The 72,089-nt window shown below is 38.8% G+C and overlaps 1 protein-coding gene and 1 pseudogene across 1 annotated transcript; both read left to right on the forward strand.

Annotated features, from left to right (window-relative positions):
• LOC145106666 (uridine kinase-like protein 3) overlaps positions 1 to 1,184 on the forward strand; it is a 17,706-nt pseudogene extending 16,522 nt beyond the window's left edge.
• Positions 1,185 to 31,379: 30,195 nt separating this feature from the next.
• On the forward strand, positions 31,380 to 36,542 carry LOC145106667 (uncharacterized). Its single transcript, XM_079043615.1, has 4 exons — positions 31,380 to 31,458; positions 33,406 to 33,800; positions 33,975 to 34,316; positions 35,394 to 36,542. Exons 1-4 carry the CDS (start codon positions 31,380 to 31,382, stop codon positions 36,540 to 36,542), a joined length of 1,965 nt encoding a protein of 654 aa, XP_078899741.1.
• Positions 36,543 to 72,089: the final 35,547 nt, after the last annotated feature.

A 72,089-nucleotide genomic window follows, 5' to 3' on the forward strand; every position in this document is an offset into this window, starting at 1 on the left:
GTACTGCTAGAGTACGAGTATGCTAGTTATCTAGGATGATTCCTTGTTATGCATGAGTAGTATAGGATACTTGGTGTCACGGTATGCTAGACTGGTAGGGTCTTGCATGTTGATTGTATGATACTGTTATTGTTGGGTTTTGAGAAATCTAACACTCCTATGGTGTATATGCAACCCTAGAAACTTTGGATCTATGTTTTACTATGATACATGCAAATTTGATTTCCAAGGTTCATAACCTATCTAGCATAGCATGGGGAACTTTTAAACATAAATGCTAGTTGTAGTACATACCTTATGTTGTTTGGATTCCTTGAAACCCTTGTGTGCCTAGCACCTCAAGTGTGATGCCTCAAATGTCTCACACAACACCACAATACTTGGAATAACCTTGAGAGATGTTCACTAACAGCCACAAAATCGGATTGCCCTCTATCTTGTACAAGTAGTACTGATTTTGCTAGACTAGGGGTCTTTATATAGTTGTGGCACAAGTAGGGTTACACCATGTAAACCCTAATTGTCATGGCTTTCCATATTCCATGATCCATGGGTTTGTAACCTCCATGGACTATCCATGGAGTACCTTATGGGTTTTAACCCAATCCATACAAACCAATGATCATTAGCCCACTATACAAGAATAGATGATTTACACAATCAACCCCATATATTTAATTAGTCTCCTTTTGATCACTTAATTAAATCCAAATTAATTCTTTGATCAATACTAATTAAATAATATTATTAATATATTAGAACTTATAATATATTAATAAACCTTAAGTGTCCTTTCTCTTATTATGGTCTATCCAAGCATTGCAATGCCATGCAACCCAAATGGACCATGCCGGGTCGGGTCAAGTACATACCAAATATAGTTATGGACTTAGACACTATATCCAACAGTTATGTGTCATGTTTGGCTTGGGAAATATGAGTATTGGGGATTACTGATTGGATACCCTAGGGGTTTCATGTAGAAAAAGTTAGTGATAGGTGAATTTTATGCACCTATTTTGCACGTCTATTTCTATCTTTTCATTGCATTTTACTTCATAATTCTTGCATTTAGTTAATTATTTGGGCACTTGCATGTTTTATTCAGAATGTCTGGTATTTCACTATTTTTGATTAATTTTGTAGGCATTATGGAGCTTGGAGCATTGGAACTATGGAGGTGAGCTTGGAGTTTGGAGAGAAGATGGATTGGTCATGTCATGGAAGAAAACATGAAGACATAACTCGAGTCGTTGCATATCATCATAGCAAAGGACTACATTTGAAACACGGGTCGTGTTGCACCGGCACATATCGTGTTTGTCCTTTTTATCACATGTTTAAGCAACATGACTCGTGGTGAAGCTAGACCGAAGACGAAGCCAAATTTGAAGACTTATTGGAGTCTTAGAAAAAAGGCATGGCCATGCTAAAAACACATGGTCAAAAAACATGGCCATGCTAAAAACACATGGGCAAAAAGGCATGGCCTTGCTAAAAACACATGGCCTTGAGTTAGGCACATGAGCAATTATTAAAAAAAAGGAAGTCGCCATTTTTTCAAGAGGAACTGTTTCTGGATCAAGCTTTGGCGATCATCGGCGATTTTGCGAGATTTCTTGGAGCTTTTGAGAAGACCAAATCATTGCAAACATTTTTTATTTCCATTTGTGTAACGTCCGCGTTTCCTGCTAGATTAGGTCATAGTCTGTAATCGCTTGGGTCAACTATTGTAACCTTTATATGAATAAATAAGAAAGGATTATTCATATATTTACGTGCTTACGTGTTACATAGGATATTAGGTGTATTTAATAATAAAATAAATTAAATTAAAATACGCATAGAAGATAAAAGGTTTCTTAGGACAAATAACCCTAACCCAGTTGTAGTATACGTCATAAGAATTCTGGAGATATAAGGAACGTTAGAATGCGACTTCGTGCGAAGAAGTTATGCTTCTTCGAAGTTTCGCGATTAAATTGGCACGACTGTACATTTTGTAAAAAGTAGATTTTTGATAAATTACTTTTTACCCTTAGTGATCTAAATGGAAGTCGTAGTAGTCGTTAAACCGAGAGTGTGCATACAGAAAGCATCTAAATCTAACTTCGTGAGAGGAAGTTATGATTTTTCTAAGATTCGGCTTAACAGTATTCTGCTCAAAAATCAGATTTTAGATTGATCGACTTTTAGCCAAAATAATCTAAACAATAATTGAAGATCTCGTTAATAGGAGTCCAACGATAACATTTCTGTCAAAAACGGACACCGGATGAGAGAGTTATGCTTTTTATACGGGATTTAACAATCTAAGCATGTGTGAAAAATAGAAAGTCAAAATTAGCCGACAGAGTCTAAACAAAAGTTGTAGATCTCGTCGTGAACTTTTCGGGAATATAAAGAACGTCAGAAACGGAGTTTGTATGAAGAAGATATGCAATTTTGAAAATATGAAAATCGACACGTGTGTGCGCGATGCGCAGATGGTTCTCGATGCTGCCACGCCACCCCTCCCAAATCGTGCCACGTGTCAGTAGGCATGAGGAGCCACGCCACCCTGTGCACGGCGCACCACCAATGTGCACGACGTGCATCCCTAGAAACTCAACCTATAAATAACATCTCACTCATTCCTTTATTCTCACACCATCCATTCGAATTTTGCTCTAAAATTTTCGATACTTACCGCCTTTTTCCTTCATTATAACCTATGGCAAAGCCCTACGATTCCCCTGAGTACTCATACGATTAGTGACCTTCGAGTAGGACATCCTGAGTTAGTATTCTGCCTGCGTAGATCCTGGTTCTCGTCTATAGTACTCTGTAAGTGAGCTACACTTACTCTGCTTCCGTGTAATTTATAATCGTAGTTATAAGTTGTTACTAGGAACTTATGAGTAAGATTTATCAATGATTCCAAATCGTTATGCTGCTTGATCTACTTTAATGCCTAGGTTGGATTTAGTGAGGTGTTTAAAGTGAGATTTCCAAACAGTATACTTTGTATACCAAACAGACCCTACCTCTAATATGATCCTACCTAGTTATTTCTTGTTCAGGTCTAGAGGTAGGCTTTGGAATTATTGAGGAATCTAAACCCTTAGGATAATAGACTAAGACTTAGTGTTATGTACATCTAGGTATTTTGGAAAAGGTGTAAGGCGAAGCTCTGCCCGATTCACCAATCACCAGACACTTTTGTCAGGTGAGTGCGTAGTTTCTATCCAGATCATAATCTAAAATAAAAGTATTATTTACATGAGACATTAAATGTTGGCCTGTATTATCTGTGCTACATGCTATTATATAATCAGGCTAATACTATTAAATTAGAAACTTTATTGGGAATTGATTGCCTTTAGTTATAAGTCTTGCCTTAGGTTTAAGAATAAGACTTTTAAAGGACACTTAGTTGAAATTAAGTTAGATATCGATTAGGTCTCATAACTGGGATATGGTGTTTGAGATCAGAGTAGCATATTTCTCCTCTTTCTTGGATGACCAAAAATGGTGGGTCCAGACCAGACAACTGGCAGTAATGTTTGGGTCATCGACCATAGTAGATGACAACACTTGACTATTCTAGGCAGTCTAGTGAATTACGTTGCTAGCATGGACTTATAACCAATGGACGTAGATAAAATGGGATACCATATTAATCAAATCTCTGAACATTGGTTGCCTTATATGACTTACACTAGCCAAGGACACCCCTAGTTGTGCAGTCAAACAGTTGCTCAACGATTCATCAGGTTGGGTGATTCCTCCAGATAATCGTTCCTTTAGGATCTGTGAGGAACGGTTGGGTTGGGTAGTTGGTCTTAGGTCAATATTTTATATATATAAATTTGACATCATTAGTTGCAGGAATGATATTGATTATTATCATTAAATTATTATGGGCTTGAAAATCATACGTATCTCACCAGGTTTTTCCCAAACCTGACCCACTCATTTTCATGCATCACAAGTAGTGGAACCAAGGTTGCAGTAGTCTAGTTAGGATGTTGAGTGGAATAAACAAATACATTTGTAATAAGTAGTTTCAGGACCTTTTAGTATTTGCGTTGTAATGTACATTTGGATATGAACGATGACATCCTCGAGGTTTTTAATAAAATGAAATAACTTTTGTTATCTCAAAATGTTTTGGTTGACTGGGAAATTCCGTATCTCAACTTATAAAGCGTAAAGAAAAATGTTTTAATTGGTTCTGAAAAAATGTCACAGTTGGTATCAGAGCATTAGTTTAAGCGAACTAGGAATTTAGGAAAATTCTAGACTTCAAATTAGAAGCTAAGTAGGATCGGTGAGGTGTGTGATAGATTACTTTAGGATAGATGCCTTAGTTGTCGTAGACTCTAGCTCTAGCATAATATAGGAAGATACCTTAAATGCTAATAAGGTGCTAAATATATATATATATATATATATATATATATATATATATATATATATATATATATATATATATATAAAGTAGTATATCTCTATCCTAAAACTTCTCGCCTCTACGGCTATAGAATGTCATGAAAATCACTAGAAGTGGAAGAGTCGTCAATAACGAAGAAGGTCCAACACCTCAGATCATCAGAGTAGTTGTTGTTCAAATCTTGATGAATGAAGTTCGGGCAATGCTGCAAGAAATGATCGATCAACAGCGACGTGAGTTTAGGGAGCTCTTGAGTCGGGAACTAGCTAATGCTAGAGGAGGAGCGCTTGTGATCAATGAGCCGGTGGTTTTTGAACAAGTCAACAACGGATCGATTCCTTCTCATCCAGAGACAGTCCAGGAAGAAAATGATGACTCGGAAAGTCATCAAGGACCAAAGATCCAGAGAGATGATGAACCAAGAGGCTATTTCAAGTATAAGGACTTTACAAACTGAAAGTCATCATCATTTAACGGGAAGGAAGATCCTGTAGGAGTAATGGACTGGATCTCAGAAATGGAGATGATGTTTATCACATGTGGTTGCATGGGGAAGTTGTAAACCACCTTTGATGTGAGGCAGTTCAAAGGGTTAATGCTTTGTTGGCGGAACACGTTAGGGAAGATTTTGAGCGCCAACAAACCACTACAGCTGCCATGGGACGAAGTCTTGACCCATTTCAAGAGGAAGTTCTGTTCAGCTGAGAAGATGCTGGAATTGGAGAATCAATTCTTGGATTTGTCAAAGGGAAGTATGTCAGTGGACGAGTACACCAATGCTTTCACTGACAAAATAGAGTTCGACCTATGACTTGTTCCGGACGAACTAACTAAGATTGATCAGTATGTAATGGATTGTCGTGGGAGTATACTGTGCCGGTGAAGCAGGCACCTACTTTTGAGGCAGTCATCTGGGCTGCATCTGTGGAGGGTATGATGAAGGAGAGAGTTGCCGACAGGACTGAGGTCGGTGAAAAGAGGAAGGCAACAACAATAGCAGCAAGAAGAATAAGAAGAAGTTTTCCAAGTCACGCAACAAGTCTGGAAGCATCCAGGAAGGTGTGACAACCAGTTATTTCGTGTAACCAAAAAGTCAACAAACGTAAATGAAAGTCAAACAAGGGCCAAAATATTAGAAACCATTTGATTTAATAATAATTATAAATATTTAATTATGTGTTTTGTTAAAGAAATCAAATAGCCTAATGTCAAAAATGCCTCTTTTTTGAAATCCGATAAGTCTCGCAAGCCACTAGCCTCGGACCGCAAAACTAGATTTTGGTCAAAGCAGCAAACCCTCGCACCGAAAACGAGTTCTCAGCCGTAAACGTGCGAGGCAGCGTCTTCGGACCGCAAACCTGTTCTCGGCCGAAAACATCATTTCTCGGATAGAGTTCTCCACCAAAATCAACTCAAATTCTATCCATTTTCACGAAATTCAAGAGAGATAATGCGAGTTCCAATGTAAACATCCCATCACATTTCATCCATATCTATATGTCTAACCGAAAACACCACCCCATTCTTTCACTCTAGACCGAAATCTCGCATATCTCTCCCAAGAACATCACCTTTTTCTCTCAAGTATCATCCAAAAACTCTTGGATCTTCATAAGATCTGACCAAAATCACCATTCAATCTTCTTATTTCCAACCAAAAGCACCCTTATCTCTTTGTTTCCACTAAGAACAGAAGAACACTTCACATCTTCAAGTGACCGAAATCGTCTTTTATGCTCTCGGTTCCTTTCAAAGACTTCTAGTTGTAAGTCATTCTTACATAATACGCTATTTCATATCACATTTACCACTATTTCACTAATTATACACATATTATGCGTGAAATACTAATAGGATACGAAAAATTGTTACGAGTTCTAACTTGTGGAAATATCACTACTATTGTAACACCCCGAATTCAGAAGACCTAGAAAAGAAAGGAAAACCTCAAGTCAAGAAGTCTACTCGCCGAGTCCAGGGGGATGACTCGACGAGTAGGAGTGAGTTTTTGTGACGCGGGTTAAGTGACCTACTCGGCGAGTAGGAGGACCAACTCGGCGAGTTGGTCTGGGTTTGGGAAACCGTAAATTCGGGATTTTGTCCCCTATTTAAGCATCTTATTATCCATCTTTCAGCCCCATTCTCAGCCCCCACTGTCCAAACCCTAATTCACGAAACCCTAGTGACTCCCATGAGCTAGTGAGCCATTTATGAGTGTTCTTGAGTGCTTGGAAGCTTGAAGAAGAAGGTGAAGCCTTGGGGATACAAGAAAAGACTAGTAGATCTAGAAACCTCTTGCATTCTTCATCACTTTCTGGTAAGAAAGTTCCAACCTTGATCATTATGCACTTAGATCTCTTCTTTGTCACTTTTGAGGGTTTTGGTCCAAGAACCCTAGCTTGTGAGAAATGGACGTCCCAAGGCTTATGTTTTCAGATCTAGAACCGTTAAGGGTTGTTATGGCATAAAGGTGCAAGATTTATGCCATAGGAGTCCACATGCAAGCAATAGAATAATATTTTGGCCTTTTTAGCTCAAAAGGCCATGTATAGAAGGAAAAAAGGCAGGAGCTTTGCATGGTTATGAGATGTTTGGGTCCAGATCTATGTTTGGGTGCATTGGTTTGGTGTATGGTTGGCTTGTGGACCAAGATCTAGATCCTTAAGAGATAGGGTTTGAGTAAAATCCTTCAAGCAAGGGTATTAATGGGGAAAGTTGGAAACTTTCCCCTTCTAAGGTCATTTCCGGAGAGTATTCGAAGTTTGGAGTTGGGATTTGATGTATAGGGGCTTAATCCATTAAGATAGCTCAACAGACTAAGGGACTCGGCGAGTCCAAGGAGGGACTCGACGATTCGAGGTGGATTGTCCTGATTCTGTATGTTTGAACTCGACAAGTCTGAGGAGTGACTCGGAGAGTTGATGGGATGAGTCGCGACCATGAGTATCCAGTAAACTCGACGAGTCAGGGGTTGACTCGACGAGTTGGATCGCGAATTCAGGATTCTGAGTTTTGGAACTCGACGAGTTAATGGAGCAACTCGGCTAGTTGAGTCAACTCGGTGCGTTGACTTTGACTTTGACCAAGGTTGACCTAGTTTGACTTATGAAGGCTTTTGGACAAGAGTGTGTGAGGGGTGGAATGGTCTTCTACCCCAGTGAGGACTAATGATTAAGTTATAAGAATCCCGGACTTATTCAAGTTGTATGATGATCGGTAGCTCAGGAAGTCGAGAGATCAGCAGTTCAGGGATCTGCCAGCTAGCAACGAGGGGTTCATTAGCGGGATTCGGCAGTCAACTTGTGAGGTGAGTCTCCACACTGTTTGTATGGGTCTGCGGCCACAATGTCGGCCCAGTTAGTTTATGTTTGGTAGGAGGACCCGGGGGTTAGCCCTAGGCACTATGTATGAAAGACCAGGAGGTAGCTCTTGGCACCCAGTATCTTATTATGTATGTCAGGAAGAGCCGAGGGTTAGCCCTAGGCATTATGTATGAAAGACTAGGAGGTGGCTCCTGGCACACTATACGTTAATTAGCTAAGTAGAGTAGTATGTATGCTAGTTGTCTTTGTGATGATTTCATTGAAGACCAGAAGGTGGCTCTTGGCACTTGTCTGTAGGACCCACGGGTGGCCCCCGGCTTGGCTAGAAAGACCATGTGGCGGCCCGTGGCATAACAGCAAGACTATGTGCGGCACATAGCACCTTATTTGATATATGATTGTTATGTATGGCTCACAGTATGTATGGCATGTATGGACCAGTTGATATGTATGGTATGTGGTATTTGGGGAACTCACTAAGCTTCGTGATTACGATTTACAGTTTTGGTTTCAGGTACGTTCAGTTTTTCAGAAAAGTGGCTCGGGACGATCGCATCGCATTCACCCATATTATTCCGCATTATGTGATATTTGGGATTAGACTCTGATATTTTTTTTAAATGAAATGTTTTCAACGTCTGGAACAAAGTTAATAAGTGTTTTTCTTATATTAAGAATGAAATTTTTAGTCTTGAATTTTGGGATGTTTCAAGTTGGTATCAGAGTCTTGGTTTGAGGGATTCGGACATACTTTCGGGTGTGTCTGAACTTAAACTGAGGACTCGGTATGAAAATTTACAAAAGAAGAATCATTTTTATAAAAAGGGTTTTAAAAAGAAAAAAAGGGGGTGATGCGTGCAATCGACCGAGCTCAAGTAAGTGGTTCCCAAAATACCAATACATGGTTATGATGTGATTCGATATGATTATGTGATTCGCATACTAGATTATGGCTAAGGATCTAGGAGAGATGTCTTTGTATGCTTATGTGAGCTTGTAGATTTTCATGCTAGAATTGATCAGCCAGTAGTAGGATGGCCTGTTTAGGTTATGCCTGATTATATGAGCCTTTGAATTGCATGCTAGTATAGAATTTTGATAAGATGATAGAATGGCTTGTTTGGTTAGATTTACCGTTTGTCTAAATGTTGCTTGCTTTGTGCTTTGTAGGACTTTAAGTGATGGGAGTTAGTTACTAGATGAATACGTTAAGTCACATGTGATCATGGTTGAATAATCTCAGAGTACTAGATTTGACCCTATTGCGCAACTCTTGTTTGAGTCTAACCATTGTAGGGATGAGTTCTTTACTCGAAGGATTATCTGAGCCTCGTCAAATGTGATGGTATTCATGTAGTGGTTAATTGGCATTATGAAAAGTCCTTCAGAAGCTGAGGACTGGGTGAGTTCGGGAACCTAAGAAAGCCTAGGATATGTTTCAGTGAGCCTAGAGGTGCGGTATAGTGAGTTTTGGTTTATGTATTGAGAAGGTGACTTAGAGGATTCGGGATGATTGTTGAGGAAAATATGGATAGGTATGGAAGGTAGTATTGGGCCCGTACTACTGAAAGCACAGGATCCATACTCGAATCAGTGAGAGTCTTGGAGAATCTAAGAAGCTCATGGGGAAAGGACCCTTGGTTATGATTTGACATTTGGAATGTTGTATTTTAGTTGGAGATGAGCTCTCAGGGAGATGGTCCAGGATCGGGTTCTGGCTCAGGTACAGATGACGAGCCTATTAGCGAGCAATTACGAGAGTTCATTTCATTAGAGATTTCTCGCTGTGTTTCAGAGATAGTGGATGAGCGCTTGGGCACATTTCGTACGGAGGTTATGGCTATCATTGGGGCTCGCACACTGACTTTCCGAGAGTTTCGTGCTTGTGGAGCTCCTGTGTTTCATGGGGAGAGGGATCCCATTATAAGTAGGAGGTGGTTAGCGTATATGGCTAACACATTCAAGATGAGTTTCTGCCCCCGAGGAGGTCAAGGTCAGATATGCTTCCTGCCTGTTGAAAGATCGGGCACGTGATTGGTGTGAAGAGGTCGGTAGTGAGTTGGGTGATGATGCGGTCGATGCTATGTCGTGGGATGACTTCTTGACCAGATTTCGAGCTGAGTTTGCACCAGCGATCGAGGTACAGCAGTTGGCGCGAGAGTTTCTGGATCTCCACCAAACTACGGAGACTGTGGTAGAGATCACTGCGAAGTTTCGGGAAAGGGCTTTATTGGTACCGCAGTATGTGGCAGATGAGGAGATGAAGAAAGTAAGGTATCACGACATGCTGCGGGATGACATTAGGAAGTTCGTGAGTATTTCAGGGTGCGAGACCCTGAACGATGTGATCTTTAGAGCCAGAGAATGGGAGATTGATTTGGAGCACATTGAGAAGAGGAGGTCAGATCAGGTGTATACTTTAGAGGGTTCCGGGAAGAGACCCAAGACTTCAGATCAGCGACTGGTAGGTTGGCAGGGTCGAAGTCAGTGCAGCACGTGTAGGAAAATGCACGAGGGAGTTTGTCGTTCCAGGGGTTCAGGCTTCTACAAGTGTGGCAGGGATGGTCACGTCAGCAGGGACTGCCCACAGGGGCAATCCCATTATGTTTTCATTGCGATCAGGTGGGCCACAAGAAGGCCGATTGTCCGATGATGAGGGGAGGGGTAGTAAGCACATTTTCTCCGGACATTTTGAGGACCACTGATGGACGAGAGGGGAGGACAGGAGCCCCAACAGAGAGGAGTCAAACTTTGGAGTCATATGCGGGAGAGATCTGGATTACAGGAGGCAATGTTTCAGGTATGTATCAATTGCTCTTTTCGATTCTAACTACATTATGGTTGTTCTTTCCTCAGCCTCGGGTAAGAGTATGTATGATTTATCTCCCTGCTTGTATTCGAATTGTATTTGTAAAAAATGTCATATGCCAATTGCATACCGAGAATTGTTAGTAGCTAGTGTAAGGCCATGTTTCTTTTCTGGATTCAAAGTGTTTAGTGTTATCTCGGTCACGGATGAGATCAGTTCAGGAGCATCATGAGAAAATCTGTGGTCAGGGTTCAGCAAGGTGGTTATTCACCACCGTCAGGATTCGGTGAAGTTCAGAATTTATGCTAGGGATAACTTTTGAAGAATCATGAGAAGTAATCCATCGCTAAAGAAGTTGCTCTGAGCATAGGCTAATTGGACTTTAAGGTTAAGAGGGACCTCAGGTTAAGCTTTTGGGGTTATTAGTATTGAGATTTTAGAAAGCATTCATCTAGTCTTTAGTAATTGTGTGATCTTTAGAATGGGCTAGTAATGGATTGCTAGCAAGGTTAGGCATTGGTGGTTAGCGTGTCTATCGTTTAAGGAAGAAAGGAATGGGAATCCTACAACACGCGCGTGCTGGGAAGACTTAGTCGAATCTAAGTGGGGGAGAAACAATCAGATTACGGGAGCAGGAGCGGTTTGAAACCAGGATAAGTTCGCTTTCAGATTAGGAAGAAAGGTGGCCCCAAACGGCTATGTGGCGTAAGGATAGTGTCAGTTGGGAGTCGGAAAGCTTGCCAACATTGAGGTCGTGTTCTTGTGACGATTGATAGCAGGTCTCAAGAAATTAGGAAGGGGATTTCATTCAGGACATGAGTTCAGCTTGGGATAGTAGATCGTGCATGTATGCTCGATTATGGGTATGTTCGGATTAGTAGTCAGCGAGAGACCATGGTCAGCGGTTGAGTGTGGAAAGTGTTGTAAGACTGCGGGTTAGCCGTAGCTTTCGCTAGCAGCCAGTTAGTGTGGAAAGTGTTGTAAGAATGCGGGTTATCCGTAGCATCCACTAGCAGCCAGTCGGCATGGAAGGTGTTGTTAGGCTACGGAGTAGCCGTAGCATTCACCAGTGGTCAGATAGTATAAGAGGTGTGGTAAGACTGCGGGGTGGCCTGTAGCATTAGTTGGCAGATAGTGTAGTAGTGTTGTAAGACTATGGGGTGGCCCGTAGCTTTCACTAGATGACAGATAGAGTAGGAACGTTGTAAGACTGCGGGGTGGCCCATAGCATTCGTATATCGGTATAGTAAGACTGTGGGGTGGCCCGTAGCATGCATTAGTGGTCAGATAGTATGGGAGCGTAAGACTGCGGGGTGGTCCGTAGCCTTCGTCGGTCCCTATTCGACAATAAGAATGTATTAGAGGAGTGATCCACTTGTGGATTCCTTCAGATGGTCTAGACCAGGGCAGGATAGCCCGCGCGGATGTGGGTAGGTCACATTGTGATCGGATTCGGGAAGCGGTAGGTCGTTGGAGACCAGGAGTAATGTAAGGCTCCAACGGTTGTTGTAGCATTCACCTTTGTAGTAGGTTCGGTAACGACGGGCAGTTGGACGGTGTGATCGGGAGGATCAACATGAATAATAGAGCCATGAGTGGCAAAGTGGATAGAATAGTTTTCAATAGCCGAAGTTTCTTCGGAAGTCGCTGGAAGTGACTGAGAAAGTATTCTTTAGTTCAGTAACCGGTGAGAGTCCGGTATTCCAGATAATAACAGATCGGTGGAGACCAAGGTGGTCTCGATCATCCAGAAAGCAGATAAGAGACAACAGGATCCTCAGACACATAGTGATAAAAGAACTCTGGAGTAGAGCAGTTAGTCGATCGGGAGATGCAAAGTCGTTCACAACAGGATTACATAATCTCAGAGTAAGGGATTTGACCCTGTTGCGCAGCTCTTGTTTGAGTCTAACCGTTGCAAGGACGAATCTTTTACTCGAAGGATTATCTGATTTACACGCTGAGTTGAGCGTTCAGCATCTGGACATAGTGGGAGGAAGCATTCAGTAGGTAACAGCGAAGGGACCAACATTGAGAGTGGCTGGAGATTTAGTTGTAGCGAAGGGTTTGTTACTTATGGAAAGTTACCTTGGGAAGGATTGCCGATTGAGTATGAGCGATGTACTCAAGGCTATGGTGATTGGACTGTTCTCAGGATGACACCTTCGAGGAGTAGCATTTCGCTCAGGAGGGCAGGGTGGAAGGCCAATAGAAGCGGTCCTTCAACGATTGGACCGAGCAGGCAAGTATGTATCGTATAGGAATGTCGTGAGAGGTTGCATGGTAGTTGGCCGTAGCGGACTTCGAGGACGAAGTCTAGTTTAAGTGGGGGAGAGTTATAACACCCCGAATTCAGAAGACCTAGAAAACAAAGGAAAACCTCAAGTCAAGAAGTCTACTCGCAGAGTCTAGGGGGATGACTCGATGAGTAGGAGTGAGTTTTTGTGACGCGGGTTAAGTGACCTAGTCGGCGAGTAGGAGGACCAACTCGGCGAGTTGGTCTGGGTTTGGGAAACCCTAAATTCGGGATTTTGTCCCCTATTTAAGCATCTTATTCTCCATCTATCAGCCCCATTCTCAGCCGCCACTGTCAAAACCCTAATCCACGAAACCCTAGTGACTCCCATGAGCTAATGAGCCATTTATGAGTGTTCTTGAGTGCTTGGAAGCTTGAAGAAGAAGGAGAATACTTGGGGATACAAGAAAAGACTAGTAGATCCAGAAACCTCTTACATTCTTCATCACTTTCTGGTAAGAAAGTTCCAACCTTGATCATTATGCACTTAGATAGATCTCTTCTTTGTCACTTTTGAGGGTTTTGGTCCAAGAACCCTAGCTTGTGAGAAATGGACATCCCAAGGCTTATGTTTTCAGATCTAGAACCGTTAAGGGTTGTTATGGCATAAAGGTGCAAGATTTATGCCATAGGAGTCCCCATGCAAGCAATAAAGTAATCTTTTGGCCTTTTTTAGCTCAAAAGGCCATGTATAGAAGGAAAAAAGGCAGGAGCTTTGCATGGTTATGAGATGTTTGGGTCCAGATCTATGTTTGGGTGCATTGGTTTGGTGTATGGTTGGCTTGTGGACCAAGATCTAGATCCTTAAGAGATAGGGTTTGTATAAAATCCTTCAAGCAAGGGTATTAATGGGGAAAGTTGGAAACTTTCCCATTCTAAGGTCATTTCCGGAGAGTATTCGAAGTTTGGAGTTAGGATTTGATGTATAGGGGCTTAATCCATTAAGATAGCTCAACAGACTAAGGGACTCGGCGAGTCCAAGGAGGGACTCGACAAGTCGAGGTGGATTGTCCCGATTATGTATGTTTGAACTCGACAAGTCTGAGGAGTGACTCGGAGAGTTAATGGGATGAGTCGCGACCATGAGTATCCAGTAAACTCGACGTGTCACGGGTTGACTCGACGAGTTGGGTCGCGAATTCAGGATTCTGAGTTTTGGAACTCGACGAGTTAATGGAGCAACTCGGCGAGTTGAGTCAACTCGGTGCGTTGACTTTGACTTTGACCAATGTTGACCTAGTTTGACTTATGAAGGCTTTTGGACAAGAGTGTGTGAGGGGTGGAATGGTATTCTACCCCAATGAGGACTTATGATTAACTTATAAGAATCCCAGACTTATTTAAGTTGTATGATGATCGGTAGCTCAGGAAGTCGAGAGATCAGCAGTTTAAGGATCTGCCAGCTAGCAGCGAGGGGTTCATTCGTGGGATTCGGCAGTCAACTTGTGAGGTAAGTCTCCTCACTGTTTGTATGGGTCTACGGCCACAATGCCGGCCCATTTAGTTTATGTTTGGTAGGAAGACCCGGGGGTTAGTCCTAGGCACTATGTATGAAAGACCAGGAGGTAGCTCTTGGTACCCAGTATGTTTTTATGTATGACAGGAAGACCCGGGGGTTAGCCCTAGGCATTATGTATGAAAGACCAGGAGGTGGCTCCTGGAACATTGTACGCTAATTAATTAAGTAGAGTAGTATGTATGCTAGTTGTCTTTGTGATGCTTCCATGGAAGACCAGGAGGTGGCTCTTGGCACTTGTCTGTAAGACCCAGAGGGTGGCCCCCGGCTTGGCAAGAAATACCACTTGGCGGCCCGAGGCATAACAACAAGATTATGTGCGACAAATAGCACCTTATTTGATATATGATTGTTATGTATGGCTCACAGTATGTATGGCATGTATGGTCCAGTTGATATGTATGGTATGTGGTATTTGGGGAACTCACTAAGCTTCGTGCTTACGGTTTACAGTTTTGGTTTCACGTACCTTCAGTTTTCAAAAAAGGGGCTCGGGATGATCACATCGCATTCACCCATATTATTATGCATTATGTGATCTTTGGGATTAGACTCTGATATTTGTTTTAAATGAAATGTTTTCAACATCTGGAACAAAGTTAATAAGTGTTTTTCTTATATTAAAAATGAAATTTTTAGTCTTGAATTTTGGGATGTTTCAACTACTCCGTATCCCCCACGAACACTCACATAAGGTGAATTCATACCCCTATGTTTTACCATTTTCAAATGCTTTTAGGGGAGTATACAAGCCAAACACAAAGTATTTGTGTTAACACTTAAATACGGGTACTAATCATCACAAGATATTAATGCTATTATAAACTTTGACAAACCATTTTAAACTGTTTTTCGACTACTTAAATTGTTGTTTTATCAAACTATAGTCATATATATATATATATATATATATATATATATATATATATAATTATGATTTAACAGGCTTAGTATCAGTGTTTCTGCCTTAACTCATGTTCCTTGTTTGGTTGTGGGCTTAGGAAAGGAATGCTGGTCCGACTGTCTTTTAAATTACAATTATACATGCAACATATGTATATATATATATATATATATATATATATATATATATATATATATATATATAAGTATAAAACTTATTTCAACTACTATTTCTAACCCTTTTGTAACATGTCGAGCAAAAAGGGGTATATTTTCCTTAAATCATTTTCTGTACAAACATAACAACTTATAAACTATAATAGGTATAGTTTAGGGATCAATCCACACTATTTTCTAGGTCAAGAATACATCCCCTGAATAATTACATAAGTATAAACTACTTTTCACTACAGGTACACTATTCATTTACAAGAACAAGAAACAAATACACCTTATACGTAACTTAGTTAATTCTAACATGTGAGCCACTACTTCATGGTACCTACTAGAGTACATGCTAAAAGTCCTAATTTATAACCAGAGTCTCCTAGAGGGAGAGCTTGAATTTGTGTATAGATCTATACGGGACTGACAATCCCGCACCTAAGCTGTTAGCTACAGTTAGACCGGCTGGTATGGGGTGACAAATGTCATAACATTCTGACGCCTGAAGAACGTTGTGTAGGCCACTAGTCAGTTCAGTATGGTTATAATCTCATTCACATTAAACATTAACTAAATACTTTGGTTTACCAAACAAACATCACTTCAGTGGTCTTATTTTAAGTGATAAGACTACACATCATTATTTTCCAGTACATGCATACAACAGAGTTCATACAAGTACAATACACTATTTTTCTAGTAAAGAAAGCATACATTGATGGAAAACATACACTTACACTATTTCATAGTACAACAACATACAAACATTTTGGTCTTAAGGCCTAAGACTACATATCATTTACTACAGAAAATATTGGATTTTCTGGAGAAACACACTAACATTTTCATGAAACAAAGACATATTTCTAATAGTAAATGCTTATGAACTCACCAACTTAAATGTTAATACTCTCTTTTCAAAATAACATGTATTCTCAGGGAACCATTAGTTAGGTACACTCACACAGGTTTTTGAGAAGACGGAGCATATTCAAGACTTGTCTTTTATTTTTGCTATACATTTTGGTGTCATACAATCAATACTAAGAACACAATTGTAATAACTACATTTAATACTATGGATTTTGTTGCTTGTTTTACTATTAGTCAGTGTTATGATACTGTACATGACGTCCTCCGCCCCCAAACGTTTCCGCCGTTCCGGTTTGGGGGTGTGACAGATTGGTATCAGAGCATTATTTATAGTGAACTAAGTATATCAACCCATAAAAGATATACAACTATAAACACAATGGGATAAAAACACTCTGACCAAGAGTTATACTTTTAAAATATATAAATATTTTGATAAAAGTATACATACGCACATACTAGATCAGTATTATAACTAGAACAAAACAAAAGTATTATGATTGTTGAATAGTATGAGTAGGCCTAGGGATATATAATTTGGTCTGGGATGAATATAGCCTGATCAACTATATCTATTCGAGAGGTGATTAGCATATGCCTAGGAATGGTCGTGGTGTTGTAACAAGTCTAAAAACTTACCAACTTTTACTATAAAGGAACACTAGAACTTAACATAAAGTTAAATACTATAGGAGTATTTACAGCACGATAACACCGTTTATAGATTTATTAATATATCTTACACCCCTATTCTCGCATAGATAACATGGCCGGATTTCATCTGCCGGGAGACCCGTACTTTCCTAATAAAGGGAATGGAGGATGGCTCAAAGAAGAACCGGAAGACGACCCTGTGGATCCGGTAGAAGGGGACTTCAAGGAAGTTCTAATGGAAGAAGAGGATGAGGAAGAAATTCACGAAGACTCTGACTCGGAATCGGAAGTCTATATTCCACCTCAAGTTGCTCAAAGTCCCAATCCTCGACAGAATTTCCAAGGTCCGATACCTCAGTGGGCAGTAAACTTAGAGATGTGGAGTCATGAACAGAGTCAGAACCATCCCTATAATAGGGAACGGAGCTTTTACAACCTTGATGAGGGAGGCTCGGCAGACAGAGCCCTCCCAATGGTAGTACGTCGAGTTGCTCGTAACGATGAGCAAGCAAGAGCAGCCATCAACCGAGTCATGGAGGTTGGTGCAACTACTGTAGTCAACACAGTTCGTCTCCGCCACCTGAACGAAGACCAATAGATAACCAGGAATCACACCGAGATCCTGCCGAGGGAACTAATAGCAAACAGAGTCAAGGTTAGAAAAATTAGAGAACGCCAAGTAACATTAGAAAGGCGTGTGTTTGAAACAGAACGCCAGTTGGCTGAATCCAGGGCGGAAACTAGTACGATGCAAAACCACACTCCTCGCGAGTAGGGCATACTCTACTCACTCTTTTGGATATAGATTAAGTTTACGTATGTACACTAGTTTTATTTTTCATGTTTATAGTTCGACCTCGAGATTTCACTTTTTGATAGGTCGGTATGCTGTCGAAGTTTCCAGTTAAGTTGGTATGTTGTAGACCTACTTCAAGGTCAAATTTTCGGAACTCTATGCACCTAAAATACCAATGGAATCGACACATATCTTATTTTCTTTGAAAAAAAAATTACTATCCAATTTCATATTATTTGAAAGAACCCCTTTCTCTAATACCTTTACAATATTATTACTCCAAACATGCTACATGCATATTCATAATATAATTTACAGAAGTCAGGATATTTACCAAAAGACTGGATACAAACCAACTATTAAATTTTTTTACAGAGTTTTATATATTACATAATTTATCAGGAATTTATACACTAAATACACAAGTTATAATATTAACTATTCTACATCTTCTTATAGTATATTACTATTCTGGATGTTTATCACTTGCAATAGTTAAACATTGAGAGGGATAAGCGGGTGACGCTTAGTGAGTTCAATAACAGTTACAATATAACATTATGTCATATATATATATATATATATATATATATATATATATATATATATATATATATATATATATATATATCAATATGACAGAAGCAAAGAGGGACAAAGAACAACAAAAGCAAATGGGTATCATATGAAAGGCTTTCCATATCAACGAATAATCTGATTCAAAGATTTACAATCAATGAAATACGACAATTTCAACATGATATATATCAATAAGACTTCAGCCCAAGTGGCATAGAAAATAAACGATTTCTAGATTAACATTTTGCTAGAATATACAGGCTTTCAGCCTTACCTAGCATTCTGCCAATGCCAAAGTGATGCTTAATCATTCACTTCATGGTCAAAGGCTACATACCAATACCCAAGTGATGCTTAGTCATTCACTTCATGGTCAAAGGTATAGCTCATTATCATAATAACACAGGAAAGCACATTGCACATATAACACATAACATACAATTGTCCCTATATTGAACTCATCGTGAAATAACTGAATGGTAAAATGATAATTTGGGCAGCACTTCGTCTCTAAAATTGACTTTCTTTGACGAACCGGGGATTTTTTTTGAAAATCGGGCCTTGCGCGGGCAGAGTTTCAACTTGAAAATATTATTTTCTCGGGTATTGGGTGCGTCGGGACTTGTTTCGGGTGTCGGGGATGTTTCCGAGGCTTCGGGGGGGTGTTAGGGTAATTTGAGAGAGAGTAGAGGGTAAAAGAGAGGCAAAATTATAAACAAAATTTGGAGAGTCTCGCTTTCTATTTGTAGTAGCCGAAGTCCAGCATTTACGTTGGGCGTAATTCTCCGGTACGCGGGGCATACTGCCTCACAAACTTCTTCGTTGGGCGTAACTTCGTACGCTGGGTGTACGAAGTGGATCAGCTCAGATGCGTCAAGGCTACGACACGCGGTATTCATGTGAAGTAGTAGGGATGGTGATTGACTTCGGGTCTCTTACACGAGTACGCTGGGCGTACACTTTCGGACCAGCCTTGAAGTTTGTGCCATAAACTTCAAAAATTCGTATCTTTCGCATACGGGCTCCATTTTTGACGTTCTTTATATGCACGCGTAGGTGAAATTATTCTTTACAACTTTCATTTAGACTCCGTCGGCTAATTTTGACTTCATTTTTAATATTATATTTTTAACGGGCCGGGACACGAAAAGTCCGTTAAAAATTCATAACTTCTTCATCCGACGTCCGTTTTTGTCTGTCATTTTACCGTTGTACAACTATTGACGAGATCTTCGATTCTCGTTTAGGCTGTGTCGGCTAAAAATCACTCGATCTTTATTTCGAGTTTCGGGCTGTATACTGTTATGCCGAATCTTAGAAAAATCATGACTTCATCATACGAAGTCAGATTTGGACATTCTTTTTATTAAAATTCTCGGTTTAACAAATACTACGACTTTCATTTAGATCACTTAAGCTAAAAAGTAGTTTATTGTAAACTCACGTTTTACGTCATATGGCATCGTGTCGGTTCTGTCGCGAAACTTCAATAAGTCATAACTTCTTCGTTATAACTCGGATTTTAGTGAGGTTTTCGCCTAAATGTTTCTAACGAGATAATCTATAACTTTCAATAACATTATTTTTACTTATTTTCTACTTTATATTTTACATTTTCGTTAATTTCAATATTTGACTTTTTGATTGGAATCTCATAAGACTTCCAATACTTCCCGAATGATTCTAAACATAGTTTTACTTCAAATCTCATAAAACTATCTTGTTAGAACTCAATGCTCAAAACCATATATTATTTAATAATGTTCATTTTTAAACTAACAAAACACGATAACTGAACGTGTATGTTACAAATACCTCCTCCTCTTAAGGATTTCATCCCCGAAATCACAACGATTTAAATAAATGGGGATATTTCGTTCTTATCTCATTCTTACTTTCCCAAGTATAATTTGGGCCTTGATGGTGTTTCCACTTGACAAGCACCAACTCCATTTCTTTGTTACGTAGATCAACCGTTCTCTCGTATATAATCTCTTCGGGCTCTTCTACATATCTTAATTTATTATCCAGTTTTACCTCGGATAACGGAACTATTTCATCATATATGCTCAAACATTTACGCAAATAACTCACATGAAACACATCATGAATACCTGCCAAATCTTCAGGCAATTTCCAAGCGGTATGATTGTTTACCAATTCTCTAGAGATTTTGAAAAGTTCAACAATTCTAGGACTCAATTTTCCTTTCTTCACAAATCGAATAATACCTTTCCATGGAGATACCTTAAGTATTACGAATTCATCCACCTGGAATTCTATAGGTCGTCTTCTCTTTTCTGCATATGAATTTTGTCGATCATGGGCCGCTTTTATTCTTTCGTGTACAATTTGACTCTTATCAGTGGTGTCTTGAATCATTTCGGGACCACCAAGGACTTTCTGTCCTACAACACGCCAAGATAATGGAGTACGACATTTACGCCCATATAGTGCTTCATATACCTTCAGTATATTTTCTACTGTTTGGATTGTTCTCTCCGTCTGATCATCTGTTTGGGGATAATAAGTTGTGCTGAAAGTGACACGAGATCCCAATTCACATTGCATACTTGCCCGAGAATGAGAAGTGAAGCTACTATGACGATCGGAAGTAATCTTTAGCGGCACACCATGTCTCGCAATAGTTTCATCCAAGTATACTTGTGCGTATTTCTCCATTGGAGCTGTTTCACGCATGGCAAGAAAATGTGCACTCTTAGTTAGTCGGCAGACAATTACCCAAATGCTATCATTTTGTCTAGCAGTCTTTAGAAATTGGAGCAGCACTAGGCATAAAGTCAGTTCAAAATTCTTGTAACACCGTAAATTTTCAAATAAATTTTTTCATTTAAAAACACAATAAAACACATGCCACATTTTCTCAAAAATCACAAATATCAATTTATCAACATATTTCAAAAGTTGTTTATCACAAATCAAGGATCCTCCAAAAATATATCTCCACTCAGATGTGTGTACAATCAAGTCGGCGCCTTCCCGCGATCCTGATAAGAACCTGAAACACATAACACATAACACGGTAAGCACGAAGCTTAGTGAGTTCCCCAAAATACCACACACACAACTCATTAGCCACTCGAGGCTATATCAATGTAGGACCCTCCGGTCAATGTGTCTCAGTGGGACCCTCCAGTCCCACGGTTCGTTAGACCCTCTGGTCCGGTCTGTAAACCTCCGCATAGCATAAATCACAAAGACATAATGCACAACATACAACATAAAGTAGGATAACATAATACTCAATGTAAGCACATAAGACCCTCCGGTCACACATAAGTACCACTCTAGGTAAAGCATAGTGAGAAGACTCACCTCGGGGCACACAAGCAATTATCCCTGTACTCGAATCTCGAACTAGCCACCGCCTAACACATAGGGTAAATATTCTCTAATTAATACTCGATTCTCAACTCTAAGTAAACCAAAGGTTACTCTTTCTCTCTCTAACTCCGGAAGTGGGTAAAAGACCATTTTACCCTTCAATGGTCTCCTTTACTCAGGTTTGACCAACTAGAAATCAAACTCGAGTCAACAGTCATTGTTTGACCCGACTCGTCGAGTGCACTCATGCAACTCGTCGAGTCCCCTCTTTTCCTCAGAAGTCTCAAGAAAAGTCCAGCTCAGCTCGTCGAGTTGACCCCCAACTCGCCGAGTTATCGCATGATCAAACTCATCGGGACAAACCCTCCCCGACTCGTCGAATCAGCCTATGGACTCGGTGATTTCCTTCGATATGATTTTCCATTTAGATGTCCAAAGTCAGATATATCATTCCAAACCCTAGATCTAGCCCCTTTAAGACACAAAAGTCACATAAAGTCTCGACCTTTACGTTCATGCATGGCATAAATGCCTCAAAAATGCCAATACAAATCCCTTCAAGGGTTTGGTGCTCAAGGTCTAGTCTCTAACTCAATAAAGCTTGGGTCTTTGGTCTCTCAAGTCCTTCTACAGTCCAGATCTTAGGTTTCAACCTCAAGATATGCTCAAATAACTCATTGCCAAGAATGGATGGGAGAAAACCCTCAAAATCTCCCTAATCTAAGATTTCGCAAAGGGAAGGTCAAGATAGGAGCCTTTTACCTTTACACTGAAGCTAACCACTGAAGAAATCTGGATCTACAGCCCCACCTTGATTGAACACACCAAGCTCTCCAAATCTCCTTCAAAGGATGCACAAACCACTCCAATTAGCTCCTCACTCACTCTCTAGCTCTAATGGCGATCAGGGTTTGTTCTTAGGGGTGTAGGGTAACTGGTGAGGCGCAAATGGGGCTATAAGTTCCCTTATATAGGCCCCAACCACGGGAAATTAGGATTTCTCTGCCCAGCACCTACTCGGCGAGTCGGCTCTCTGACTCGTCGAGTCCATTCATTAATCCCACGTGGACACTCGACTCTACTCGACGATTTGGACTCACAACTCGTCGAGTCACTCCATGAATTTCAAAGTTAAACACACATTAATGCACCTGAAAGTCCGGATGTTACAATTCTCCCCCACTTGAATTAGATTTTGCCCTCGAAATCGCTTCTCAACGTCACATAGATGGAACCCAATGACCCGAAAAGTACCACCGAAGGGATCTCATACCACACAACTATCCACCTCCCAGGACACCTGAAACCAAACAGGAACTCCCAAACCCGGAAGAGGACAGAACCTTCTGCCGCTACGATACCCATTCTGGCTCTCCAGAAGTGGAAAACTCTAGTGGTTTGTCTCCCTGCCAGACCGCCTTCTCAAGATATCACCATGTTATTCGCTCCTCGAATAACAGACCCTGACAACTCACTGCCCCTCTGATTCTCTTGTTGCGACTGATAAAAACAGTCAATGCCCAAAAATTGACTACCGATCACTCATACCAGACATGTTAAAAAATTTATATCATACTCCAAAGAATGAAAGGATCACACTACACCAGGGACCCATCCACTGAACTGCAATCAAAACCCATCTGAACAATGAAGTCTCAACACCCTATCCTCTGACACAAGACAATGATCATGTTTGTTCAGAATTATCCTCTGACATCTAACAAAAATAAACCCCAGCTCCCTTCTCCAATATCCCTTTCAATACTGAGCAGCAGGTCATCTCCCGACCTAGCAGTTGAACCTCCAAAGGTTACCCATTGCAGATCTCAACATGTCTCACTGACTTCTTTCCCACACTACTATCTCGGCCCAGTGTGACACACAAGTCAAAAAGTCCGCTTTACCCCGAGCGATTACAACAATCCCAGCTGAAGATCATCTCACCCCGACCTCTGTCCTCTACTACTCATTGGTTAACGAACTGACCCACTCCGACCTATGTCATCAGATGACAAACAATGCCCCTCAAAATGGAACCCCTTCTCTGGATCCAGAATCTCATTTCGCCTACTCAATACATCACTAGAGCCAAACTCTAACTCGAGAGTCTGGTCTGACTCAGAATTGGAACCACTCATCCCAATGAAGCACTCAACTCACGACCCATGACCCGCAACTCACGCGTACATCACTTCTGCAATTCCTTCTGATTGCAATAATCACACCGTAACTCAGAATATAACGATTCCTGATCATTAAGGAGACCCCAGTCTCACCCCTGGTCCGACCTCCAGGTTCCCTAAAACTCAAAGAATAAGGCTACCCAAGCCTAAAAACTCTTCTGCGTCATGCTCTGACTAGCGAATAATATGGCTCCCTGTAGTATCATAATATTCCCTCTCACTATCTCGTGAAGGCTACGACTCCCTGCAGGCATATGACACTTTCTCACTGACTCGTGAATACTACGGCTCCCCGCAGTATCACAACACTCTCCCTTTAACCAGTGAATACTACGTCCCCCCCCCCCCCCGGCAGTATCACGACACTCTCCCGATGACTAGTGAATACCACAGCTCCCCACAATATCACGATACTCTCTTGCTGGCTAGCGAATACCACGGCTCCCCGCAGTATCACGATACCCCTTTCTCTGACTCACGTATGTTGCGGCTCTCCGCAGTCACACTATACTCTCTCTCTCTCTCACTGACTCATGGATGCTACGGCTCCCCATAGTCTTACAACACTCTTTTACTCACTGAATCGCCATGCGCTCACTCCATGGTTTTTCCCCGATAATCCTAAGTGATTACCCCCACTCGGATCCACTAGCTCTCTTATCACCTCAAAATCTCATCATCAATTCATCACTACACTGAGTTCACTAACTCATGCCCCCATGACCCAACATAGATAAGTGCACACACCCACTCAGTTTATGCACCACCACTCCTGATGTAAGTTCTCGTAGGCAAGACATTTTTCTCAGCACAGGTACACCCTTAGACAGTTACACTCCGACGACAATTAACTGCTGGGTTCCCATTGGAACAATAAATCACTCAGGTACCTCGGTACACCATCACAGCATCTGACGGTGTCTTGCCTCAACCACTGACCCGCCACCCATAGCATCATACTCAGATACCACAATGTATCCATCAAAAATCTCACAATATCTCGACTCCACCACCGATCTTCCTCTTGCACAACTCATAACCTCGAATTATTCCAACTCTCAATTGAAACACAGAGGAATCGTCAATGACTCAGAACACGTTGACGACAATCCGAAACTCCCTCCTCTATTGCTCAAAACCCATGCAAGAATACACATACTGACCCTGAAGTTGACTGCCCAATCACAACCCATACATTGAACCAGAAATTCTCAACTGCCGAACTATCCTTACGAGCCAACCACCTCGAATTTTCCATTACAACCTTGAAGAATCCCTAACCACCACAAGGTTTTTGACCAACGGCCATCTGCTGTGGAGACACTCATCCCTTCCTGAACACGTACAATATGTATTATCTCGCTCTGCACCTCGCCTCAACCACCAATATCTCTGGTCTCATGTATCCATACCGTAGTTCACTATTTCCAGTCCTCTAGCTGCTCTTGAACAAATCTCTGATACTCACAATAAAGTATTCAGTTCTCCCCCACCCAGGGTTCGAACCATCACTAATTGGCATACCAACAGTCTATTCCACATACGTTTTCACCGGGTACATCATACTTAACTCTTGGAACGTACCACGTAGTTGTTGGATTAGGTGTCTAAGCCCATAACTATTATTGGTATGTATTCGACCCGAGAGTAGCATGGTCCATTTGGGTTGCATATCATCAGGACAATTTGTTAGGATGGACTTTTGAGAGAAGAGTATATATATGATTTATTAATATACTATAAGTTCTAATATATTAATATGAAATCATATGTTTTAATTAATATTGATCAAGAATTAATTTGGAATTAATTTAGTGATCAAAAGAGACTATGGGGACTAATTATGGTAACTAGTTATATTTATATGTGTTGGGCTTATGATCCATGTTGGACCAAGTTTATGTATGGATACATAAAGAGTTGGGCCACATGAACCATGGATCATAAAACCCATGGATATGGGTTTGGGTTATACCCATGACTCTTAGAATTCAACACATATAAATACATATGTTATGACCTAAAAACCGAACCACTAGTATGTGTGCATGTTCTTCGAGTTCATGAAGGTTTTAGAGTGCATGGAGATTCTCTCTCAAGTCCTACCTTTGTACTTGATGTGTTGTGACTTCATTTGAGGCTTCCACACTATTGGGGCTAAGTTCTTAAGGCCAAATACATCAAGACTTCCAGCCACACAAAAGGTATGTTACTCTATCTAGTATTTTATGTAGTTTGTATGACAATTGCATGCTAGCTATAGGTTCAATACCTTGGAAAAACCATTTGCATGTATAATTAGTGAAAACATAGATCCAAATTATTTAGGGTTGTATGTGCACCATAGGATGTTGTATTATACCAAAACCCAACAGTGGTATCAGAGCCAAGGCTTATTTTCATGTTATACTTGCAAAATTGGCTGAAAAATAGAAGTTTGTTACTGTCTGCTCAACAGACTCACCAAGTCCATGAAGGGACTCGACGAGTCCAAGGCTAAACTCATCCAACTCGCCGAGTTGGTTCATGCACTCGACGATTTGGACCCCCTGACAACATATTTTCAACTTTTAAGGCTGGAACTGGACTAGAAACATTACCCTAAGCTGTTTTTGATCTTATAAACCTATTTTTATGTGGTAATGTTCATGCTAATCCAATTCAAAAGATAATTGTCAATAGATTCATGTTTTGTATTAGTTTAGTGGTTAGGCTAATTACATGAAAATTGTTTGACTTGATTATCTTGTTCTTATGAGTTGCTTAGATTAATAGAAAAGTTATGTGAAATTGTTGTTTTCAATCCAAATTAATCTAAGAGTTGGTTCTAAAATGTGTTTTTGTAACTTGTCCTTAAGTTATATGAAAAGTCACATTTAAGATTCATAAAACTCATAAATATTTCCATAGGTTATGAATAAAGAAAAGTCATATTCTTTTAATAGTTTAAAGTCTTCCATAACTTGTCCTCAAGTTATGGAACTTGAAGAGTTTTCTAAATTAAAACTACTTTGAACACATCAGTTATGGAATTGAATAGTTTTGAATAGTTTCAAAACTTGCCCTCAAGTTTTGGAATTTGTAAAGTTTCCCCCCATGAATACTTTAATTCCAAGTTAAGCCCTTAGAGTTTTAAAAGTTAAAATTCAACCCTTATACTATTATAATATTAATAGTTAATAGTTATATATATGTATAAGAACAAAGTCAGTCTTACCGTTAGTAGGCCTCATTCACGAAGCCGATCTATAAGGGGGGGGGGGTATAAGGTTACTGCCTATAAAATGGCAGTTTAATGGGTGTCCACTCTCACCCACCACTTCCTTGACTGGTGGAGGGTCGTTAGCTGAACGGGTTTGACAGGACTATAATTCTCCCTTCATTAACAGTATTAATGATAAATACTAAGTAACTAAACACTTATTGTGACAACCCGAAATTTCTATTCTGTACAACATGTTAATTCAATAGAAGTCAAATCAGTTACAGTTAAATTTTTAGACTTTTTGGATTAAGTTTGTTTATTTTAGGATTTACACTTTAGGAGATACCAGGAGAGAGGATGCCCTAGGGTTATAGTGCATCACTGTTATTCCTAAACTTCAAGAAATTGGAGTTACTACCGGGAATAAAATATTTTCAGCCAAAAACCCAGAAATTTGGGGTATATATATGACACTTGTCATTTATTATCATTTTTCCAAATTTCTCAAGAACAAAAGCAAATCCTCTCAAGTATCATCACGGGATTTATTCCAGATCTCGATCTAGTAAGTGTTTTCAACCATTTCAAGTTAGTAGATCACTTAATCTAGTGTTTTAACACCTTTCTAACCGTGAAATCATTCCAAAAGGTTGATTCTTCCATTTACACCAAGAACACCAAGAACACACACTAGTGTTCTTGGCATTTTGGCTCATTTCAAGCTTCCATATAGTAAGTACTTCTATCCTAGAGTGTGTTTAAGCTTGCTATACTTCATTATAACATGAAATCATCCAAGAAACACCAAGAAAATGGTGTTTACGGTTCTTGAACCGTAAACCCATTTTAAGGGATCGAAATGTCCCTAGTCCCTTCCTAAGCCTAGGTAACTAACTTAGATCCTTACCTTGATGTGTTAAGGACTTGAAATCATTGAAATACCAACATCCATAAGAGTTTACGGCCGTAAACTCTAGGGTTTACGACCGTAAACCCAAAGGGATGTGGTCTTTGGGCCGTAAACTCCAAATAGGAGTGAAATGGTGCCCTAGCTTCTTCCTTAGGCTTATACTTCAAGAGGAAACACTTCAATGGACTTAGAAACGTTCAAATCAACAAATGGTCAAAAGAGGGGGAGTTTACGGCCGTAAACTCTAGAGTTTACGACCGTAAACCCATTGGGTTGAGGTCACAAAACCGTAAACTCAAGTTAGGGTTTCTTTTGAACCCTAAACCCTATAGCATTGTTCGACAACACTTAGATGCATTCCTTGAGACTTATAACACTTATATAAGGTGTTTAACTTGTCTTAGGATGTCTTAACTTTGCTAATTAGCTGTTTAAAGTCTAATTAGATACATATATGTTGTATTTATATGTTAAATAGGATCATTGTGTGTGTACAAGTCTTCACTTGACACCTAGCAATCCTATTTCTTCAGTTCATCCAAACCACCAACTACAGGTGAGTTCATACCCCTTAATTAACCTTTTAAATGTTTTAAATGCTTTTATGGGGGGATACAAGTTGAACAATTATAGTTATTATATCAATCACATGTGATTAATAACTACCAAACAAATGGTTTTCTTACTTTTCAAACTGGTTATCAAACTGTTTTACCTCAAACTGTTTTACCTCAAACTGTTTTACAAACTCTTTTATTGTCAATACATTTATCAAACTCTTTTAACTTATATTATGTGTATCTATATAAATATAGTTATATAAGTAGGATTGGAAGGACTTAGGACTGCTAGTCTACCCTGCTTCCTGTTCTTGTTTGATTGTGGTCTTGGGGTATCAAGGTTAGTTGTCCGAGGGTCGTTTGAATCCTAGTTATATATTATGTATACGTATATGGATATAAAAGGTTTGTTATCAACCTCTTTTAACTTATATTATGTGTATCTATATAAATATAGTTATATAAGTAGGATTAAGAAGGACTTAGGACTGCTAGTCTACCCTGCTTCCTGTTCTTGTTTGATTGTGGTCTTGGGGTATCAAGGTTAGTTGTCCGAGGGTCGTTTGAATCCTAGTTATATATTATGTATATGTATATAGATACAAAAGGTTTTCCTACATTCAAGTCCATACCCTTGGGTAGCAAGGGTATACAAACATGTTCATACATTGCTAGTAAGCTACCATAGGGGTAGTTTAGGAAGATACTATTACTAGAACGATGAAACATACAATGAGTCAGTTCATACATGAGTCAATACATACTATAATGAGAAACAAACATGAAACAGAGTGATGAGAAACAAACATACAGGCTAGACAGAGAAAGAACATACAATACAGCTAGCACACAATTCACATAACATTTACATTAATACATTTATGTGAGCCATTAAACAGGGCATGGCACTACCTGCCATGACTGTTTTTGTATCAGAATCTCCTTAATTGGGGAGCGCATGAGTTTGTGTATAGATCTATACTGGATTGACTATCCTACACCTTTCTGTTCGCTACAGTGGGACTTGCAAGTCTACGGGTGCCAAACGTCATTTTTGTGGCATCTTACATTGTCACTTTACTATTGAGTCGGTAGCAAGATACAGGCCGATCACATGTTACCTTAAAATATACAATTAACTTAAGGTAGTTAGTACAGCAGTAGTTTCATAATACTACATTAAAGTACTATAACATTTTCCCTTTACATTTTACTTTGTGATTTCACACAATAAACAATAATGTAAAAAAAAACTATATTTTTGGTTAATGATAGTCGGATTTGGGAAAATACTCACTTTTACAAAGGATACACACACAGACACTAGATGCCTTGGTAGAAGGCTACTTTTAGTAGGAAACATAGGGTTTTCTAGGATAGTTCAAACAAATACAAAACTTTTACAAACACACAGTACATCTTACAAAACATCTTACAAATGCTTTCATACAAACACAGACACTAATATACTTATGAACTCACCAGCTCTAAAGCTGATAAACTCTTTCAAAATAACTTGTATTCTCAGGTCACCAGTAGACAGGTACCGGAGCCAGGTTTTGAGAAGATGGAGCTCGTTCAAGACTCATCTTATATTTTGATGTATATTGTTTTGGTGTCTTTAAAACTTAACGGAACACACTTGTATGAAATTATATTATTAATGCAATGGATGATGTTGTTGCTTGTTTACTACTTGCATTGTTGTGATACTGTACATGACGTCCTCCACCCCAGAACGTTTCCGCCGTTCATTTGGTTTTGAGGGTGTGACAGATTGGTATCAGAGCATTGTTTATAGTGAATCGAGTGTATCAACCCATAAAAGATATACGAACTATAAACACAAGCGGGATTTAAAATACTCTGATGAAGAGTTTATACTTTAAATAATAAAATATTTAATAAAGTATACATACCTGCATTCATACTAAAATCAGTGTCACTAGGACTGAACAAAAGTATTACGATTGGTGGACAGCATAAGCATACTTAGAGACATATGGTCAACCCTGGGAAGATGTAGCCTGATCAACTACATTATCCGAGGAGTGATTAGCATGTGCCTAAGTGTGGTTGTGAGGTTGCACCAAGTCTAAAAACTTACCAACACTTCTACAACAAGAACAGTAGAACAAAACATTAAACTTAAAATACTATAGGAGTATTTTGTGTCACTATAATTACTTATTTGAGAACTAAAGGTCTTTATTAGTATAACAATGGTTGTTTAGTGGATACACTAAAGTTATATGTACTAGGATGTCATAGACTTAGAATCTGTGATCTTTGCCTTACTTCCTGTTCCTTGTTTGGTTGTGGGCTTAGGGTTAGGGTTACTTATTCGAAGGTCTATCCCGTCTGCATGACATATAACTGGTATGCTTTAAACAAGTATTGAGGCAACTGATAAAGATCATCTTATAATTATTTAATTAGTTAGTTAGTTTAAATTAGTTATCTCTTATATCCCTTTTCTCGCGTAGATTTAATGGCTGAATTTTATCTTCCCGGAGACCCGTACTTTCCCAACCACGACAACGCAGAATGGCTGGAAGACGAACCAGAAGATAATCACCCAATTCCGTTAGATGATTATGAAGCTGAAGGTTTTTCTGAGGGTTCCGACTCGGAGCCAGAAGTCAACAACCAACCCCCAGCTGTTCAAAACCCAAACCTTCGGCCTGCATTTCAAGGACCCACACCTTTGTGGGCCACAAACTTGAATAGGTGGAGTCAGGAACAAGGTCAACCTTTTCCCTACGATGGAGACAGAAGCTTCTACGACATTACTGAGGGAGGTTCGGCTGATAGGGTCCTACCTATCATGGTTCGTAGGATTGCTCGGAAGACCGATCAGGGTCGAGCATCTATCGACCGGGTAATAGAAGTGGATGCCAATTCTGGTATTAACACTGTCCGCATTCGCCAGCTGGAGTCCGCTCATGAAAGGGCTCAGTTTAGCAATGCAATGCTTCAGAAGGAACTTGCTGAAACCCGAGCCGAAGTCAGGGAACTTCGAGCTCAGGAAGCAAGGTCTGATAGACATGTGAGGGACATAGAGCGTCACCTATCGGATTCAAGGACTCACTCAAGCAGTTCTCGTCGTCGTTAGAATCGTACCAACTTCTCTTTTAGATATAACTTAGTTATGTAAAAACTTAAGTCTAATTTCCTATCCTTATAAATCTTACACCTGCTAGGTTTTGATTAGGTAGTATGCTGTCAAAATTTTCCCATCTTGGATGATGTAAGACCTACTTCTAGGTCATTTTTCCCCAAACTCATTACATCTGTAATTCCAATATCTTTGACAGATATAAAAATCTAATGGAAATTATTATCCAAATACTTTCATCTTCATTCAAGTATTCCATTTAATTATGCTGTTGGGCTATGGAGAGTTAGTCCATGAGTCATTCTCATCAATGTTCATGTCAAATTCTTATCAATATCTTATTCATTCTAAACTTTCAGCTAAAAGATGCCTCCACGTAAGTCAACAAGACGTAATCCTCCACCACCTATTCCTCAATTTGATACAGCAGCCCTCAATGCTGCTGTAGCTGCGGCTGTGGCAACAGCCATGGCTGAATATCATTCTTCAAGTTCCACTGGAGGAGGGACTCCTATTCCAACAATACAGGTTGAAACCCCTGTGCGCTCGAGAGAGTGCTCCTACAAAGACTTTACAAACTGCAAGCCATTATCCTTCAGAGGAACTGGCGGAGTCATTGTACTCTCGCAATGGTTTGAGAAAACCGAATCGGTTTTCGCAATCTGCTCCTGTCCAGAAGGGAGCAAGGTGAAGTTCGCTGCTTGCACCTTTGAAACCAGAGCCCTAACATGGTGGAATAGCCATGTTAAGTCACTATCTCTTTCAGTGGCAAATGATATGGGCTGGGATACTTTAAAAGACCTCATGATTGAGGAGTATTGCCCGAGGGGCGAGATCCAAAAACTGGAGGAAGAACTTTGGCGCCTAACCATGAAAGGCACCGACATCGTAGCATATACCGCCAGGTTCTGTGAACTGGTGGCCCTCTGTCCCAACATGATTCATACAGAAGGAAAGAAGATCGAGAGGTATATATGGGGGCTGGTGCCACCATACCAGGGAAATGTATTGTCATCACGCCCCACTACATTTGATAGTGCCAAGCGATTGGCACAGCAGCTAGTTGACCACGGGGTCCGTACCCCGGCTGCAACAACCACCCTGGCCATCTCAGAAACCGCCAGAACTGCAGAGTCCAAGCGGAAATTCTGGGAGGACAAGAAAAAGAAGAAGGCTGCGAAGAAACAGCAGACGGTGGCAATTCATAGTGCGACAGCACCTGCCACTGCTGCTATTCCAATAAAGCAGTATTCTGGAAGTTTGCCTTTATGCAACAAGTGCAACTACCATCATATGGGAGCCTGTCGGGACATGCAGTGTGTAAACTGCAACAGGAAGGGGCATACAGCCCGTTTCTGTAAATCTCCGGCAAGGCCAATCACCCAAGTCCCCGGCGCTGGAGTGGGCCAATCTTGCTACAACTGTGGCGATGTGGGCCACTACAAGAGGAACTGCCCCAAGGCAGGGAATGCCGGTGGAGTAGGAAGAGTTTTGGCTATAGGCCATGAGGAGGCGGTTGCCGACCCCACAGTGGTCACTGGTACGTTTCTCCTCGACAACTCTTATGCTTGTATACTATTTGATAGTGGAGCGGAGAGGAGCTTCGTGAATCAAAAATTTGCTCATTTACTTAAGCAAAAATCACGAGCACTCAAAGAACCGTTCACAGTAGAAATGGCTAATGGGAAGACAGAGAGCACTAGCTGCATTTACATAGGGTGTACCCTAACTTTAGATAGCCATTCATTCTCGATCGATCTCATGCCAGTCTCAATTAAAAGTTTCGACGTCATCATTGGCATGGATTGGTTGAGTCTTCAGCGTGCCGACATCATGTGTTACGAAAAGGCAGTTCGCCTTAATCTTTCGTCTGGCGAAACCCTAGTAGTTTATGGCGACAAACCCGGCACAAACCTTCGTATCATCTCGAGCATTCAAGCTCAGAAATTCTTGCGAAAGGAATGTCGCGCATTCCTTGCTCATGTGGTAGATGTGAGCCAAGAAGCGAAAGACATCAAGAACATTCCAGTAGTACACGACTTTCCCGACATCTTTCCAGAAGAGCTACCAGGATTACCTCCGCAACGACAAGTCGAGTTCAGAATCGACTTAGTTCCAGGGGCTACCCCCGTAGCCAAATCGCCTTATCGTCTAGCACCTGCAGAGATGCAAGAACTATCCTGTCAACTTAACGAACTGCTCAGCAAGGGCTTTATAAGACCAAGCTTCTCACCTTGAGGAGCTCCAGTCTTGTTCGTCAAGAAGAAAGACGGATCTTTTCGTATGTGCATCGACTACAGGGAGCTCAACAAACTGACCGTCAAAAATCGTTATCCTTTGCCTCGGATAGACGATTTATTCGATCAACTTCAAGGGGCGAGTTTCTTTTCCAAAATCGACTTAAGATCCGGATATCACCAATTACGAGTGCTAGGGGAGGATGTTCCAAAGACAGCCTTCCGAACTCGTTATGGGCACTACGAATTCGTAGTGATGCCGTTCGGATTAACAAACGCGCCCGCTGTATTCATGGACTTAATGAATAGGGTGTGTCGTCCTTACTTGGATCAGTTCGTCATCGTCTTCATCGATGACATACTTATCTACTCTCGTAGTAAGGAAGAACATAGTCAACATCTGCGACAAGTCTTAGAAACCCTGCGCGCGGAGAAGCTGTATGCAAAATTCTCGAAATGCGAATTTTGGATCCGACGAGTCGAATTCTTAGGGCACGTGGTTAGCGAAGAGGGAATCCACGTAGACCCATCCAAAATCAAAGCCATTGAGAGCTTGTCAGCACTGAAGACGCCAACAGAAATTCGTCAATTTCTAGGCCTCGCTGGCTACTATCGCCGATTCATTCAGAACTTCTCCCGCATTGCGAAGCCTCTTACAACACTTACCCAGAAGGGCGTATCCTTTGACTGGGAAGAAAAGTAGGAGAGAGCGTTCCAAACGCTCAAACGAGCCTTATGCACTGCACCAATACTATCCCTTCCCGAAGGAATAGAAGACTTCGTTGTCTATTGCGATGCATCGAACCAAGGTCTCGGATGTGTTCTGATGCAGCGAGGTAAGGTCATCGCCTATGCCTCGAGGCAGCTGAAAACACATGAGGTCAACTATACGACGCACGATCTTGAACTAGGAGCAGTGGTATTTGCTCTAAAGATCTGGAGACACTACCTGTACGGTACGAAGAGCACAATCTTTACAGACCACAAGAGCCTGCAACACATATTCGATCAGAAGGAGCTCAACATGAGACAACGACGGTGGGTCGAGCTACTCAGTGACTACGAATGCGAAATTCGTTATCATCCCGGCAAGGCCAATGTAGTAGCTGACGCCCTAAGTCGGAAAGAATATTCTGGTCGTAAGGTCAAGTCATTGACTATGACTATCCATTCACACTTATCCACACAAATACAGGCAGCTCAGCTCGACGCTTTGAAGCCTGAAAATGTGACCAATGAATCCCTGCGAGGGATGGATAAGAACTTGGAAGTCAAAGGTGGCGGAGCTTATTATCTCATGAACCGGATCTGGACCCCGAAACTTGGTGGTTTCAGAGATTTGGTCATGAAGGAGGCGCATAACACTCGTTATTCCGTTCACCCAGGTTCAGATAAGATGTATCTGGATCTTAAAAAGTTACACTGGTGGCCTAACATGAAAGCAGAGATTGCTACCTTCGTAAGTAAATGCCTTACTTGCGCAAAGGTCAAGGTCGAGTACCAGAAACCCTCAGGTCTTCTTCAACAGCCTGAGATCCCAGAATGGAAGTGGGAGCGGATCACCATGGATTTCATAACCAAGTTGCCCAAGACAACGGGTGGACTTGATACCATATGGGTCATCGTCGACAGATTGACCAAGTCCGCACACTTCCTGCCTATCAAAGAGACAGACAAGATGGAGAAGCTTACAAGAACTTACATAAGGGAAATTGTACGATTGCACGGTGTCCCTATATCCATTATCTCAGACAGAGATAGTAGGTTCACTTCCAGGTTCTGGCAGTCGCTACAAGGTTCCTTAGGAACTAGGCTGGACATGAGTACAGCCTACCATCCGCAGACAGACGGGCAAAGTGAGAGGACTATCCAAACCTTAGAGGACATGTTGCGAGCCTGTGTGATTGACTTTGGGAAAACATGGGATACTCATTTACCCCTTGTAGAATTTTCCTACAACAACAGTTATCACACAAGCATAAAGGCTGCTCCGTTCGAGGCCCTCTACGGCCGAAAGTGCAGATCCCCTCTGTGCTGGGCTGAGGTGGGTGATACCCAGTTAGCTAAGGGACTAGTTCCTGAAAGCACTCTCACAGGTCCGGAGATCATACGGGAAACGACAGAGAAGATCGTTCAGATCCGTGAACGACTGAAAGCCTCCAGAGACCGACAGAAAAGCTACGCTGATAAACGAAGGAAACCGTTGGAATTCCAGGTGGGCGACCATGTTCTATTGAAGGTCTCACCCTGGAAGGGCTTGATACGCTTCGGAAAGCGTGGAAAGCTAAATCCAAGGTACATTGGGCCTTTCGAGATTCTTGCCAGAATCGGCCCTGTAGCTTACAAACTTAACCTACCGAGCGAACTCAGTAACGTACATCCTACCTTCCACGTCTCGAACTTGAAAAAGTGCCTGTCCGACGAGACTCTTGTAATCCCACTCGACGAGATCGAGATCAACGAGAGCCTCAACTTCATGGAAGAACCAGTAGAGATCATGGACCGAGAGGTCAAGCAAACGAAACAAAGCCGCATCCCGATAGTGAAGGTTCGCTGGAACGCCAAGCGAGGACCTGAATTCACTTGGGAGCGAGAGGATCAGATGAAACTGAAATATCCTCGTCTTTTTAATTAGTTCCTTGTAACTACTTATTTGCTTAAATTCTAATTTCGGGACGAAATTCCTTATAAGGAGGGGATGATGTGACAACCCGAAATTTCTATTCTGTACAACATGTTAATTCAATAGAAGTCAAATCAGTTACAGTTAAATTTTCAGACTTTTTGGATTAAGTTTGTTTATTTTAGGATTTACACTTTAGGAGATACCAGGAGAGAGGATGCCCTAGGGTTATAGTGCATCACTGTTATTCCTAAACTTCAAGAAATTGGAGTTACTACCGGGAATAAAATATTTTCAGCCAAAAACCCAGAAATTTGGGGTATATATATGACACTTGTCATTTATTATCATTTTTCCAAATTTCTCAAGAACAAAAGCAAATCCTCTCAAGTATCATCACGGGATTTATTCCAGATCTCGATCTAGTAAGTGTTTTCAACCATTTCAAGTTAGTAGATCACTTAATCTAGTGTTTTAACACCTTTCTAACCGTGAAATCATTCCAAAAGGTTGATTCTTCCATTTACACCAAGAACACCAAGAACACACACTAGTGTTCTTGGCATTTTGGCTCATTTCAAGCTTCCATATAGTAAGTACTTCTATCCTAGAGTGTGTTTAAGCTTGCTATACTTCATTATAACATGAAATCATCCAAGAAACACCAAGAAAATGGTGTTTACGGTTCTTGAACCGTAAACCCATTTTAAGGGATCGAAATGTCCCTAGTCCCTTCCTAAGCCTAGGTAACTAACTTAGATCCTTACCTTGATGTGTTAAGGACTTGAAATCATCGAAATACCAACATCCATAAGAGTTTACGGCCGTAAACTCTAGGGTTTACGACCGTAAACCCAAAGGGATGTGGTCTTTGGGCCGTAAACTCCAAATAGGAGTGAAATGGTGCCCTAGCTTCTTCCTTAGGCTTATACTTCAAGAGGAAACACTTCAATGGACTTAGAAACATTCAAATCAACAAATGGTCAAAAGAGGGGGAGTTTACGGCCGTAAACTCTAGAGTTTACGACCGTAAACCCATTGGGTTGAGGTCACAAAACCGTAAACTCAAGTTAGGGTTTCTTTTGAACCCTAAACCCTATAGCATTGTTCGACAACACTTAGATGCATTCCTTGAGACTTATAACACTTATATAAGGTGTTTAACTTGTCTTAGGATGTCTTAACTTTGCTAATTAGCTGTTTAAAGTCTAATTAGATACATATATGTTGTATTTATATGTTAAATAGGATCATTGTGTGTGTACAAGTCTTCACTTGACACCTAGCAATCCTATTTCTTCAGTTCATCCAAACCACCAACTACAGGTGAGTTCATACCCCTTAATTAACCTTTTAAATGTTTTAAATGCTTTTATGGGGGGATACAAGTTGAACAATTATAGTTATTATATCAATCACATGTGATTAATAACTACCAAACAAATGGTTTTCTTACTTTTCAAACTGGTTATCAAACTGTTTTACCTCAAACTGTTTTACCTCAAACTGTTTTACCTCAAACTGTTTTACAAACTCTTTTATTGTCAATACATTTATCAAACTCTTTTAACTTATATTATGTGTATCTATATAAATATAGTTATATAAGTAGGATTGGAAGGACTTAGGACTGCTAGTCTACCCTGCTTCCTGTTCTTGTTTGATTGTGGTCTTGGGGTATCAAGGTTAGTTGTCCGAGGGTCGTTTGAATCCTAGTTATATATTATGTATACGTATATGGATATAAAAGGTTTGTTATCAACCTCTTTTAACTTATATTATGTGTATCTATATAAATATAGTTATATAAGTAGGATTAAGAAGGACTTAGGACTGCTAGTCTACCCTGCTTCCTGTTCTTGTTTGATTGTGGTCTTGGGGTATCAAGGTTAGTTGTCCGAGGGTCGTTTGAATCCTAGTTATATATTATGTATATGTATATAGATACAAAAGGTTTTCCTACATTCAAGTCCATACCCTTGGGTAGCAAGGGTATACAAACATGTTCATACATTGCTAGTAAGCTACCATAGGGGTAGTTTAGGAAGATACTATTACTAGAACGATGAAACATACAATGAGTCAGTTCATACATGAGTCAATACATACTATAATGAGAAACAAACATGAAACAGAGTGATGAGAAACAAACATACAGGCTAGACAGAGAAAGAACATACAATACAGCTAGCACACAATTCACATAACATTTACATTAATACATTTATGTGAGCCATTAAACAGGGCATGGCACTACCTGCCATGACTGTTTTTGTATCAGAATCTCCTTAATTGGGGAGCGCATGAGTTTGTGTATAGATCTATACTGGATTGACTATCCTACACCTTTCTGTTCGCTACAGTGGGACTTGCAAGTCTACGGGTGCCAAACGTCATTTTTGTGGCATCTTACATTGTCACTTTACTATTGAGTCGGTAGCAAGATACAGGCCGATCACATGTTACCTTAAAATATACAATTAACTTAAGGTAGTTAGTACAGCAGTAGTTTCATAATACTACATTAAAGTACTATAACATTTTCCCTTTACATTTTACTTTGTGATTTCACACAATAAACAATAATGTAAAAAAAACTATATTTTTGGTTAATGATAGTCGGATTTGGGAAAATACTCACTTTTACAAAGGATACACACACAGACACTAGATGCCTTGGTAGAAGGCTACTTTTAGTAGGAAACATAGAGTTTTCTAGGATAGTTCAAACAAATACAAAACTTTTACAAACACACAGTACATCTTACAAATGCTTTCATACAAACACAGACACTAATATACTTATGAACTCACCAGCTCTAAAGCTGATAAACTCTTTCAAAATAACTTGTATTCTCAGGTCACCAGTAGACAGGTACCGGAGCCAGGTTTTGAGAAGATGGAGCTCGTTCAAGACTCATCTTATATTTTGATGTATATTGTTTTGGTGTCTTTAAAACTTAACGAAACACACTTGTATGAAATTATATTATTAATGCAATGGATGATGTTGTTGCTTGTTTACTACTTGCATTGTTGTGATACTGTACATGACGTCCTCCACCCCAGAACGTTTCCGCCGTTCATTTGGTTTTGAGGGTGTGACACTTATAAATTCCCAATCTTAGTTACTTAGGAAAATGTGAATTTGGTGCTAACCCATGAAATTTACACTTTGTACCTTACCAAGTCGTTAGTGGAGCGTGTGTGGTTAACCGACACACTAACCTAGACTAGTAAGAGTGGCGAAGGGTATCTTAATGTTTATCATAGATCGGTGGAGCGTGTGTGGTTAAACGGCACATCGATTAGGTGATAATATTAAGGGTACCAAGTGAATTTGCATGGTTATTCACACCTTGTTTTGTGATCCTCGGCATCCCAGTCATAAAACTTGAGAAGGCAAACATGCCATTGAAAAGTTCAATGAATCTCAAAAGTCTAGGAGTTTCAAAACCAAATAAAACCAAATAAATTATTTTGTTTTTCATGGTGGAAATTGGTGAATCGTCATTCGCCTACCTTCAAATATTTTATAGCTTGGATTACGACATCCCTCTTCCAAGTTGTAAAATATTGTGTTGGGTCCTAGCCTTAATATTTCATATTGGGTGTTATATTAAGGACTTAAATCAACTAACTTGAATATCTCACATTTTAGATGTCTGATTCAGACAACTATGATCTTCCCAAATCTGTTTCCTCCACCTCCTCTAATTATTCTCCCTAACCCACAAGTTCAAGGACACTCAAGCCCTATTGGCAAGCAAAGTCTATGTGTGCTCACATCTTGGAGATGAAGTCACATATTGACAAGCCGGGAGAGTTGGGTGTCAAGGTCTTGAGGAAGTTGATTGTTGACTCGGTTTTTCAATCACTCTCTAAGTCACATAGTGAGTTCCTTTAGAGCTACTATATGACAGACCATGACATGACCCTTAATGATCTTACCTATTTGCTTGGTTCTGCTGAATCAACAATGATTTGGAGCGTTGGTAAAGCAAATTTTATTTGAATATCAACTTCCCAAACTTCCAAGGACATTGACAATGGTAACATTGGAAATCCAGAAAAACTTTCTCTTCCCAATAGAAAGGGATCGGCCATAGTAAACTCGGTTGACCAAATGGTAAAGAGAAAGGCTAAGTCTGAGATAGTCCCGTGTACCATTTCCAAAGAGTCCATAGGTTTCTGTTGCCAAAGGAATGGGCATTGGTTGCAAAGCTGCCTGAAAGATCATAAGGTTGGTAAAGTCAAAAGTTTTGACTCTACTTCAGGTAAAGTCCACTATCTAACTCTATGAAGTTCCTATTTGGAGATTCTTATTGCATGATGTGACTAGATCACATTTTGATGTTTTAAGAATCAAAGTGAAGAGGAAGCTTAAAGGAACAATATGATGATTCTGATCGCGAAGATGGATTTCAGTCGCATGGTTCGGTGATCATAATTTTGAGTTGTTACTTAAAGAGTTGTGATAGATTGCTTAGGAATACATAACAACATAGTTTTTCACATGCATTTGCATTGTAAGGATAAGTTTTTCCGCAAAGTTATAAAATAAAAGAAAAGTTTTTTTGATTTTATTTATTTTAAAATATCCTTACAGTGGTATTTGTGAGAAATTGTTGTTTATATGTTTCCATTGATAGCAATATTGGAAAATGGATTTGATTATTTCGACTGTGGTAGTGTCATAATTTACCAAATAAGGAAAGATTCTCATCACCCAAGTTTCAGTTGGGTAGAAACTTGGAATCATGCAAGTTGCATGATGAATGAGAATTTTCATCTTTGGAAAATTAAGACTAATTCCTTGTTTACATGTATATGTGATTCAAGTGAAGGACTAAGGGATCGAGTACACATTCTTGTGCACCGGTCAAGTCCACCACAAAGATCGATAAGACTATTCGTCATGATTTACTAAGGTTTAGTAAATATGTTCATACTTACAAGTTTAAGTATAATTCTGAAACATTGCAAAAGTTTCAATGTATGGCAGAACGAATGAGAAGAATCAAATTAGGCAGAAAGATAAAAGTTTCTCAATCTAAAAATATGGGAGAGTACTTTAGTATCATGTTTTGTGATCATCTTAATGATTAAGAAACCATATCACAATTGGTTCTCTAAGGACATCTTAGTGCATTCCTATGGCTAAAGAGAGGAATCATGAATTGTTGAAATGGTTAAATCAAGAAGATGAGTCATACTTCGTTCCTAAACAAGTCTTAGAGTCATACTCCAAGATTGTAACTTGAGTGACACATCTTAAACAAGGTTTATTAACACTAGTCAAATGTAAGAGTAAAAGGTGTCCTACTCTTGTACATTTGAAATTGGTAAGTTGTGATGTGTTGGATAAAACAAAGACCAACTAAGGCCAATTGTGTGAAGTGTTTGTCTTGATAAGAATCCGCACTATCCCTTGAATATTTGTTTGTCAAGGAATGGTTCTTGGCAAGAGAGTCTTATATGTCAAGAGGACAGTGGGAGTCTAAAAGATCCTGAAAGAGTTTCAAGATCTAATAAGAATAAAACCTGTAGTTTATCACTAGCATACGACTTGAGGTTTATAACCTATCGTGTTGACATATTCCTATTTCTGTGCCCATTCCAATTAAAGTTGGTTTAGCATTGGTTGCATAACAACTTGGAAGCAATGGCAGGCCCTTGTGCTGCCAAGTGGCAAGAAGTTAAGATTGCACAAGTTCGGTCCATATGAGTTTGGATTTGTCACTAACCTTGTCTTGTGATTATGGTCTGACAAATTCACATGGATAGGAACACATACACCATAAAATCTAAGTGTCATAAGGTTTCTCTCCGATTCATGAAAATGATGGTGAGGAAATGCTTTCACTAAGTGGATTTTAAGTAGATAGCAATTGTGATATTTGCATTCTCAAATTCGTTAGTGGAGCGTGTGTGGTTAACCGGCACACTAACATGGACTTGTGAGAAATGGCAAAGGTCTAAGACTATGATTATGACATTCCTTTTCATAGTTCTGAAATTGTTTAGACACAAATGTCTGCTATCTAAGGAAAGGTGTATGATTTTGATAAAGTTTTATCAAAGCATCTTCTATCAGAAGTCTGAACTTTGGTAAGAAAGTCAATAAAGTATTGATTTCAAGAAGTCCAACTGATTTCTGGATACATGTCAAAGCTAGTGGTTGCATGAGTGTTATGCTAATAATCATCATGTTAGTGGGAGCATGATAATTATGATAAGTGTTGCAAGTTAGCAATGTTAATTATAGAAAACAAAAGTTTCAATTCGTGAAGATGCATGGGTTGAAAAGGTTGTTTTGTTATAATTAAGGGAGAGAAAATTATACTTCATTTCAAATTCTAAATAGCTTAGATTGTGAGATTTTGATCAAATTTAGTCCTGATTACATTATTTGCGTTCTAAAATTCGATTATGATTACGGCATCCCTTTTCATAATCTGAATTATGAGAACATGGCAAATAGAAATAGAAATATTATAGCAAAAAAGACTGGTCTAGTATCATGTCTTTATGTGAGACATCATGAATCGTGTCCCATATGCTTCGGATATAGGATCGATTGCATGTGCTATAATATTCATCCTTTCTAAATTTTCAAAATGCTCAGGGCATTAAGAAGGGAAAAGTCTAGAATTGGATATGACTAAAATGGTTAAGCAATTGTCGAGGACAATCTAAGGTTTTCCAAAGATTGGTTGCTCATGGACAATTGGAAGTATAGTGTTAAATTTTTGGAAAGGACCATATTGACATATTCTGAAAAGAGGCAACTCCTGTTCAGAAGTGATAGTCAAAATGGGAATATGCAAAGGTTTCCATTGGTGGAAGTTGTTCTTCAAATCTGTGTAAGATTAGAAAACTTAATGCAAGAAGGATGTTGAAAGCAATGTACTTTGATTTTGAGACTTCGTTTCCATGGAATTTCTCTCCATTGGAATATTTTGTAATGTCTGTTGGCAAGTCTTTGTGACTTTGTGCATAGTCATTACAAGAGGATCAATGCATATAAGTTTAGAATCTAACAGATTTCGGTAAGTGACAGGAACTTGGAATTCTTACATTTACAATAAGGATTTGGGATTGTGAAATGAGCATCATTGGAATCATGTTCAATTGGTCTATTTCACACAGTAAGGATCATAGACAAACATAGTGTTCATACTTGGAGCATGGCATGACTATTGTTTTGATTCAAGTATAAAGTTGATTATTTGAAACATTATACAATGAATAATGAGTAATCAATATGGTGTTTAAATAAAAGGTGTTTTATTTACTCTCAAAGGTGCTTGGGACCATAGAGTGATTAGTATTATTCTTGTGTTTCACTTTGCATGTTTTGACTCCTAGAATAGCTAGGTTATTCTTCCCGAATGACTAAGTTATTCAAACGATCCACAGTTGATAATACGTTGGAAGTAGGTATTAAGGCAAGACTGTCATGAATTGGGTTTGTAGATGTCTAAGGTGTTGGACATAGCAAAAGTTGTTGCAACATTCATGAGTGCCCCTGGAATGAGATTCGAGTATTGGATTAAACCCACGCTCACTTGTATCACTTCATGGATTTTATCTCGAGTGATCGTGAGACGATAATATCTTATATTCTTCAAACCTAGAGATATGAGTTGTTAACTATGAGTTGGTTATACATTGATTGTACGAAAACGCATTGGTAACTCAATGTTATAAAACGTGCCTTTGTGTATGATTCAACAAGTAGTAGAACAAGAATATAAGTTGAAGTTTATCCATTCCTTTTACCCTTGGAGGGATAAAAGAGATATCTGTGGGCCCCTCGATGATTTAGTGATGAAAAACATAAGTGTTCGGCCGGGCCTGGACTGATTTGATTTGTTCAATTAGTCAGTCATCATAAATCGGAAATCGGGAAACAACAGATGGACAGAGAGAATGATTATAATCCATGTCTCAGTCCATATGATATCTAGAATGGAGGAATATATGATCCCTTATCTAATGGACGCGTCATTGATTTGTTCAGAGTTCGACAGCGGCTTTAAGAGCTACGATTGCTAGTCGGTTTTTGGAGTCATACGAAATAATAGTTTTAGACTTATCCAAGTGGGAGACTATTGGATTAGGTTTCTAAGCCCATAACTATTATTGGTATGTATTCGACCGGAGAGTAGCATGGTCCATTTGGGTTGCATATCATCAGGATAATTTGTTAGGATGGACTTTTGAGAGAAGAGTATATATATGATTTATTAATATATTATAAATTCTAATATATTAATATGAAATCACATGTTTTAATTAGTATTGATCAAGAATTAATTTGGAATTAATTTAGTGATCAAAAGAGACTATGGGGACTAATTATGGTAATTAGTTATATTTATATGTGTTGGGCTTATGATCCATGTTGGACCAAGTTTATGTATGGATACATAAAGAGTTGGGCCACATGAACCATGGATCATAAAACCCATGGATATGGGTTTGGGTTATACCCATGACTCTTAGAATTCAACACATATAAATACATATGTTATGACCTAAAAACCGAACCACTAGTGTGTGTGCATGTTCTTCAAGTTCATGAAGGTTTTAGAGTGCATGGAGATTCTCTCTCAAGTCCTACCTTTGTACTTGATGTGTTGTGACTTCATTTGAGGCTTCCACACTATTGGGGCTAAGTTCTTAAGGCCAAATACATCAAGACTTCCAGCCACACAAAAGGTATGTTACTCTATCTAGTATTTTATGTAGTTTGTATGACAATTGCATGCTAGCTATAGGTTCAATACCTTGGAAAAACCATTTGCATGTATAATTAGTGAAAACATAGATCCAAGGTATTTAGGGTTGTATGTGCACCATAGGATGTTGTATTATACCAAAACCCAACAGTAGTCACATCAATGATCTTCCCGATGGAAACCAAGCAACTCCAAATATCCCGTAACTCAGACAAAAATATCAGAATCCTCTCGATGTGACTGTCTCTAGTCATCTTGAAGCCTCAGACCGACACACCGCCGGATACCCCAACTGTTCCGACTTAGTCTTGACTCTCCATTTGGAAATAATTCACTATCATGCACCTCGTCTCTGATTCCTTGACCAACCTCCCATCACAGAAATCATCATAAAAGCAAGAGACCTCACTCTCACAATCGATACACAACGTAGACAATGAGGGCCACCGCCCAGTATACTCCTCTTGATCACTTGAAACCGCTACTAAAAACATGACTGACTCGACTAAGGCATCTCTTTGTCCTCTTATCAGTCTCTACTAATAGCTCTCTCGCGGTGTATGGAATACCTCGCAGCAATATACTAACCAAATACTCTGGTGAAAAGGTTGCAACCCTATGCTACCCCACGGGGCTTACCTCCAACTCTAAAATCGGAAACTCTTATCTCCTTCGCTTCTCCCAGAAATGGGACAGCGCAACTCTTGTCACAGAAGGTGATGTCTCATCTATCGGTCGATTGCTCAACTCAGACCGCGATCCTCCAATAAGCATCACCTCTACTCATCCCTAAGTTTTGCGATTCCAACTGGCATCTCACCAGATAAGTCTCCCAGAACTAACTCAATTTCCCTCTCAAGGTAGGCTCCATTAAGAACTCGCGCGACATGGCTCTCGGGCCCCCACACGTTATCACATCTGATCTCCGTCTAATTAATCACAACGGGATAACTTACAAAACCAGAAGCACTAACCGCCACAAATCATGGTACTCGAACCATGTGATCAACTCTCAATCTGCTACGAATCAAGGTAACCGAACCATGTTATCTCTCTTGTTGATCTGCTACGAATCATGGTACTCGAACCATGTTATCTCTCTTTTCAATCTGCTACTTAGAACCTCTGGAATTCTCCCTGTTTCGAGTATAGGTCCTCTGCTTTCAGTAGTACGGGCCCATACTACCTGCCACATCTACCTATACTTTCCACACGGATCGTCCCAGATTTCCTAAGTACCTGCTCAACCTTCCCGATCACCAACCCCGTTATACCTGGTCGCTCTCCAGCGAATACTCTCCTTTATCATTGTACTCATCTGACTAAGGGCTCTCCCTAGGCTCTTCCTTGGTTCTCACACTTCCCTGCCATCAGCTGCTGAAGAACTCCTTATGATGCCATCCATATACCTCCTAAATATCATCATATTCACTTAGTAGCTGACTCCCATCATCAAGAGTGTTGGATAAGGTGTCTAAGTCCGTAACTATATTTGGTATGAACTTGATCCGACCCGGCATGGTCTATTTAGGTTGCACTTCACCTAACAATTTGTATGGATATACTTTTGAGAATAAGATGTTCATGATCTATTAATATATTATAAGTTATAATATATTAATACGAAATCATATTATTTAATTAGTATTGATCAAGAATTGATTTTGGAATTAATTTAGTGATCAAAAGAGCCTAATTAAATATGGACTCTTACATATATATGGATTAGGCTAAGATTTATTTAGGATGGGCTAAGAGTATATGGAAGTCCATGGATAGTCCATGGAGCTTTAACCCATGGATCCTAGGTAAATGAAGAGTCATGGATATTAGGGTGTAACCCTAATCATCCATACTATACAAAGAGGTCCTTGGTTCTAGAATTGGCACTAGAGTGTGTGTGAGAAACAAGAGTGGGCCGATTTTAGAGAGCATCATATTCTCTCAAATATTTCCAAGTTTTTTTGGGTGATTTGTGACACCACTTAAGGCATCCACACTATTGGTGCTAGTCTCTAAAACTCCAAGCAATCAACCACAAAAGAAAAGTATGTTATTCTACTTAAAGTTTTTTATTACATGTACCCCATAACATGCTAGTTAGGTTGTAAACCTTGGAAATAAAATTTGCATGTATTTTAGAGAAAACATAGATCCAAGGTTTCTAGGGTTGCATGTACACCATAGGAGTGTTAGAATGCTCAAAACGCATTAGTGGTATCAGAGCCTAGGCTTATTTTCTTGATACTTGATGCAAACTTGTTGAAAAAACTCAAAAATCTGCTATCTGCTGCATGAACTCGCCGAGGTCATGGGGGGAATCGACAAGTCCATGTGATAATTTATCCTACTCGTCGAGTAGGTTCTTGCACTCGACGAGTAGGAGCCCCTGAATGCAGATTTTCGAGTTTTGCTGCTGGAAATGGACTAGAAACATTACCCTAAACTGTTTTGGTGTTTTAAAACTTTCTTTAGATGGTGTAATGCTTATGCTAATCCATTTAAAATGGCTAATATCAAAATTTCATGTTTTATATGTGTTAATATGATTCTTGAAATTTTGATATGAATATTCATGTTCTTATGAGTTATTGTTAGATCATAGGAATTATTTGCTAAATTGTTTAATGATTAATTCTTGATCAATTATGTGTTTAATGGAATACATAATTTGTCCTCAAGTTATGGATTACCAAAAGTCACTCTTTTAAAGTCCATATTAAAAACACATAGGTTACATAAAATGAAAAGTCTCTCATTTTAATAAACCATTAACTCATAAGTTATGAAGTTGAAAAGTCTTGAATAGTTTCAAAACTTGCCCTCAAGTTTGGAATTTGTAAAGTCTCACACATTAATACTTTAAATTCCAAATTGAACCTTAGAATTTTAAAAGTTTAAAATTCAACCCTTATACTTCTATAATATTAAAAGTTTAATTATTATATATATAAGAATAAGTCGGTCTTACGGTTAGTAGGCCTCATTCACGAGGCCGGTCTATAAGGGGGTATAAGGTTACTGCCTATAAAATGGGGGTTTAATGGGTGTCCACTCTCACCCACCGCTTCCTTGACTGGTGGAGGGTCGTTAGCCGAACGGGTAGGATAGGACCTTAATCCTCATTAAAAGTATAATGAACTTATAAAGTAACTAAACCTTTATTAATACCCAATCTTAGTTACTTTAGGAAAATGTGAAATAGGTGCTAACCCATGAAATTACACTTTGTACCTTACCAAGTCGTTAGTGGAGCGTGTGTGGTTAACCGGCACACTAACAAGGACTAGTAAGAGTGGCAAAGGGTGACTTAAGTTTTATCATAGATCGGTGGAGCACGTGTGGTTAACCGACACATCAATTGGGTGATAAAATTAAGGGTACCAAGTCAATTTGCGTGGTTATTCACACCTTGTTTGTGATCCTCGACATCCCAGTCACAAACTTGAGAGGGCACAATCGAGATTTAAACATGCCATTGAAAGTTCAATGTATCTCAGAAGATCTAGGAGTTTCAAATCCAACTAAAACTTAATAATTTATTCTGTTTATAATGGTGGAAATTGGTAAATCGTCATTTACCTACCTTCAAATATTTTATAGCTTGGATTACGGCATCCCTCTTCCAAGTTATGAAATAGTTTGTAGGATCCTAGCCTTAATATTTCATCTAGGTGACTTATTAAGGACTCTTTATCTAATTAAAACTTGTCTTTCTTTTCTTTCAGATGTCTTCCAACATTGCTGCTGGCTTAAACCCTATAGGCTCTTTTTCCCTCATGACCTTGTGTGGGAAAGTCACTTTTGATGGTTCTAATTTCAATGAATGGATTAGGAACATCAGAATGATTACCCGCTATGAGGATAAGAAATATGTCCTTGACAAGGAGCTTAAGGTGATCAATGAGTCCGCTGCTACTCCTGAGGAGATTGTGGAGTATACTGCACATGAGAGGGATGTTACTAAAGTGTCCTGCATTATGTTGGCTACTATGACTCCCGAACTCCAGAAATCCTATGAAGACTTCTACCCCTATGAGATGCACCTGGATCTGATGGAAAGGTACCATCAGAGCGCGCGTCAAGAGAGGTATGGAATCATCTCCTCCATGATAATAGCCAGGATGAAGGATGGTGAACCCATCACCGGTCACTTGCAGAAAATGAAAAGGTTCGTGGACCGGTTGTTGAAGCTTAATGTGGACTTCCCTGAGGACATGGTGAGTCATATCATTCTTCATTCCTTACCTCCAAGTTATGATCAGTTTTGTATGACTTATCATATGAATAAGGAGGAAATCACACTTAGCAAACTTCAAGGACTTTTAAGGACCGCTGAAAGTGGACTTAAAGGTAAATCGGTTGTTACTTCTACTCCTACTCCTACAACAGCCCATGTTCTGGCAATTGGGCAGGGAAAGGGGAAGAAGAGGAAGACCCCTTCGAAGGGTACCAAGGGAAAGTCTCTTGATGACTCCTCTTCAAGTGGGACCAAGAAAGGTCTCATTCCTCCTTCTTCAAACCCAAAGGAAGCACAATGCTTGTACTGCCACGAAAAGGGACACTGGAAGCGAAGTTGCCTTAAGTACTTGCAGGATGTAAAGGATGAGAAAGCTAAACCCACCCATGCAGGTATTTATACCATTTTGTCTAATAACTCATTGCATACTAACTCTTGGGTGCTTGATACAGGTTGTGGTATTCAGATTTGTACTGATTTGTAGGGCCTAAGAAGTAGTGAAGAAGTGGAGCACGGGAAGATAAACTTAATCATGGGGAATAGGAAAGCATCACCTATGACCAAGATTAGAGTTTATTCTTTATTGCTTAATAATGGGTTAACTTTAGATTTGAATAAATGTTGCTACTCGTCAAAAATGGCGAGAAATATTATTTCCCTTCATAGTTTGTACAAGCAAGGATTCATATTTTCATTTGATAATAAAATTGGTGCTATTGATACTTTTTCTAATGATGTGTTCTATTTTAAAGCATTACCTTGTGATGGTGTATATGAAACTGTGTCGATTGTAGACAACTTAGGAAATAATGTATTTCATATTGATTCTTCTGTTACTTTGGATAAAGCATCGTTGTGGCATTGTCGTCTTGGACATGTCAACAAGAAGCGCATAGGCCAACTCCAAAAGGCTGGAGTTTTGGAATCATTTGACCTAAAATCAGATGATAGTTGCGAGTCTTCTTTACTTGGAAAAATGACAAAGTCACCCTTCACTGGTTCTTGTGAGAGGGGGGAAGGTTTGTTGGACCTCATACACACAGATGTGTGTGGACCCTTCAAAACCGCCACTAGGGATGCTAATCGCTACTATGTGACTTTTACTGATGATTATAGTAGATATAGATATATCTACTTAATCAAGCATAAGTCAGAAACCTTTGAAAAGTTCAAAGAGTTCAAGCAAGAAGTGGAGAATCAACTGGGGAGGAACATCAAGATGCTCCGATCCGATCGTGGAGGAGAGTATCTTAGTATTGAGTTCCTTGACTATCTTAAGGAATGTGGGATTGTCTCACAATTGACACCTCCTAGGACACCACAACTGAATGGTGTGGCTGAGAGGCGCAATCGAACCTTGTTGGACATGGTTCGTTCCATGATGAGTCGAGCTTCATTACCAATCTCATTCTTGGGGTATGCCTTACAAACTGCCGCCCATATCCTTAATCTAGTCTCTACCAAAAAGGTTGCCAAAACACCTCATGAGATGTGGACTGGGAAAGTTCCTAATTTAGACCATGTTAAGATTTGGGGTTGCGAGGCTTTCGTGAGGCGCAAGTCTCACGACAAGCTCGAACCTCGAAGAGAGAGGTGTATTTTCATCGGCTACCCACGGAAATCATTTGGTTACCTCTTCTACAGACCCAGTGAGAATATGGTCTTTTTAGCTAGAAGAGAAGTCTTTCGTGAGAGAGAGTTCATAAGCCAAGGAGACAGTGGGAGGAAAATTGACCTTGAATAAATTCAAGAGTCAAGTGGTGAAGGAACCTCAAACCCTAGTAATCAAACTGAGGAGGAAACTCCTGTTGATCCGACTGACGAGCCCATACCTCTGAGGTGTTCCACGAGAGTTAGGAATGGACCTGAGCATTATTATAGTTTCCATATTACTGCGGAAGGTGATACGCTTATCAGTGATAGTACACTGGTAAGTCTGGATGAACCTAACAGCTACCCGGAAGCCATGGCAGGCCCTGAGGCTACTAAATGGAAAGAGGCTATGGACAGCGAGATACAGTCCATGTATGACAATCAAGTTTGGAACTTGGTTGACAATGTACCAGGTCGTAAGATAGTCGGGTGCAAATGGATCTTCAAGAAGAAGACCGACATGGATGGTAATGTACACACGTATAAGGCGCGACTGGTTGCAAAGGGCTTTTCTCAAAATCCGGGAGTTGATTATGATGAGACCTTTTCACCAGTAGCAAAGATTAAGTCTATTAGGGTTATGCTAGCCATTTCTGCATTTCATGATTATGAAATATGGAAAATGGATGTCAAAACCCCTTTCCTTAATGGAAAGTTGGCTGAGTATGTTTACATGAGTCAGCTAGAGGGTTTTGTCAGTACAGAGTACCCTAATAAGGTGTGTAAGCTTGAGAAATCCATCTATGGATTGAAACAAGCACCTCGCAGATGGAATCTTTGCTTCGATGAGAAAGTCAAAGAGTTTGGCTTTTCGAGAAGCGAGGATGAGTCCTGTGTATATGTTAGGGCTAGTGGGAGCATAGTTAGTTTTTTGGTACTGTATGTGAATGACATACTACTCATAGGAAATGACATCCCAACTTTACAGGAGGTTAAGTCCTGGCTTGGGAAGTGTTTCGCTATGAAGGACCTTGGAGAAGCTGCCTATATCCTAGGGATAAGGATACTGAGAGACAGGAGTAAAAGACTAATTGGACTTAGTCAGAGTACCTACTTGGATAAAGTGTTGAAGAGGTTCAACATGGAGAATTCCAAGAAAGGGGAGTTATCGATCCAGCACAATGCCAGACTGAGTAAAACTCAGAGTCCGAGTACAGAGGCTAAGATGAGTCGATTACCATATGCTTCCGCTGTTGGCTCGATCATGTATGCTATGACTTGTACTCTTCCTGATGTGGCCTTTGCTTTGAGCATGGTCAGCAGATATCAGGGAAACCCTGGCAAAGCTCACTGGACTATGGTAAAGAATATTCTCAAGTACCTACAGAGGACTAAGGACTAGGTTCTTACCCTCGGTGGGAGTGATGACTTGAGAGTAGTAGGGTATAGCGATGCTAGTTTTCAGACTGATAGGGATAATTTCTGCTCTCATTCAGGCTGGGTCTTTACATTAAATGGAGGAGCAATTACTTGGAAAAGTTCCAAGAAGGAGACAGTAGCCGATTCTACTTGTGAATCAGAGTACATACCAGCAAGTGAAGCGGCAAAAGAGGCGATATGGCTGAAGAACTTTATTGGAGACCTTGGAGTTGTACCAGCTATACAGGAGCCTATGGAGATTTTCTGTGACAACAATAGTGTGGTTGCCTTAGCCAAGGAACCAAGAGATCATGGTAGATCTAGACACATTGAAAGAAAATATCACTTCATAAGACACAAGATAGAAGAAGGACTCCTCGTGGCAAAGATGGTATCGTCAGAAGAGAACCCAGCAGATCCCCTCACCAAGGGACTGACTAGGGTTAGACATTTGCAGCATGCGAGGAGCATCAGGCTGAGAGACGATATTAGTTTTAATAATTAGATAGCTTTTTTTTGAAACTTGTAAAATGTAATTGACATTTGATGATTAAATAAAAGTTGTTGTGTGACAACCGTCACTTTTCGGTCAAATTTAAAGAAGTGTCTGTCTGACGAGACTCTTGTGATCCCACTCGAGGAAATCGAGGTCAACGAGAGTCTCCACTCCGTAGAAGAACCAGTAGAAATCATGGATCGAGAGATCAAGAGAACAAAACAGAGTCGCATCCCTATAGTGAAGGTCCGTTGGAACGCTAAACGAGGACCCGAGTTCACCTGGGAACGCGAAGATCAGATGAAACAAAAATACCCACGCCTCTTCCCAAACTCTTGAAGTCCCGGTCAAAGTGGTAATTTCGGGACGAAATTCCTTCTAACGGGGGGATAATGTGACAACCGTCACTTTCTAGTCAAGTCAAAGTTAAAGAAAGTCAACAAGTCAAACTGGTCAACTCAACTAGTGCTAATATGATTAGGGATTTCTTTATGGTTACTAATGTATGACTCTAAATCTTAAATGCAAAGTAACACTTGAAAGTTTCAAATGTTCAAAATTCTAAACCCTAATCAGAATGAGGGAAGTAACAACTCTATAAAACACTATCACGTGCCCTTCGGGGGTGTGTAACACTCAAAATGGGATGTAACTAAGTCTACGGTCTTTGAATTACGAAGAAAAACATTAATAAAGGCCCCCGACAAAGTCTCCCTTAATCTCTCCCATTGTATCTATCTCTCTCCCCAAATCTCTCCAAGTATGTGAAATCTCTCCCAAATCTCTCCAAGAATATGAGATCTCTCCTAAATCTCTCCAAGTATGTGAAATCTCTCCAAGAATATGAAATCTCTCCCAAATCTCTTTATGTGCCTTCCTCAGTCGAAAATAGCCCAAAACCGAAGGAGAAAACCCAAAAGGACCCTCTTGGTCCGGAACCCTCTTAAGAACCGGACAATTTCGCATCTTCGGACCTCCCTCAGTTTCGGAATTCCTTCACTCCAGAATTTAGCTCCGGAATGCTCTTACCTCGCACGTCTCAGAAGACCTCGCCCCAGACAGCCTCGCACCTCGGAAGCCTCGGATCCGCTCCGGAAGCTGCTGACCCGCTCCGGAATCGTAGAAATGACTTCGGAATATCCACCTTTGACTCCGGAATTGTGATTTTGACTCCGGAACCCTCGCAAATCCGAGCCCCACTCCGGATTTTCAACCATTTCATACTTTTTAATGAATTTGAGTGATTCTGACTCCGGAAATTCCCTCAGACTTGTAATTTCCATGACTTAAACTCTCCAAACTCATATTTTGGCTTTTAAGACCCTATATATTCATATTTTAATCACATTTTTGGGGAAATCTCAACTTAAGAACAATATCTATTGGGTGAGATATTGTGTTAGAGTGTTGACTTGCCATGAAGTGTGACTCAAGCTAACCCCCATACCCACATAGGACAACCCTCAGTCACTATTCATCCATACCTAGTCAACTATTTGTCCTCTCACACCTCTCCTCCAGCTGGTAACTTGATCAAAAGCTGGAAACCCCCAACTCCCCTTCCACTTTACTCACTCTCTCACTAAGAAGCAAACACTTCTCTCTCATTTCCCTCTCTAAGAACTCGAGACTCCAAAGCTGCCTTTGAGCTTTTCACCCTCATTCAGTAAGTATTCTCATCCTACATTGAACATTATTCACTCCTTCACTCAGATTATGAATCTCTCATAACAAATGTCACCATAATTGTTCTTAGATCTTCAACTCTCCAAGCTCCTACCAAGTGTTCTTGACTTGGAAACCCTTTCTCTTCAGCATACATCTAAGGAAATCACTCAAGGTGAGTTCATACCCCTACATTTTCATGTTTTCTTCTAGTTTTAAAGGGGGGGGGGAATACAAGTTAATACACCAAAAACTTATCTAAACTCAAACAACAGCTTTCATCAGAAAAGTTGAGTCCCATTCACGGACTGTTTTGACCATCTTAAACTAAATATCTTTCAAAACTGTTTTATATGCAATTAGTTCAGGTTTATACCTTTCTAATGACTACTTGCACATCTCCATACGATTTTTCTACAATTTATGGTGATTTTTATAAAACCGTCTATTAATTAAGAAACAAATTCGGACCAGTCTGTGAATATGAGCATTTTCACACAAGTTAGAGACTTCTAAAAAGCATAAGAAAAATTATGAAAAAACTAGACAAAATTACTAAACTCTCCGAGTTTACAGATTTAGTTTTCGGCTTCGTATAATTTTTATATGATTTTTCTAAAAGAGTGCAGAAAGGTTAAAAACTAGTTAATAGCTTACAATTTCCATAACACTTTGTAACATGTTGAGCAAAGTGTTTATCCTTGATGAATTTATATTTTACATACGTTTTCTGTTGAGTTACACTTAAATAACAGAAATTACTCACTGAATTGTAAGATTCCTTTATCATTACAAGCATACAAGATGAAATATAAGAAGTATAGTTTATGGATTGTACTTTTCAAACATACTACATAAAAAGGGGGTTTATTTCCGCCATCCTTGGTTTGGGGGTGTGACATGTTGTTTATTTATAAGGAAGGTGTTACTATCTTATGTTAATCGTTTACTATTGTTTCAATTTTGCATGTTTTGACTTCCAGAATAATTATTTTATTCAAAACTCTCCACAGTCGGTCATACGTTGGAAGTAGGTATTGAATTAAGACTGTCATTAATTTGGCTTGTATGATTTGTCTAAGGTGCATTATACATTGCAATAGTTGCTACAACATTCATGAGTACTCATAAGGTCTGAGTATTGGATTAAACCTACACTCACTTGTGTAACACTAGTCAAAATAGGTCAATAGACAATCACATGTGATTATGCCAATCATGTAAATGTGATTTTGTTAAACTAGTAATGTGATAAGAGTGATATGTAGTTCATAATAAATTCTAATACAAATATGAACTTTCTTTATGATACAACTCAAAGTATACGTCCATATGATTCCAAAAATATAGAGAATGTCTGAATCTGACTTCGCATGAAGAAGTTATGATAAACCGAACACTATAAATCTCTATAATAAGAGGAATTTAAAATAGACTTAGAATTAGCTATTGGAGTCTAAAAGATAGTTGTAGTATATGTAAATACCTACGCGTTCATATAAAGAACATCAAAAACGGAGTTCATATGTGAAAGTTACGACCTTCCGAAGATTCAGCTGTCAGAAACCCTAATCTAACTGAGCTCACGACGTGAGCACAGAACTGACGACGCGAGGAGTCATTTATCCACATCTCGGAATCTAGAAGGTGTGTGACGAGGCTGCGAGGGGATAAGATCCAAACTCATGACGTGAGCAAGGATATCTCACGACGTAAGGAGTCACATGGCCACCTTCCGAAGCTAGGGACGCAAATGGCAAGTCTACGGGGATAAGATCCAGACTCACGACGTGAGCCTTATAAAACTCACAACGTGAGGGTCCAAAATCCTTACTATAAATAGCAGGTCCGACTTCATCCATTCTTACACCTAAACTTCTTTCTCCTCTCTCATTTGCTGAGGCCATCTTGTATCCCGAGCCCCGACGAACTCGTATGCTGACCGTTTCTGCTTAGATTACATAAAATCACGCTACTAGGGTGAGTTTCACGGCCCTACTTTCTAATATTTCGGGGGAAAACGCATGCTAAATATTATATATACGTTATTATTATGTCTATATGATAGTATATAGTTATAATAGACGGGGTATAGTTGTCCTAAATATAATATTTTGAATATATACAACTATTATCAACTTGTCAGCATGTTATTTTACTAATGTAGATCTTGAGTTATACTTAGGATTCTATATATATGTTGTGTGCGATATAGTTCCGAAGTTATAATCGGAAGTTCTATATGTTAAGTTATAAAGTATGTTGCTATTATTGGTTTTATGTCAAGATAAAACTTGGTATGTTATATGTTGTTATTGTTAGTTTTATGTCAAGATAAAACTTAGTATGTTATATATATATATATATATATATATATATATATATATATATATATATATATATATATATATATATATATATATATATATATTGTTATTGATAGTTTTATGTCAAGATAAAACTAGGAACGTTATATGTTGTTATTATTGGTTTTATGTCAAGATAAAACCTGGTTTTACTTCAAGATATAGCTGTTATACTGCCTAAATGTTATGAAGTTAGGAGTACTGTTTAAAATCATAGTCTAGTAACTTAGGGTTTTAGACATGAAAATGCTTTTGTTGTTAGAGCTATAGGAAGCCGTTGAAGTCTACATGAGTAAATGTATTCATCAACTAAGATTGGGGATCTTAGCGGAAATCCTCTGAACTATAACCGTTAATCCCGTGTGAGCGAGGAAGTCGTGTATAATTAGTATACGGGTTAACCACCCCACTTGTGAGTGTTAGCTACAGTCAACCAAAAGCGAGTGATGAACTATCCTTTTACTTGTTATTGTTCCGGCATCGATGAAGCGTACGGTGTTGTTCTCATGGTAAATCATAAGTGTATTGTTTCTCATGGTAAATCATGAGTGTGTTTTATCAGAGGTATTATGTCATAGCAGCGGTTACAGGCTCATGGTAGCAAATTGTTAGAAACATTATACTTTGTCGTATACAAGTATTAATGTTAAGTATAAGTTTCTCCCTACTTATACCTTAGGTTTAAGGAATGTTTAGGTATAACACTTAACTGATAAGTAAATTATTATACCTAATATACATACTAACTGTTGGAGAGTCAAAATGATACTTTAAAAACTATACTTTTGAACGTGGAAAAATGTATTATTTTATGGAGTCAAAACCTGTGGACTCACCAACTTTATGTTGACGTATTTTAAAATGCATGTGTTTTCAGGAACTTGAAAAGCTGGTATGTATTCGAACAGAAGAAGTTTTACTATTACCTTTCTGTTCATTAAGAAGTATGCCATAGTCGGATATTATGTAATAGGTTCTAGAAAAACAGTTATGTAACTTTCAATTATCAATAAAGGTATGTATTTTCTTAGTACTGTTCAATGTATGTTATATAACTGTGATACGAAGAATGATGTTACACTACCCGGTGTTTCCGCCTATGGTTGGGGGTGTGACAACTTGTATCACTTCATGGAATTTATCTCAAATGACCGTGAGACGGTAATATCATATTTATCTTCAAACCTAGAGATGTGAGTTGTTGACTATGAGTTGGTTGTTCATTGATTGTACGAAAACGCATCGGTAACTTGATGTCATAAAACGTGCTTTTGTGCATAATTCAACTAGTAGTTAGTACAAGCATATTAGCCGAAGTTTATCTGTTCCTTCTAGCAATAGAAGCGATATCTGGGCCCCTTGATGATTTGGTTTTGACTTATGTGTCGGGCCCGGTCAGAACCTGATTGATGTGTTCAATTTAGTTCTATGTCAAACAAATCAAAGATCGAGAAACAACTACTAGACAATAAGTATGACATTGTTCCATGTATTTGTCTGGCTGATATCTTGAGAACAGAGGATTATATGATCACTTATCTAAAATGGCGTTTCATTGTTCAATAGAGCTTTAAAGAGCTACGATTGCTGGTTGGTTCCTGAAGTTATACTTGCAACTATAGTTATCAGACTTATCCAAGTGGGAGACTGTTGCATAAGGTGTCTAAGTCCGTAACTATATTTGGTATGAACTTGATCCGACCCGGCATGGTCCATTTGGTTTGCACTTCACCTAACAATTTGTATGGATATACTTTTGAGAATAAGATGTTCATGATCTATTAATATATTATAAGTTATAATATATTAATATGAAATCATATTATTTAATTAGTATTGATCAAGAATTGATTTTGGAATTAATTTAGTGATTAAAAGAGGCTAATTAAATATGGACTCTTACATATATATGGATTAGGCTAAGATTTATTTAGGATGGGCTAAGAGTATATGGAAGTCCATGGATAGTCCATGGATCTTTAACCCATGGACATGGATATTAGGGTGTAACCCTAATCCTCCATACTATATAAAGAGGTCATTGGTTCTAGAATTGGCACTAGAGTGTGTGTGAGAAACAAGAGTGGGCCGATTTTAGAGAGCATCATATTCTCTCAAATATTTCCAAGTTGTTTTGGGTGATTTGTGACACCACTTGAGGCATCCACACTATTGGTGCTAGACTCAAAAACTCCAAGCAATCAACCACAAAAGAAAGGTATGTTACTCTACTTAAAGTTTTGTATTACATGTACCCCATAACATGCTAGTTAGGTTGTAAACCTTGGAAATCAAATTTGCATGTATTTTAGAGAAAACATAGATCCAAGGTTTCTAGGGTTGCATGTACACCATAGGAGTATTAGAATGCTCAAAACCCATCAAAGAGTCCCACAAAGCACGAAGCAAGTAGAATTCGGGCATCAACTAATCTCTACCAACACGTAAAACCACTCTAGGTTACGACTCCACTTGCTCTACTCACACTCAAAAGGTGTCACCGAACTTAAGCGACTCTACCCCTCGCGGCATCTAACTACTCTCTCAGTAGGCTCCTCCAATGCTCATGTAGGTATCTCTCCTAGATTATCTCTCGTCTCAGAACTCTCTCTCTAGGTGATTCCTGCTAGATACTCTTACTCAACACATACTCAAAATCACATCACAGATAGCAGCAACTCGTAGGCTAAGGCATCACAAATTAGGCAACTCTAGTCCTAAAATATGAAATACCTAGCCTATCTCCAGAATGCATAATATCTCATAAAATATCTCATAAATATCTCATAGCACAAAAGTAAGGGTATTTTGGGAAATCACCGTTCGGGCTCTGGCTGATTGTACACACTGCTCCAACTCGTTTTCTCTTAAACACTTTCTCATTTTAGAAAAATTTATCTATTTTGAAAATCTTTCTCAAATCCTGAGTTTGAGTCCAGACATACCCGAAGGTGTATCCGAATCCCTCAAACCAAGGCTCTGATACCAACTTGTAACACCGTAATATTTCAAATAAAATTTTTTCATTTAAAAACACAATAAAACACATGCCACATTTTCTCAAAAATCACAAGTATCAATTTATCAACATATTTCAAAAGTTGTTTGTCACAAATCCAGGATCCTCCAAAAATATATCTCCACTCAGATGTGTGTACAATCGAGTCGGTGCCTTCCCGCGATCCTGATAAGAACCTGAAACACAAAACACATAACACGGTAAGCACGAAGCTTAGTGAGTTCCCCAAAATACCACACACACAGCTCATTAGCCACTCGGAGCTATATCACTGTAGGACCCTCCGGTCAATGTGTCTCAGTGGGACCCTCCAGTCCCACGGTTCGTTGGACCCTCTGGTCCGGTCTGTAAAGCTCCGCATAGCATAAATCAAAAAGACATAATGCACAACATACAACATAAAGCAGGATAACATAACACTCAATGTAAGCACATAAGACCCTCCGGTCACACATAAGTACCACTCTAGGTAAAGTATAGTGAGAAGACTCACCTCGGGGCACGCAAGCAATTATCCCTGTACTCGAATTTCGAACTAGCCACCGCCTAACACATAGGGTAAATATTCTCTAATTAATACTCGATTCACAACTCTAAGTAAACCAAAGGTTACTCTTTCTCTCTCTAACTCCGGAAGTGGGTAAAAGACCATTTTACCCTTCAATGGTCTCCTTTACTCAGGTTTGACCAACTAGAAGTCAAACTCGAGTCAACAGTCCTTGTTTGTGTTGGATTAGTGTCTAAGTCCATAACTATAATTGGTATATACTTGACCTGACCCGGCATGGTCTATTTGGGTTGCATGGCATCAGAACAATTTGGATAGACCTTTTGTGAGAAGAGGATATTTGTGACATATTAATATATTATAAGTTCTAATATATTAATATGAAATCATATTATTTAATTAGTATTGATCAATAATTAATTTGGAATTAATTTAGTGATCAAAAGAAACTAATTAAATATATGGGGATTGATTGTGTAAATCATTCATTCTTATATATGTGGGCTTATGATCCATGATTCCTTATGTTGGGTTTAACCCATGTGGTGACCCATGGATACTCCATGGAGGTTAAAACCCATGGAGCATAAGGAATGGGTAAAGTCATGGGTTACATGGTGTAACCCTAATGTGCCCTCTATATAAAGACCCCATTGGTTGGTGAAATCGGCACTAGTACATACACAAGAGAGCAAGCCGATTTCTAGAGTGAAGTATCTTTTCTCATGGTTATTCCAAGTTGTTTTGATGTTGTGTGAACCATTTGAGGTGTCACACTTGGGGCACTAGGCTCTTGAGCTCCATGGAATCAAGCTACAACTAAGAGGTATGTAATTCTACTAGATTGTATATTACATGTACTGTATATTATGCTAGTTAGAACAATACCTTGGAAAAATTGATATTTGCATGTATAATAGAGAAAACATAGATTCAAGGTATTTAGGGTTGCATGTACACCATAGGAGTGTTACAATGCTTAAAACCCAACATTGGTATCAGAGCCTAGGTTTGTTTTCAATTATACTTGATGCAATTTGCAAGAAAAATCGATTTTTTTTAAATCTGCCAGTTCACCACGAGGTGGTAAAATTTACCACGAGGTGGTGACTGTTCAATGAAAAAAAAATAGTTTTTGGCATGTTTTGGATTAGAATCATTACCACAAAGTGTTTTTGTTCATAAAATTTGAATTTAATGTTATGGTAATGTTTATTCTCATCCCAATAAAGGATAATTGTCAAAGTTTCAAGACTTGTTTTAGTTTATGTGATTAGCTAAGTTCTTGAAAATTGTTGATATGAATTATCTTCACTTATGAGTTTGATCTTGTTCATAGAAAAATTACTAGATTATTGTGTTAATTGGTAATTTGATCTTAATGGTTTTTATGAACTTCATAACTTGTCCTCGATTTATGGAAAATGAAGAGTTTTTTTTTTCTTTTAAAGTGTCATTAAAACTCTTAGGTTACATAATTGAAGAGTCTTTCTCATAAATAGTTTTATGGACTCCATAACTTGTCCTCAAGTTATGGATGTTCAAGAGTCTCTTCATTAAAGTCTTTAAAACTTTGATTAAACTCATAAGTTATGAAAATCCAACAGTTTTTAAAAGTTTCAATACTTGCCCTCAAGTTTTGGAATTTCTAAAGTTTTGCTTATGAATGCTTTAATTCCAAATCAAACCCTAGAATTTTAAAAGTTTAAAATGCAACCCTTATACTATTATTATAATTTAAATATATATATATGTATAAGATAAAGTCAATCTTACCATTAGTAGGCCTCATTCACGAAGCCGATCTATAAGGGGTGTACAAGGTTACTACCTATAAAATGGCAGTTTAATGGGTGTCGTAACACCAGTCAAATTTAGGTCAAAAATAAATTGTTCAATAATCTTAATTAGGATGAACAAAGTGGTATAAATTGTAACAAGGTTTCCAAAAATATAAAGAACACTGAAATCCGAGTTATAACGAAGAAGTTATGACCAATCGAAGATCCGCGACAAAATCGGCAAAACACTGTTCAGTGTAAAAAGTGAGTTCTCAATAAAAGGATTTTTAGCCTTAAAAATCTAAATGAAAGTTGTAGAATATTTTAAACCGAGAACTTTCATAAAAAGAACGTCAAAATCTGACTTCGTATGAGGAAGTTATGATCTTTCTAAGTTTCAGTATAGCAGTATACAGCTAAAAACTCGAAATAAAGATCGAGTGATTTTTAGCCAACACAACCTAAACGAGAATTGAAGGTCTCGTCAATAGTACTACAACGGTAAAAAGACAGACAAAAACGGACGTCGAATAAAGAAGTTATGATTTTTAACGGAATTTCCTGTCCCCGTCTGTTAAAAATAATAATATTAAAAATAAAATCAAAACTAGCCGACGAAGTCTAAACGAAAGTTGTAGATTATATTCCCGCCTATGCGTGCATACAAAGATCGTCAAAAACGGCGTTCGTATGCGAAAGTTATGAATTTTGGAAGATTTAGGCTCAAAAACCGAGAAAAATTGGATAATACCGGGGAATCTCGCATGAACAGTAACCGCCACGCCCGGATCCGACACGCGTCGCCTTCTGATTCTACCGAAGTCACGGTCCAGTGCACTTCCGACGCACCTCGCCTCCCTGTCTCGCATCCGAGCTTCGGCTCGTGGCCTTCGTTGCTGTTGTCGCGTGTCCGGTGACTCACCCCTTCGGCCGAACCCTCGTAACCTATATAATGGTTGCGAGATTTCTCGGATTTGGCACACTTTTTTCACCATTTTTCATCCGTTTTCACTTCTTTCACCTCCCTAAACTTTCTTACAACCCCCCAAAGCCCCGTTATCATATCTAAAACCCGAAGCAAGCCCCGAAATCCCGGAATTCTCGAGAAGCTAACCTCTTTCCAGTCGAAGTCATGCCTGCGTAAAGCCCAGTTTTTAATCAAAAACTCGCGGTTTCTTCGAGAAAGATCATTTATAGAAACCAAACGTTGCCCAAATCACCACTTATCAGGTGAGTTCATACCCCTATAATCTACCTTTTTAATGGTTTTAAATGTTTTTTTAGGGGGGGGGGGGGCGAATACAAGTTGAACACAATCTAATTTGTGTTAATAATTGTATGTGATAATAATCACACAAAGGATTTCCTTATGCTTTTAAGGATTACCAAATACTTCCAAAATGACTTAAAGCCATGTTAAATCTTTAAAGTCATGAAAACTCTTTTAATATTGTTAAATTCTTTGAAAAAGGTTTTATCAACTATTTCAAATTATAATTATCACTATCATATTCATATATGTATAAGTATATAAATAAAACTTAAAGGGTTTAGGACTAAAGAGTTGCCTTATCTCCTTTTCCTTATTTGGATGTGGATTTGAGGTGAGGTTAATTGTCCGAAGGTCGTTTCCTTCTTAATTATATACATTATACATATGGGAATATAAAATGTTACTTCAGTTGGTATCATTACCTTTGCATCATGCTGAGCAAAGGGTTACATTCAGGAGAGATCATGCTAATCACATGGAACATATAAATTATAATAGGTATAATTTATGATTCAAAACTAAATATACAAGTATGATTCACGATTGTATGCTTTTTATTCCAAGTATATTAGGAAAGGAAAGTACTAACAATTCATTTATCTATACCGGGATATGTATAATACTTTTAGTATATGGATAATATATTAAAGAAGAAATAATACATCATACCGGGTTTGCATTAACAGGGGTACAAATACAACGTACCAGGGTTAGCAATCACGGGTTAATAATACATCATACCGGGTTTGCATTAACAGGGGTACAAATACAACGTACCAAGGTTAGCAATCACGGGGTAAAAATACAAACTAAATTAGAAACAAACGTGAAATCTATTTTTCTAAATAAGTATACTAGGTCTAAATTACTTTAGCAAGAAAAGGATATAATTCGATCTTTACTCAAACTAAAATGTGATGGTATGTCTTCAGTTTATAGCAATACTTGCTATGTTATATCCTTGTAACCAGAATCTCCTGGAAAGAGAGCGGACATTGTGTGTATAGATCTATACGGGACCGACAATCCCACATCCCGACTGCTAGCTACAGTCCGGTAGACCAGCCAATGGGTGACTAATGTCACATATTCAGTTTCGACACCAGTAGGTCGTCGTGTTCATTCTAGTCCAGCATCGTTACAACTTTATCACATTTTAAAACCCTAATTAACCAAGTTAATATTATGGTAGTTATTCAGAAACGGTTTTACGGGGATTTAAAACTACTATTCAGAAAGGGTTTTATGGGGATTTAAAACTACTATTCAGAATCGGTTTTATGGGAATTTAAAACTACTTCTCAGAACGGTTTTATGGGGATTTAAAACTACTTATTAGATGGAACTTAGTCATTCACTCTCTTTAAACTAGTATAACATAAAGGACCTTTAGTGGCTAATTCTATAATTCCTTAGTTTATACATCAGAGTTATACATAAGTAATATCTGATTGACAGTGAAATGTGTGACTTTCGCCTTACTTCCTGTTCTTGTTTGGTTGTGGGCTTAGGGCAGATACACACATTTAACTGTCCATTCGATATTAGGTTATATATAACTAGTATAAACTAAGTAATTGCAGAGAGAACTATTGAGGTTATCATTTTATCACCTCAGGAAATATAGGATTTCCTGGAGGAACCAGCGAACTTTTCCAAGAACTTAGAGTATAATTTATATAACTAAAATACTTATGAACTCACCAGCTTAAATGCTGATCTACTCTTTCAAAATAACTTGTATTCTCAGGAATCCAGTAGACAAGTACACTCCCGAAGCTTTGGAGAAGATTACTTATTACCGTACTGCGACTCTTGTCTTCTATTGTATCTACTTTGATGTTTGAATATGTAATGTTTAAACACTTATGTAAAACTTATACTTATTAATGCAATGGTTGTTTGTACTTTGATTAATATATTGCATGTGTTGTGATACTTACATGACGTCCTCCGCCCCCGAACGTTTCCGCCGTTCTGGTTTGGGGGTGTGACAGATTGGTATCAGAGCATTGTTTATAGTGAACTCAGTATATCAGTCATAAAAGATATACAATTATAAACCCATTGGGATAAAAACACTCTGACCAAGAGTTATACTTTAAAAATATAACAATATTTTATAAAACTATAAGTACATGCAGAATATATATACTAGAATGAGTATCACAAGAAGAACAAAACAAAAGTATTTGGATGTTGGACATTACAGTTAAATCTGGACAGTTATGTAATCATATCTGGGATCAATATCGCCTGATCAACTATATTCATTTGAGATATGACCAACATGTGTTTGGGAGTGATTGTAGTGTTGCAACAAGTCTAAAACTTACCTAGGTACCAAAATAATTCTAGAACCAAACATAAAGGTTAAAATACTATAGAAGTATTTTAGGATGCTATAACAAGAAAACTGAAAACTTATCAACTTCTTATATCTAGAAGTCTAAGAATCAAACTTATAATTAAAATACCAAGAAAGTATTTAAAATACCATAAATAAACTTTTGGGAAATTTTAAAAGATCTTTTCTGGTAAGTCTATAATTACTAAGTGGATACATTAAGGTTATATATACTTGAGATTTTATAGACTTAGAATATGTGATTTTCACTCTACTTCCTTTTCCTTGTCTGGATGTGGTTTTAGTGTAGGATTACTTATTCGAATGTCTATTTGATCTGGATTATATATGATCAGTACACACTATGCGATTATAGAAGAACCAGAAAGGATCACCTTCGTAAAAATTTAAATTTTCTCATAGATTCTTTAGACATTCTCATTCTCGTATAAACCCCTTAGATAGATGTAGTCACTCCAGCAATCAATAGAAGAGTCAAGGAGGATCCAACAGAATTTCATTAGGAGAATTCTGAGAAAGAAACAGATGAGAGGTAAAGAAACTATAGAAATCATTTAGTGCCCTTACCCTATTAAGGACACCAATGGGAGGTTCGCATGAACTTCCGAGATTCAAAATCTTCATTACGAAGTAATGGGGATCAGTGTCAGAATCGGAAGTAAGACAGCTCAGGAATTCAATATACCTACGGAGGAGAAGGACACCCTATAGATACCAGGAGAGAACAAATCATTACCACCCAGAATAGAACAGAGAACAAAGGAAAACCACGCGTGATTCATGTGAAGTGTGTGAGCGCCTTTTCATCTAAGTAATAACTAATAAATCGATTCAACCTAGTGAGTTAGTATTTACATTACTCACATTAGGTTTTGAGCTTATCTTCTTTTCCTGTCACGACTAATAACAATAAATCGGATCACGAAATCTCAATTGATAGTGATTACTTCTCAAATTCATAAGTCTATTTTATGTAGACTTTATTATGAATTGTTTTCAAATCATTTCGAAAGTTGGAAAACGATATCCACCAATCGAAGGTAACTTAGTTCGGATGATGCTCAGTTCATAACCATTCTAGAAACTTATTTATGCTCCTTACCAGGACTGCATCATAGGGATGCAGGTCGAATCATTGAGAACAGTATAACAAAACAAAAGATTTATATGTAGATACAAATGATTAGAATACATCTAGAGCCAACGATAGTCGCTCACGAGCTCATTTTCTTATCGTGTAACAGGATCATGCCTCCGAAGAAACAAAACCAACCCACCGGCAAAACACCAATTCGTCAGATAGATTCGGCTACGTTTCAAGCTGCAGTCACAGCAGCTGTAGCAGTTGTCATGGCACACCTTAATGCTAAAAACACAAATGTTAGTGGTAATGCTATCGGCAATCCCGATCGTGGTAATAACCAAGTACATCAATGATTACCTATTTGTGAGAACACTTCGAACCTTAAGCCTAATATCCTGAAACAAAAGTTCGAGAACAAGAAAGGGAGTTGTTCAACTCAAGAACCTAACATAGGGCAACGAACTGGGGCAGTCAATACCCCCATCAGCCCTGTTATTCCATCACTGACCACGCCGTACTTAGGAAACCTCCCACACTGCAGCAAGTGCAACTACCATCATCATGGAGTTTGCCGAGAGCTGCATTGCAATAGATGCAACATGAAGGGGCACACCGCCTGCATCTATAGAACTCCGGTTGAGTTCATCACTTCAACTACCAATGTTGGAACCATTCCAATATGTCACCTTTGTGGTGAAATAGGACATTACAAGAGGGACTGTCCAACAGAGAAGAACGACGGGGCAGCAGGAGAAGTTTGACCCCAATACATGGGAAGGCATCAAAGAACCCTGCTATATTTTTGGTACGCTTCCAAACCCCAATAATTATCTATAATTATGAATACTCTCCCGTTCAAATTAAATCACAACATTCATATAAAATTTGAAACCCTAACAGGTAAGCTATGATGGCTTAGTGTATACATAAGGGTCATTTATAATTAAGATTTGTAGACTTAGAGTGAGTAATCCCGCCTTATTTCCTGTTCCTTGTTTTGTTGTGGATTTAGGGCAGGGTTGCTCAGTCAAAGGTCTTACCAATCTTAATTATACATGACTTGTATACACCAAGCGATTATAGAGAGACCTAGTAAGGATCATTTCATGGAAGTTCATAATTTCAAATTATTAGAACCCTCGTATTGGTAGTACCCGCCAATTTCGAATCAAAAATGGGATCCGTAACAGTAATAACAAAATAAAATCGGAAGCACTGAAAACTTAGGTACATAGGATAGTTCATTATCCTAGTAATCATTTCCCCCAGAACGATTTAATATCTATTTCGTCGAGAAAATTCCGACATCCTCATTCGACATGGTTTGGCCTGGTCCTTACCATGTAAAAATTCTTATACTGTGTAAAAGAACGTTTTCCTTAATCAGCCGTAAGATGAAATTCTTCCAATCCATAACGCAACCCCTTAGGTCATATCTCATTTCAAAACTTAGAAGTACCCATGCGAAGGGTACCACGCCCTTCTAGCCTACTCAGTAGACAGGAAACTTCAAACGAAAAGCACCGAAGTGGTCTTAGAAATCAGTAACCACTGAAGTACCCCAATAGATCTCATAGGAAATTCATTGTACCGCATGTCAAGTTCAAGAATAGAGACTAAGAACTCATTAGGTTAATCTATCGCTGCTAAGTATATATGTGAGAGTGGTATATAACCGAACGTTTTGTCAATCTAAATTATATATGACTCGTATACACGAGGTGATGATAGATGAGCCAAGTATGAGTCTTATCGAAGCAAAAGCCGCAGGCTTACTGTTGGGTTTTGAGCATTCTAACACTCCTATGGTGTACATGCAACCCTATAAACCTTGGATCTATGTTTTCTCTATTATACATGCAAATATTAACTATTGCAAGGTTTCATCCTAACTAGCATATTATGAAGCACCTATACTACAAAGTTCTAGTTAGATGACATAGCTTTTGATGTAGCTTGATGTCTTCAAGCTTTAAGAGCTTAGCCCCAATAGTGTGGAAGCCTCAAATGGAATCACAAATCACCAAAACACCTTGGAAGAACTTGAGAGAATATGTATGCACACTAAAATCGGCCCACTCTTATTTTCACACACTTGTGCCAATTTTGTGAGCCAAGGACCCCTTTATATATTATGGAGGATTAGGGTTACATCCATGTAAACCCTAACACCCATGACCTTTCATTTACATAGGATCCATGGGTTAAAAGCTCCATGGACCATCCATGAAAGCTTAGCCCAACCTAAATGAACTTGGCCCATTCCATATATATAAGAGTCCATATTTAATTAGTTCTTTTTGATCACTTAATTAATTCTAAATTAATTCTTGATCAATACTAATTAAATAATATGATTCCATATTAATATATTAGAACTTATAATATATTAATATAAATCATAAATATACTATTCTCAAAAGACTATCCATATAAATTGTGCCGGTGAAGTGCAACCCAAATGGACCATGCCGGGTCGGGTCAAGTACATACCAAATATAGTTATGGACTTAGACATTAATCCAACAGTCTCCCACTTGGATAAGTCTAAAACTATTATTGAGTATGACTTCAAAACCTAACTGGCAATCGTAGCTCTTAAAGCCGCTATCGAACTCTGACCTTGTCAATGACTTGTCCATTAGATAAGGGATCATATATTCCTCCATTCTAGATATCATATGGACTGAGACATGGATTATAATCATTCTCTCTGTCTATTTGTTGTTTCCCGATTTTCGATTTATGATGACTGACTGATTGAACAAATCAAATCAGTCCTGGCTTGGCCAAGCACTCACATGTGTCATCGCTAAATCATCGAGGGGCCCACATATATCGCTTTTATCCCCAAGGTAAAAGGAATGGATAAACTTCGACTCATATGGCTTGTTCTACTACTTGTTGAATCATACACAAAGGCACGTTTTATAACATCGAGTTACCAAATGCGTTTTCGTGCAATCAATTATAACCAACTCATAGTAACAACTCATATCTCTAGGTTTGAAGAATATAAGATATTATCGTCTCATGATCACTCGTGATAAAATCCATGAAGTGATTCAAATGAGCGCGGGTTGAATCCAATACTCAGAACTTATGAGCACTCATGAGTGTTGTAGCGCCACTTTGTCCACCAACTTGGACCTCTACAAACCAAGCCATGACAGTCTTGATTCATATCTACTTCCAACATATGACCGACTGTAGATGGTTTGAATAACTTAATCATTCAGGAAGAGCGACTTAGTTATTCTGGAAGTCAAAACATGCAAAGTGAAACACAAGAATAAATGAATCAAATATGGTATCAAACCCTATGAATATAAATAAACACTTTTATTTATCACCATACTGATTACTCATTATTCATTGTTTCGGTTTTATCAACTTTATACTTGAATTAAAAACACTAGTTGCCCCATGCTCCAAGCATGTACACTATGTTTTTCTTAAACAATAGCTTTGCCATACACCAAGTATGCACTCTATGTTTGTCTATGATCCTTACTTTGTGAAATAAACCAATTGAACATAATTTCAATGATTCTAATTTCACACTCCCAAATCCTTATCGAAAAATGTGAGAATTTCAAATTCCTATCATTTATCGAAATCTGTTTAGATTTTAAACTTATATGCACTGACCCTCCTGTAATGAATATGTACAAAGTCACAAAGACTTGTCAACAATCATTATAAGGTATTCCAATGGAGATCAACTCCATGGAAACTAAGTCTCATATTCAAAGTATATTGCTTTGGACATGCTTCTTGCATTAAGTTTTCTAATCTTACACAGATAACTTCCACCTATGGAGACAACTCCATATTCTCATTTTGACTATCACTTCTGAATAAGAGATGCCTCTTTTCAGAATATGTCAATATGGTCCTTCCAAAATTAGCACTATACTTCCAACTGTCCCTGAGCAACCAATCTTTGGTAAACCTCAGATTGTCCTCGACAATTGCTTAATCATTTTAGTCATATCCAATTCTAGACCTTTTCCCTTCTTAATGCCTCTGGGCATTTGGAAAAATTTAGAAATGACAAATATTATAGCACATGAAATCGATCCTGTACCCAAAGCAAATGGTACACGATTCATGATGTCTCACATAAAGACATGATTCTAGACTAGTCTTTTGCTACAATATTTTTATTTACCATGTTTTCAAAATTTGACTATGAAGAGGGATGCCGTAATCATAATCGAATTTTGAGAACGCGATATATAGAATTTCCTTAAGTTGAACCAATCCAACATGAAATTCATATATATATATTCTTGACTAAAGATGATTAAGGTCTCAATCTAAGCCTTTAGAACTGAAATGAAGTATATCCTCTCCCTTAATTATAGCAAAACAACTTTTTCAATCCCTGCAGCCTCACAAATTGAAACTTTTGTTTTCTATAATTAACATTGCTAACTTGCAACACTAACAATAATTATCATGCTCCCACTAACATGATGATTATTAGCATAACACTTATGCTCCCATTAGCTTTGACATGTACTCAGAAATCAGTTGGACTTCTAGAAATCAATACTTTATTGACTTTCTTACCAAAGTTCAGATTTCTGATACGAGATGCTTTGATAAAACTTTATCAAAATCATACACCTTTCCTTAGATAGCATGCATGTGTGTCTAAACAATTTCAGAACTATGAAAAGGGATGTCGTAATCATAGTCTCAATGGTTTAGACCTTTTGCCATCTGCTTCAAATCTACTTGGTGGACGTGTTTCCTCACCATCATTTTCATGAATCGGAGAGAAACCTTATGACCCTTAGATTTTATGGTGTATGTGTTCTTATCCATGTGAATCGTCAAAACCATAGTCACAAGACAAGGATAATGACAAATCCAAACTCATATGGACTGAACTTATGCAATCTTAACTTCTTGCCACCTGGCAGTACAGGGCCTGCCATTGCTTCCAAGTTGTTATGCAACCAATTGAGAACTTTCAGAACTCCTATGCA

Source organism: Lactuca virosa, chromosome 4 (assembly GCF_052849685.1).
Source record: "Lactuca virosa cultivar CGN04683 chromosome 4, Lactuca_virosa_CGN04683_v6, whole genome shotgun sequence".
In the NCBI taxonomy this organism is placed as follows: Eukaryota; Viridiplantae; Streptophyta; class Magnoliopsida; order Asterales; family Asteraceae; genus Lactuca; species Lactuca virosa.

What these genes read in the sequence shown, in the direction of transcription:
- LOC145106667 (XM_079043615.1), top strand. Translation starts at nt 31,380, where the DNA reads ATGGTTCGTAGGATTGCTCGGAAGACCGATCAGGGTCGAGCATCTATC. An exon ending in AGAAGTGGATGCCAATTCTG is followed by an intron (nt 31,459 to 33,405) that starts GTATTAACACTG and finishes CCCTAACTTTAG; the next exon opens with ATAGCCATTCATTCTCGATC. An exon ending in ATAGTCAACATCTGCGACAA is followed by an intron (nt 34,317 to 35,393) that starts GTCTTAGAAACC and finishes ACTTGCGCAAAG; the next exon opens with GTCAAGGTCGAGTACCAGAA.